Source organism: Arachis ipaensis, chromosome B3, assembly GCF_059453495.1.
Source record: "Arachis ipaensis isolate K30076 ecotype BB chromosome B3, ASM5945349v1, whole genome shotgun sequence".
Taxonomy (NCBI): Eukaryota; Viridiplantae; Streptophyta; class Magnoliopsida; order Fabales; family Fabaceae; genus Arachis; species Arachis ipaensis.
In genome coordinates this window covers 110,394,863-110,466,951 of record NC_142438.1, presented here as the reverse complement: position 1 = coordinate 110,466,951, position 72,089 = coordinate 110,394,863, and the positions used below count along the sequence as shown (strand labels likewise).

Here is a 72,089-nt window from a genome sequence, read left to right as displayed (position 1 = left end):
GTGGTGCTCCTCACGTGAGGCAGTCCGGCGGCGCCAAGACCTTTCTCAGCGGACCGAAGCAGCAGACACGGAGGGGGGTTTCATCTCACTTCTTCCTCGCTGCTGGTAAGGACGACTACCCAGCTCCAATGACGGTGAACTCGCAGTAGCAACGACGGTATTCAGGTGCGATGGCGGCGCGCAAGACAGTGCCCCTCTCTGCGCGACGCCTCCCTCTAGGTCTCCCGCTCCCCTCTGGTCGCGATACGAATGGCGGCGGCACGGATGGTTTGACGGTCCCGAGCAGCGCGGTGGCAGCAAGCTAGACGGCTCCTTCCTCCCTTGCGCGCGCGCGTCCTCCCTTCTTCCTTGAACGGCATCGACGAGCAGAGGTAACTGCTCCACGAACCAAATGACACTGGCGGCGCGTCCCTCTCCCTCACTGGTCTATTTCTTTCTTCTTCGTGGGTATTGGGGAAGGCAATGTGTGCTGCGTGATGAGAGGTGAGGCTAGAGGTGCATGAGTGGGAGAAACGGCGCTGAGCTAGGAAATGGGGAGCGTGGCTGTGATTCGATTTGAGAAAGGGGAGAGGGTTGCTACTGCTGGGTTCAGGGAAGCTGTGCGTTGGATTGGTGAAGGAGAAAGGGAACCCAGCGGCTGATGGAGTTAGGTTAGGGTAGGGTTTCATTTTTGAAACCTAGGGTTGGGGTACTTTTGTAATTTCAAATGAAATTGGGGAAAAATATAGTAATTGAAACCCAATTAAATCCAACACTAATTGTATATAGAAAATACCATTTGTTCATCAATTTTACAAATTATTTTCAATAAAATATTCAAATCCAATAATTGGAAATAATATAATTAAATCCTTTATTTTTCCAAAATAGTAATATTAATATTTAAAATATTACTTATCTAATCCAAGTCATATAAAATCCTTATTATTTCACAACTACCAACTTTATAACTTGAATATAGAAAATAATCCAATAATTATAAAATTGGATAATAATCATAACTCATCTCAAATTCAATAAATCACAACTTGCCTTAATTATCCTTAAGAAAGTAATCTCTGAAATTAAGGCTATAAATAACTATATGATTTGAGACTTGATCATAATAAGACTTTTCAAAGTTCTGGGTCTTACATCCTACCCACCTTATAAAAATTTTCACCCTCGAAAATTGATACAAAACGAAGGAAATTTCATAACAGTTCACCCTTGAACACATTTAAGGAAGAAGCAAAAATATCTCAAAACATAATCATATATATACGATTTTCAAATACTTTGATCGTCATATGCATAAGGGTGCAAAGGTAGGAGTGTGATTGCAAAGTAAACGTTACAAGGTAGGCTCAATGCAAAAGATAACATGGGTCAATCATGTGATAGTAGGGCAAGGCATCAAAGGCTATAAAACATGATGGGGTTAAAACGACGTGCTTAATATCCGCACACTAATCTCATATCAACCTCAAAGTTTCAACTTTCCAACTCCATCAAGCACTCTACAATCCCATAACCGATCATAAGCCTAACGACCACAAACCCGTTCGCAAGGAACAAGACACCCACAACTCATAATGTTGCACACCTACCGCTTCAACTTCCGTATACACATATCACGTCTTAAAGAACTAATGCATCGCGTTACTATGTCTATAAGTCACACGTGATATCAAACAATTATCGAGTCTACTCAGAAGGATACAAGATTTAGAACGGAGAAACAATATCAAGGATAATGCTCATAGATTTAAGAGAATGTATCCAATTCCCAGATAAACAAAGACGCTCAAGCAATGAAGTTTGCTAGAAATAAATCAATTGACAACTTCAAAGATAATCCTTGGATCCAAGAAATTCAATAGGACCAATAAGAAGAGAACCAGCGCCTTAGTTCGAAACAAATTCAAGTTGAGTCGAAGAAGTAGGAGGTTTACAGAAAAGAATATCTCAGACCCAAGACAAAGCTCACAGAACTCGAGCATAATTAAAATACTTCCGAATACATTGTTCTTAAAAGAATCGAAAACTTGCAAAAATCACTTTACAGTCTGAAAGAGAAGTTAAACAACAATCATCCTTCAAGAGAGTAATAAGAGCATAAACGTGGCTTTGCTTTAATTCAATTTCATGTTGAAATAGATTATGTAGAGTTTTCAAAACAAAATGCACACAAGTTTGACTAATAGCTAAAATATTTCCTCAAATATTTTAGAAAGATAGTTAGGTGCACAACCTAACCAAAAGCAATTCATAAAACTCGGAAGAAATCAAATGCTTGTTCAAAATTTTCCAAAGTCCATATTCAAACAAACATGTATAACATTCATAGTAAGGACGCAAGAGAAAATTAAGCTCTTTTTAGAAAAGAAATTTCGAGATAAAAATTTGCTTACAATTTGGTAAAGGAAATAAGTGGTGCGTTACAAACAAACCGGTTTCCACTAAACAAGGAAACTTTCCAAAACCTCATTTAAAATAGCGCATGTCAACTTTAAAACAATTTTGTCAAAAATTGAACAATGGTTTCAATCTAAATCAAGCAACGGAAAATAAATTCCGTTTAAAACTTCTTACAAGAGAATTCAAAACTTCTTTAAAAAGTTCATAACAAGACTCCCAAAAGTGTTCTTAAAATCACCATCTCAGAAGAACATTCAAGAAGTTTAAGATGTACTAAAAAGGAGTCAAGCCTTGCAAGAAAGGATCTTAAACCAAAGTAATCCAAACAAGATTCACTAGGCATGAGTCATCAAACAAGCTTTCAATTGATCCAAAAGAATACAAAAGTCATAGGAAAAGACAACTCAATCATTAGTAATTTCTCAAAGGTAAATCTTTAACTAAAAACTCTTGTAGAGAAAATGAGAGAATAAACAATGCACTAATTTGAAACGAATCAAACTGACTCACATACGGATGAGATTCACAAGAGAGGACAAACCAAGATCAATGGTAATTTCACAAGATGTAAAAGATTAGTTAAAAACAGAATCACGTATGACATTCATAGAGGTGAAAAGCTTAAGAAGGAACGAGTCTGTTCATAAGAAGAAAGCTATGAGTCCAACATTTTCAAAAGAACAACAATAGCATAAACCATGTAGTATGCTAAATCAAACTCAAATCGAAATGAATTAAGTAAAGTTTATCAAATGAAACTCAACCGGGATAAAAGTGAAAAATTCCCTTTCTTTCCAGAATTTTGAAAAATACCCCAAATACATAATCAAATGAAGATGTGCATTGGAACTATAGTAAAATTACTAGAAAGTCAAATTGTATTTGAAGTAAATGCGGTTCCGCAAACCAGTAAAAGTACAAATGAGGTATTAGAAATAAATAGTTGTTAAACTGTATAAGAAATTTTCGAAGTTCCACGTATAGATAAGTGTATATCTAGTCAACAGCAATTTTTATAAAAAGCTCAACATTAGCTGTAATCACTATCAAATAAGAGGAAAACTGAATCAACAAGTTCTCTAAGAATGAACTCGGAACCCGGAGTTAAAAGTCACAGCACATTAAGACAAGTTCAAGGCTACATCAAGGAACACGTGAATCAAGAAGAACTCAAACAGAGGAAGATAGATGCAACAAGGATTCCAAACAAGCATATGAAATTAAGATCAAACAAGAATGCATATGAATAAAGGAATAAAGTTGAAAAAGCAAACTAGTTTTCAAAAGGATTAACAACCAAGAACTTCAAGTTAGGATACAAAAGAACAGGTCGACTCGAACATAATTCAAGACACACAACTGAAGAGCCTTGAGAAATAGTTTCCAGCGTTTCCAAAACCCGCGATTCGCTTTACTCAAAACTCGTATATCATCTAAGATAACCCATTAGTGCTCTCATATACATAATTCACTAGTATTAAGCCGGCCAAACTTAATATAAGGAATTATACAATGCAAGACTAACAGCGTTAATCAATAGACCGTCATGTGCATAAAGCTCTAATTCTCGTCATTCGACAAGACCTAATACATGACAAATGCTCAGAGTATGCAATTGAAGCATAGTCGGTCCATTCCTCAGGCTCTACAGGAAGGACTGCTCTGATACCATAATGTAACACCCTAACTACCAAAGCTCACGCTTCCGGCTGCGCAACTCTGATAGCTCAGACATTACGACGACACTTATACTCTTTAATACTAAAATATGAGCCTGTTTAAAACTTTAAACCGCAATACTGCTCCCAAAAATACTTTCGTTCGATAACGTACATCCATAAATACCATACAACTTACAAAAACTCATAAAGAGTACATCCATATACATACATATATACTCATATATACATAATATTACAAGCAGTAGTCAATACAATCCCTATCCCTCTTACAGAATATATCAAGATAAAGGCGAGGGTACAAATAATAACCTAAAGCAATACAAAGCATCTCAACAACAACTAAGTAAACTCTTCGTGACTTCTGCGCCCATATCCTGAAAGGGGAAAAATGTAGGGGGTGAGAACATCATCCTCGAAAGGGTTCTCAGTAGAGGGTTTTTTGGGAATTACTGTAATAGGATACGTGAAGATAAACCGTACTAGTGATTAATAACCGTCTTATGCCTCCTTTTCAAAAACAATGGTTTACAATAAAAGTAAAGTCTAAAAATCTTTTCTGAAAGAAGAACCGTTCAATTCTCAAAAACTCAAAAGCCTTTCAAAACGGTTTATCTATGCGGAACCAAAATAGCCTTTCATATTTTATTCCAAACCAGAAACACAAAACCGAAATCAACCATGGATTCATCTCATTCCAACCATGGCCCTAGGCCCAAACAATCCAACCATCAACCAATCACACAGTCCAACAGAGTCCCAGTAGCAAACACAAATAGGAAGATGCAAGCACAAACAAACAATTATTGCAAGTAGAACAATTAGCAATTAATCACATAGGCAAACCAAGTATAATATGCACACCCAAGCAATGTCACATAGATGTATATGATGCATGCCTGTCCCTAGTGGCTGATGATATCATCTGTCGGTTATAGAGCCAACCCAACAAGTCCTGGTAGCTAACCATTGGACTGTCCCTCTGTCGCGCATCCCCAACTCGAGTTATACTCAATATAAACTTGATCATAATCATGATCCATATCCAACACCCTCACTGGCGTATATTCACGGGGGCGAGCTCATCCGGGCCTTTCACAGTGCCCGGCCACACTTACGACATAGGGTCACAAGAGCTTCGAGTCTCAACCTGGAGCACGTGGTGGCTAGCCACTGCTTTCTCCCAGGGAAACTCTTATCTCCGATAGTGAAAGTGCAACATTCACATTTATCAATGATTCAGCATAAACATGCATTCAATCTCATCCATGGATCAACATCCATCTCAGCCATCCGGCTCACGGTTCATTTCAGAACTAGCCAATATTCATATCATACACAGCCATTCCGGCTCACGGTTCAATCCAGAACCAATCAATATGTATAATCATACACAGCCATTCCGGCTCTCAACAAAACAGCACTTTCACATTCAAAATCATCAAATTCACGAAATCGGCATTTAAGCCATAAATCATTGTCTCAATTCATTTCACTTTGAAATCAAGTTTCAACTCTTTTCAGCCTTGGCTTTAAAGATCTCATTTCTCAAATTATCTCAGGCTCATAAGCCACTTTTACTCAAGGAAAATTTCCTTTTTAAAACAAGCCACTCTCGGCTCCTTCTTTCCAAAACTTCCAAAACCCTGGAAAGTTAAAGATTCCTTTTGAAACATTCAAAATCACCCATCCAACAATGGGATTTTTGTAACAAAAGTTTCTCGGAAGAGTTCCAAGTCCTTAGGGGAGAATAACATAACTCGTTTTGCCAAATTCATTTAAAATCATTAAAACCTTGGCTTTCCGATTTGAGTAATAAAATAAGATCTAAGCCAAACCGAGTCACGTAATTATTTACTTCCTTCAAAGCCGTTTCCTTTACTTAGGCAAAACCAGCTTCAACCCCCATGATAAATTCTAAAGCATTTCAACTGTTCAAAATTGTTTTAGTCTTGCAAAAATTCAGAATTTAAAGAGTACTTAAAACCTTTCTCAAAACATTTCAAAATGAAATTTGTCAATAGACATTCAGATTCTTTCAAAGTCATTGAAACTTCTTTAATTGAAACCCCCAAGTCAAATTCAAAGGCGTAAACCCTTTTCACATTCAAATAGCTTTAAAACACAAGTTTCATCTAAATAACTTTCTCCTGAAAGAGATGCAATGCCTTTCTTAAGAAGCAAGACTAAATTACAATTTCCTCATTACTAACTCATTTCGAAAGCATGAATCATCCTTTTCTTGATAATTCAAATAAAATAGTAGAAGTCTTTAACTCCTCATTTTCCAAACAACATTTTAATAAAGACTCAGATTTTATAGAAATTCTGGCAGTATCTCCCCTAAAACTTGGACTTTGCCACCCGGTTCGGGTCCCAACAAAACCATTCCACAATCTTTTTCCAACAGCCCGAATTCCAAAATCAGTTCAAGGCAAGCCAAATCCAACAGTCATCTCAATTCCATATTTCAAGGAAACCGTTTTAAAAATCAAATCGTTATCAGCCGAATAAACTCATTTCCAAAGCTTTAAAGAAACGGTTCAGTAACAGTCATTTATCAAAAACCAGATCATTTAAAGCAAGCTAGGCTGAATTCAAGAGTGTATTCTATTTTTCACATCATCAAAATAATTGACTCAATTCAAACCAATCCTCAACGGATTAAACTCAGATTTCAAATCTTTAAAGAATCAACTTCAAACATTACATTTCACAAGCCACACAACAATTCAGCCAAACCAACATCCATAGTCATTCGAGTCAATCAAATAATACATAAGGCAGATACAATCACCAAATACACAATATCTCACATCAGTACCCATATGTAATAATTCCAATAATAAACTATAGTTTTCGGAAAGCGTCCCTACCTTAGAACACAATTCTATAACCCAAACGTCTCACAGAGTCTTTTCCGCCTCAACCCGAACTGACGGCAACCAAAACCTCAGCTCCCAGCTACTTTCGCAATAACCAAAGCAACACTAATCGCAACATATAATAATCAGGACTCGACCCCACGTTACGAAAACTCATTTATTAACCAAACACAACCGAAAACTAACGCGAGGCTTCTCGAAACATAATTTCTTACCGGAATAACAACACGAAGCAGCTGCGACTTCGAACCGGCCCCGGCAATAGCTCCAGCGGCGGCCAGAATCTCTGGTGGATCAACTATAAAAACCACGCAGTATTAAAAACATTCTTCAAATCCAAAAAGGCAGAAACCTCAATAAAACCCTTACCGGCAATTTTTTCCGGCGACGACAAAAGTAGCCAGAAGCTCCGGCGGTGGTTCCGGCGGCCACAACAACTTCTCTGGCAGCCATATACGACAGGAGACAACTTCTGCAGTAGCTGGTTAGGCGACGGTAGCTTTCGAAGGCGGTGCTCCTCACGTGAGGCAGTCCGGTGGCACCAAGACCTTTCTCAGCGGACCGAAGCAGCAAACACGGAGGGGGGTTTCATCTCACTTCTTCCTCGCTGCTGGTAAGGATGACTACCCAGCTCCAGTGACGGCAAAATCGCAGTAGCAACGGCGGTATTCAGGTGTGACGGCGGCGCGCAAGACAGCGCCCCTCTCTGCGCGACGCCTCCCTCTAGGTCTCCCGCTCCCCTCTGGTCGCGATACGAACGGCGGCGGCACGGATGGTTTGAAGATCTCGAGCAGCGCGGCGGCAGCAAGTTAGACGGCTCCTTCCTCCCTTGCGCGCGCGCGTCCTCCCTTCTTCCTTGAACGGCGTCGACGAGCAGAGGTGACGGCTCCACGAACCAAATGACACTGGCAGCGCGTCCCTCTCCCTCATTGGTCTGTTTCTTTCTTCTTCGTGGGTATTGGGGAAGGCAATGTGTGCTGCGTGATGAGAGGTGAGGCTAGAGGTGCATGAGTGGGAGAAACGGCGCTGAGCTAGGAAATGGGGAGCGTGGCTGTGATTCGATTTGAGAAAGGGGAGAGGGTTGCTGCTGCTGGGTTCAGGGAAGCTGTGCGTTGGATTGGTGAAGGAGAAAGGGAACCCAGCGGCTGATGGAGTTAGGTTAGGGTAGGGTTTCATTTTTGAAACCTAGGGTTGGGGTACTTTTGTAATTTCAAATGAAATTGGGGAAAAATATAGTAATTGAAACCCAATTAAATCCAACACTAATTGTATATAGAAAATACCATTTGCTCATCAATTTTACAAATTATTTTCAATAAAATATTCAAATCCAATAATTGGAAATAATATAATTAAATCCTTTATTTTTCCAAAATAGCAATATTAATATTTAAAATATTACTTATCTAATCCAAGTCATATAAAATCCTTATTATTTCACAACTACCAACTTTATAACTTGAATATAGAAAATAATCCAATAATTGTAAAATTGGATAATAATCATAACTCATCTCAAATTCAATAAATCACAACTTGCCTTAATTATCCTTAAGAAAGTAATCTTTGAAATTAAGGTTATAAATAACTATATGATTTGAGACTTGATCATAATAAGACTTTTCAAAGTTCTGGGTCTTACATCCCACCCCTAGCAGCCGTCGCGTGACCTGCGAACTCCTGCTGCACAGGACTTCAAGGGCCAACCTCCATCACACCCGTCCTCCATTCCTGGCAGCAATTGCTGTGGACTGTGACAGCTGAGCATCCCCGTCCGAGTTGCCGCCGGACACAGAGCCTCCGTCGCGCGCCATCACCCTCGCTGGAAGCAACCCGTGAGCAACGTTACGGCTGAACACCCGGCCGCTCCATCCCCGCGCGATTTGGAACCCCAATCTGTGCCAACGCGACCTGCATCACCCAACGTCGTTCGCCCTCGCCATTCTGCGTCAGCTGGCGGCCTGGGTCCTACTCTTGCGTGACCATTGGATGGTTCACGGTCTCGTTGGTGTGTCTGCCCGACCACACCTACCATCATCGACGTTAACCGGTTAGTGGCTTGATGTCTTTTTCTCATGATTCCTGTTTATGCTGCTTCTAGTTCTTTATTATGTTTATATTGCTGAGTTGTTAGATTTATCACAGTGAAAACCTCACTTGCTGCATGATTATTGTGTGGGAACTTGTTGAATAAAATTATGATGTAGATGGTTGCTTTTGATTTAATTTTTGCGCGGAAAGAATTGCAAAAGCTTAAAATTTCCACTCTTCTTACCGAAAAACTACTTATCTATATCCTCTGATTTTTCAATTCACTAATTATTCAATGAATTTTGGTTCCAATTTTCTCAAGAGGGAATCTAAGTTTGGATAGCAAAGGTTCGAGCTTTTACCTTTCAGTTATTTGAGTAAACTGAAGTTAGCTTGCTCTACTGTCTTAGTTAATGCTATTTGTTTCTTTTTTCCCCTTCTAGATTCTATATTCATGAGCTTGGTCTTATAGCTTCATCCTCACCATGTTGTTATATAGTGGTAATCAATTATAGTGTTAAATTGAGCTTATTTTGTTCGCAGTTGAGGGGTGAAGAGAAAGATATTCATTTATTTAGCTTATTACTTGTCTGAATAAGACCTAGAGTTTTAACTAGAAACTAAATCATTTCTTAATTATGATTATGTGTACTGACTTTGGATATTAGTCTGAATAGAGTTTAGAGTTCTAGCTAGAAATCAATCATTGCTCTACCTTATTCTTAGTTTCATACCTTGTTTGCATTTTGTAGTATATAGCATGTAATTTAATCTGTTTAATGTTTATGTATTTCTCATGCAATGAGTTTTAGTTGAATTTATTTTAGCATGAAAAAGTATTGGAGCCTTGTATGGTTTACAAAATTTTATGGTTGGCTTGCAGTTACATACTTCCATATTGTAAGACAGAAGGTGAAGATAGGATTTATTTGTGCTGTCAAATTACCCTCCTTTTGTGGTTTATGATTTTGTTGAGTCTTCACTACGAGTGGTGTATCTAAGAGACCTCATGATGAGATTGTACACTATGAAGGGGAGAAGAATGTTTGGCGAGTAATTGCAGAAGGAAAGGTAAAGCCTGTCGTGTACAAATACTTCCCTCTCTTTGAGGCAGCGGGGTACACTACATCATAGAAAGCAGCCAACATTTTGAAAAGATATTGCTTGTTCCATGAATTTTTTTGTTCTGTAATACTAAACAATGTAAATGACAACATACTATAGATCTTTTAACTTTGTTAATCTTTATGCCATATATATGAACTCAAGAACCTATAAAGCTATGATTTACAATAAATGAACATCTGGCCTATTTTAGTTTTTCTTTTAATTTTTTATTTACATCAACACAATAGGGTCATAAATTATACTACAAATGGTATACTCAAAGTAATCATCCACTTTAGAATGAAAAGAACCATCCACAATCATACTAAAATGAACATCCACCTTAGTTTAAATGATTTAGAGTATAGTACATGATTTATCTCAATCATTGATGCAAAAAATAAAATTCAATTAATAAGAGCAACATAAACAGCAAGAATTCTTATTGTATTAATCAATATAAACAGCAATGAATAAGAGCAATATAAACAGCAAGTATAGTACCAATTAATTTTTTTATTTATTGGACACTTAATCTAATAGTGACATATTTTTTTATAATTTATTAGCTTAAATTTTAAGAAAATGACTAACTTAAATAGAATTAAGCGTGTTAGTAAATTTTAAATTATAATAGACTCCATACTTACAATATTTTTAACAAAGTCTTCCAATAAGACAAAATTATGTTAAATTTAATCCAAATCAATTAAACATCCAAATTAGAATAAAAATAACCATCATCCTACCTAGTAAAATGAACATCCATCCTATTTCAATTTTTCTTTTAATTTTTTTGTTTACATTAACACAGCAGGGTAATAAATTGTACTACAAATAGTATACCCAAAATAACCATCCACTTTAGAATGGATAGAGCCATCCGTAATTATAGTAAAATAAACATCCGTCGTAGTTTAAATGGCTTAAAGTATAGTACATGATGTATCTGAATCCCTCTACAACTTGTTATTGAGCTCTCAATCCGTCTTAGTAAAATGAACATCCGGACTATTTTACTAATTGGGCTATATCTATTGTGCCCAAAATGTGGCTGTGGCTTTTACTGATCTTCCAATGACAGAATTCAGAGTAAACAACACCCCAATTCTCAAAACTCTTGGACTTGAAGAAGAAACGGTAGCATTTCCATTGGAAGCTCTTGTATTTGAAACATTAAGTAACCTCAATGCAGTCATCCTTGTATTTAGATGAAAATATACCAAATGTAATAACAAAATAGATCGAAAGATATTAAATCCTGAAAATATGCAGAAAATACCAGATAGTAATTCCAAAGTTTTATCCAAGTTGCAATTCTGGGACAGTTTTGCCCAACTTCTTTCCATATTGATCTATAAAACCATCGTTTTGTCCAAAAAGTCGAAAATAATCACCTTGTTTATTCTTATGGCAATTGTTTTTTCGTAATTGAGTAATTTTTTTATACAAATTCTTTGCTTCAATCTGTATTTAAGGGAAAAACTCATATAATGAGCTACATAATTATTACAAATAAAATAAGTACAACAGATCAAAGTCAACGGCATTGCCTCCATCTTTTAATACAATGACAAATAACATGTTACCATCAAAGATGCTAAAATCACTAAAGTTAATAGAATAACAATATATTACTTGAAGATTTTGCCATTTTGGTCACTAAAATTGTCTCAGAGAGGTTCCCTTTTGGAACAATAATCATCATCTGGGATATCTCATTAATGTTTTAAACCGTCTGCAATATAGAGCTTAAACATTATTAAGTGACTGAAAAGTGGAGAAAATAAGAGGAAATAGTAAATAAAGGTGATTATCCAAGAGCAGAAAATCAAGAAGAACAACACTATTACCATGCTGTCATGCCTTGTAGACAAGAATATATATTTGCAAAACAACTTCAGTAACCAAAATAAGAATCATTGATAACCAAAATAACACATGACAAGAATCATCATAACCAAAATAAGGCAAACACAAGGATATATTTTCAATACAACTTCAGTAAGAAACTTTTTTGAGAGCCATAAGCTTCTTTACAATATGCAAATTCTGCATATTATGATATTAGGATCCATCAAATAAAGAGATGTAACAAAAAGAAGCTATACTGGATAATACTACATATTAACACAACATAATTTTGCAAAATGCCTAATTGTACTTGAAAAAATTACGTAGCCAAACTATATTTTTCGGTTGACCATAATCATTGATCTAACCTTTTGCAAGAATTAATCAGGAAGCAAATTAAAAAAATGAGTCCTAGTAAGGAAATCTCTCAAATATTCCTAAATGAGTATACATTCACATAGACAAGAAGGGTCTAAATAAAAAAACTTTGCTGCAATTCAACACCAAAATCAGATATCAAGTAAGCAGTCTAGTTATGAAAATGAAAATCACGTATAACCAATATACATGTGTATATGCAAATCAAAATCAACCACTTCAAAGTTCACATATCCTTGATTAACTTTATAGAAATCTCAGAATATATCTAATAAACCAAACAAATCAAAGGCATGAATCATCAATAGAAGAAAAATCAGAAAAAGCTTGAGCCTTGATTGATCTAGGCTTAGCAGAAGAGCCAAAAGTTCCTGCTGCAAAACCCCTTCTTGTAGTGCTGAGCTCAATTTCCATGGTGCTCGATTTCCAAAATCAAAGAACATCTAAACCCTAGGTGTCACACAAACATAATCTATAGAGTAGAACAATAGCTTTATACTGACCTTTTACGAAGAAGACGTCGGAGGGTAAAACGTCGCCGGCCGGGGGGAGGGGCTTTTCCGACTGGCAAGTCTAGGGCTGAGTGAACAACGCAACCTACGCGACGGTGATGTAGGGGCTTTTGCGGTGCGCACGGCAGCGTCTCCCGAAGCTATGGGTGACGGGGGCTGCTGTGGGTGGCGGCTCAGCACAGTGAGAGAGGATGAGATGGGGGAGAAGCAATTCCGTTCATTCGGGGGAGAGGAAGGCAGTTATGCTGTGCGACGGCGTTGCTCGGTCCTTCGTGGTGCTCACGGCGGCGTCTCCCAAGGCTATGCACAATGGCGGCACCGTTGAGAGATGAGAATGTGCGAGAAGCAATTCCGTGCAAATGGGGAAAAGGGTATGAAATCCTTATTTGAGTTAAATTTGAAATTTGAAATAAATAATAATTAATTATATTAATTATTATTTTATTTTAATTACAAAAATATTCCCATTGTATATATTGTATAGCAACTACATTGGCTCCTCATACTTTTTCTAAAAAAATTGGTAAAAAATAACCATAACTTATCTTATTTAGCATTCATTAATTGCCACAACAATTATTAAATGTTAAATAAGACAAATTCTGGCTGTTCTTTTTTTATTTCTTTAGCATTGTCGTTTCGACAATAACATTATTGGGTTTTGCGTAAATTGAAAGGTCTATTTAGTGTCATACAAATAATAAATCCGACAATAATATTATTAGCATGTTAATTCATTAATATAATTTTTTAGTGAACTCCACTATTAATTAAGTGTAGCAGTAAATTTAAACAACCAAGCATCATAATTTATACGCATTTTTTTCTTCGTTTTCTTTTCCTTTTTGTTTTTTCGCCTCCTTATCATTCCTTCTTTCTTTCTTTCTGTCATTGTTTCTCTTCTTTTTTTTCTCCTCCTCATTCATTGTTGTCGTCGTCATTGTTATTGTCATTATTGACATTGTTTTCTTCTTATATTTTTTTTCTTATTCTTATTTATCTTCTTTGTTTATTTATTTATTTGTGTATTTTAAAAATTTTTACGAAGGAGAAGAATAAAAAGAAAAATAGAATACAAACCGAAATATTTTATATAAAACACAAAAATAAAATAGAAATGACACCAAAATTTGTTATATAAAACAGAAATGTTATCACAATAAGTATAGAATTTGAATTTATTTTCACGTCATATTGTAAGATAATTTGTTGCTTAGAACTTAGAAGTATACAATTCAATTAATTTTGTTTAGATAAAATCTTCTATTTTTGAAGTAATTAAAATATAAGAAGATATAGGCAAAATTTTGTATCAATAACAAAAACATGAAAAAGAAGAAGATGATGTTTGGAGAAAGAAAAAGAAAATAAAATATGAAGAAAAAGAAGTAGATGAATAAGATATATTGAGAAAAATTTAGTGTCATGCTTGAGAAATTTGGTGGATATTTTTGAAAAAATTCGATGCTATTTTTGTTTTTAATAATTTTTAAGTAGTTAAAAAATTTTCTGTGTTACCATTAAAAAATTTTGGTATCAAAATTCAAAAACTTCTTGTGTCCAGCTTAAAAAATTTTAGTGTTATTTTTATGATAAATTTAGTACAATTTAAAATTTTTCTTTTCCTCTTCTTCATCCTGGTGGTCATCTTCTTTTTTTTTTATCTTCTCTTTTTTATTTTTCTTTTTATAATTTTTCTTGTTTTTATTCTTTTAATAAGAATAAAAAAGTAAAGTTAAATAAAAAATAAAATAAAAAATACTGCAATAATATCATAAGAAGGAGGAGAAGAAATAAAAAAAAAGTACACAACAATAATAGAAGAACAAGAAAAAAAATATGCAAAAAAAAAGAAACGCAAAAAAAATATATGATTCACATGTACTTTATGAGATTAATAATATTTTTTATAAGATGATAATTATAATTTTAATTAAAAAAATTTAAATATGATATTCATATAATCATATTTCAACTCATAGATAAAACAAAGAGAAAATATAAAGTTATATATCATTTTTTGGCCTACTTACAAAACTTTTTTCTTCAGGATTTTTCTAAATCTAATGTCAATTTAAACCAACGCTAATTCATGCGCAATATAAAATTTTTTATACAAATATCAAATCGTAAAAAATAAAATATATAAAAAATTATTTAAAATGCATAAATTTAAAAATAAAATATAATATCCAGAGTATTAAATTAAACTTTTTTTAGTTTACTATTACAAGTATTTGTTTTCATGAAAAAAAAACTTAACCTTATCTAGATAGTTTATTATTTTAAATTAAATCATTTTTAATTTAAATATTATTAAAAGTAGTGATAGTTGATTTAAGTTGTTCTATTAGAATTTTATTGATACAAAAACTTAAATTTATATGCCTCATATTTATACATGATCTTTTATATTAATCATACGTCACTACAAGGTTTTTGTTTATTTGTGGAGGTTTTTTTTCTTATTTGTGGAGGTTTATAACCCCCACCATATGGTTTGTGGGAGTTTCTAAAATCCCCAAATTTTGAGGTGCCACGAGGTCTTTTGTGGGGGTTTTTAAAAACCTCCACAATTTATTCAGTGGGGGGGGGGGTTTTGTATGTGTTTAGTGGAGGTTTTATATTAGACTTTTGTGGCAATTTTAAATCACTTTTGTGGCAGTTTAAAACCTCCACAAATTGATTTTTTAATTTAACAAAAATTAACTATTTTCTGTGATTTTTAAACCTCCACAAATCCTGTAATTAATTATTTATTTTTAATTACAAATCATTCATTTATCTCATCTCATTTATATTTTAATATCAAAATTTAAAAACTAAATATTTCATAACACAATTCCTCAATATAAGACATAACTCTATATAAAAGAAAAATTCTCAAAGTCAATAGTTTCAAACATAATTGCATACGGTATTGTTTTACATAACTGTTTTTCTTTAAAAAGTAAAATAAAACAACTTCAATATTTCAATATCATCTAATTACATAAAAGTCTCAAATATTTGTCCCGTTGCTATCACCAGCCGATCTCCTAGCATCAAAGGGAGTAGTAGGCTCGCTTTCAGCATCATTAGCCTATATGTAAACATAAGATATTATTAGTAATTTCAGTGAAGTTAAGCATCAAAATAATTCAGTATAAGCCTTACAACTCAATTTTAAAGAGCATCTAAACCTAGTGTAAGAAAACAGAAAACTGCAGCTATACGATTGAAGAGGCAGAAAGGTTGCTTACTACAAAATGATATCATTGTCCTAGAACAGGATCAGAGGCAACTTGCACTAATTTATGACCAAATTGATATAATTAAGTAATTCCCAAATAACTAATTATTGCAACTATTTTTCCAATTCGTGCTGAACTCCTGAAATTCAGAAAAATTAAATTGCAGCGATTGTATATTTATGTATTGGTGTTCATGGGTTCAGCCGAGTTCAGTAAAATATGGTTGCCTTTTTGTGAGGCTGATTTATTTTGGGGAAATGAATGATATATGGCTATAGCTTCCTCTGCAGTTCATGCAAAACGCAGCAGCAGAGCAGTTTCCCATGTTTAATGGACAACAACCACTAACAGAATGCAAGGACATTGTGATGTCCATGTTCTTAACTATTCTCAGCCTAATTTTTGGCATCTAGAGTCATGGGTTACCACTGATAATGAAACAAGTTGGTAAAATAATGTATTTATTATTCCATCTAAACTTATATTCCTAACAGATGAATTTATTATAAAGTTACCTCGCGGGCAGAAAAGAAGCCAATAAGCGCTTCGGGAATTCCTCCTTCCTTCATCATTAGATATGTTTTCATCATATCAAATGATTGCTGCAACTTAGACTCTAGACTAATGACCTTTTGCTGTGAATTATGTAAGTCGGACTCTAAATTATTGATCTTTTCCTGTAAAATTACAGCAGTAGTAGGCGAAGAAGATCCAGCTGAATTAGTGGAAATGGTCATCCCATTAAGCCGACTTCTCACATTCCTAAAGGTATTTGTAGGCGCTGCTCCCATGCCCATGCAACGAACTCTCCCAGAGTGTTCAGGCCCCAAAACTTTACCAACAGCATCATTAGGAGACACCTCAAATTGTGTATTTGACTGTGTCATATTCAGCTCAATTTGTTCCTATTTAAAAATAGTAAATAGAAACTATTCAATTTAAAAGTAGCAACACATGTAACCAATGGCATTACAGATTATGATTATTCTAATGTTCCTAGACCATTATCACAACCAAAAATTTAAAGTGAAAAGTGCATGCAAGTGAAGTGAACCACTTTTCTATAATTATTATATATCTCAATCCACAAGCAACCACACTCAAATCTCATTTTCACATGATCACATACAAATAAAACAACATAAGATATCAAAGGTTTACAAAATACTTACCACTATAGTTAATGCCTTGTTATTTACAAAAGACCCATCCTTTCTCTTATGTGTTTCAATGTACATCATTCCTCTACTAGGCTTCTTTCCCGTTTCTAAGTACTAAAAAAAAAGGAATAAAGAGTTAAACAATTAACATATATAATGCAAGTAAAATCACACATGTACCAAGTGTGTGTATATATATACTAGCGGCTCAACAGGCACTACCGTGCCTGTTCAGCCGCTTTTTTTATGGGATTTAAAGTTAATTATTTTAATGAATTTTAAAAGTTTAAATTCTAATAACATAAAAATAATAATATAGAATAATCAATGATAATATAAAAATGTTCAAATTAAAATAATCATATATTACTTATCTATAAACAATAACAATATAAAAATGATTTAATTATAATGAACACATACATCACCTATCTATAAATCTACAAATAACATAATTCATAAAATAATTATTACAATATTATTTTATCTTCTTCTATCTAACTCAAAGTCATAAAAATAAATAGAAAAATACTATTGTTTACAAAATATGAGCCATATTTAAAAGTCACTTTTTTCTTTGTAATTAATTAGAAAATTTTATATCTCTCTCTCTCCAAACTCAATTTTGTTATGAAATTTTTTTCAGTAAAAATTTTTTTCACTTCCTATATAATGAGTATCATTTAAATTATCTAATGTATAAAATGTCACATCTTTTTATTTATCTTCAAAATTAAAGTTAATTTTTGTTACGTTTTTACTTTTTTTTGGTTTTCTAAATTAGCCTATATATTATCAACTTATTTCTGTTATTTATGCAATAATTTTTTTTCTAGTAGTTATTCATTAATAAATGCTAAAATACCCAAATTCAAATATATTCTCTTAAACCACTTTTTAATCATGTGGTTTGAATCGTTTGAATAGGAGTTCTTTAGACTCTAAAATTTTTAAAATAAAAAAAATACAATAAAATAAATTAAAATGCCTAATAAAATAAAACAATCCAAAAAATAAAAGATATATAAAAAACTAATAAATTAAAAAATTGAAATTAATTAACAAAGTTCTTATCTTATCCATTTTAATATTATATGGAGTTTGTTCACTTTATCATTGATATGTGCATATTTTTTGTGTCTTCTGTATGACAAATACAATACTTTATGTAATTAAATATCAAATTCAATACTCTAAATAATTAATTATTTAGAAAATTAGTATACGAATATTTTAAGAAACACTTGATAGATGTGATTTTCTTGCATGCATTATATACGAATTAAATAACTAAGCCAATATGCCAAACAAATAATATTGTAAAAGGTAAAATTAATAAATTTTTTTGTAATATAATTTATTTATTTTAGTTTAATTTAAAAATATTTATATACTCAAATTTTAAATACAATATTCTAAGTAATCAAGTATTTTAGAAAATAAAAAAAATTATCCCATTAAAAGCAATTTAAAAAGAAAAATATTTAAAAATATTTATAAAATTTTTTTATCCCATCATTGACAATTAGTTAAATACAGATATATCAAAAAAATAAATAAAATGTACATATAAAATGTTAAGATACTATTTTTTTTTGTCAAATCAAATTAATGAAAGAAAAAAACATAACGCTATTTGTCTACGTGAAAAATTGGTAACAAATTAAAAAAATTAAAAATGGATTAAAAATATAGATTGAGTAAGTAAATTGAAAAAAAAAATTATAACCGCAGTGGAGGAAGGCAAAGGAGTAGGATGGAGGCAATTCAACTGAGAATGTTAAAGAAAGGAGAAGAAAAACATCAAAAGAAATACAAAAATGATAAATTTTTTTTAAGAAACTACAACAAAAGCTCTAATAAAATAATTAGAGTGAAGCTACAGAGTACATTATACTCAGAACAAAATGGTACAAACTAAAACTAAGATAAAACTAAATAAAATATAATTTAAATAAATATCACAAAATATAATAAAATTTACCAAAAATTACTTATCACTACTATTGATGATAATTGAACACTTTCTCCATCATAAATTATTCTTTTGTTCGTACATGCTTCTAAAACCAACATTTATCATAGTCATTATCTATTTTAGGAAGTTTTCTAAAGAGTTATTCAAAAGGTAAAAATGTTAGAGTTGAGAAAGAGAAGTAAAGAAAATTAAAGAAATGAAAAAAAAAAATAGATTATTTAAGTGGAGGATTGAGAAAGAAGTTACGTGTGAATTTTTTTGTAACTGGTAGTGAAATGCATAACTGTAAAGTTAGTTTTGGATTATGTTCACACTTAGTAGGGTTAAAATAGGAAAGAAAATTGGACACCAAACTTGAGGTTTTCGCATTATATATTGTTATAGATATACCATCTCATGTCGCCTCCGAGAGTTGGATTTAGATCCACAAGTGTGAGGAATGGTTTGCTTACTTCGATTTTCCTTATTTTTCATGCAAAGCTCCTAAAAATAAATATAATAACTTCAATTAATAATTTTTTTTAATTAAAGTACAACAATAACTAAATGAATTGTTTAGTGTCTTACAACTGTAGACGGCTTTAGTCGATAATTGACAAAGCAAGCCCATTGATCTCTTGGAACATCATCAGGCACATTGTTCACCAATGCTTCTCTTCTCATGGTTGGATCATAGAACTCATTCCACAATCTTTGCCTATATGTTCCCCACTTCTTTGCAATACTTTGAATGCAATACCTGTAGGCAATCTTTTCTGTGCTTGTAAAATGGAAGTGGGGCTTCAAACAAACAAAGAAATAAATAAATAATAAATAAATAATTACTTGAACTAATAGAAGTTTCAAATAAAATGAATTTTACCTTTATCATTGTATCAAAGCACTCATCCTTAAAAGACTTAGGCATGCCACCATTTTCTTGTCCTGACCACTTTTCAAAGCTAATTGGAAAGATACGTGCATTAGTTGCTAATATACCACAATAGCCAGCAAGTAAACCTTGTGCTTCACCATATGCCGCACCCTCTTCGTCAACCTCTACAATTACACGGTCTCCCCTAGGTAAGTTGCAAACATCCTTGACTTTGATCTTAGCCTTCTTCTTCATATTTGTAGAGTCTTAAGGAAAATAAAAAACTTCATTATTGAAAACATTCATAAATAATGCATGTATATTAACTATTTATCCATTTTTTTAAACTTCATTATTACAGTTATTCTCAAAAGTCAAATATAAAATATTAGGAGTTACAACCTTTTAAGCTAACAAATGATTATTGATCAGGACATGTTCAACCTAATAGCATAAACGATTTAAACTATGCTTTAATCACATTAATTAATTATGCAATATAAATTAATACCAATTATCTCCACATTCCAAGCAGATGAAGACTTTGAATTAGAACAACGTGTGGCTCCATCAGATGAAATGGAATTTGCAATTGCTTGAGAAGGAGCTTGAGAAGGATCTTGAGAAGGAGCCTCACTAGCCTCTACACTAGTGGTATCTTCAAATGTTGCTGGTGCTGGAGGTTGAAGTGAACGAGAAGCAATGTTGTTTTCCCTCTCATCTACAAACTTTAATGGATTTTTTATGCGTTTGCCCCTTGGCATGACTGCACATAAACAAATACAAAACTGTTAAGCATTAGTTTATTCTATTCTATCCTCCTTACCAGTGGCCAAATAAGCACAGTAAACAAGATAAATAGGAGAAAAATGCAGACAAATTATACCAGTGGCCAGAAATCTTTTCATGCGGCCAGAAATCTAAAGAGGTAAAGATAAAGAAAAGCATTTGGAACAAGACATGCCCATGCATAAATTATTAAAAGCTTAGGTCAACAGATCCAAGTCCCCCTCTTTCTCCCTATTTTAAGTAGTTTAATTTCTCCAACCAAAACCATATATATAGATCCAACATCATCATTTCTTCGCATAAATAAAATTTTATTGGCAAGACTAATTAATTAAGTAATAATGAAATTTCATCACGTCTATGAAATCTTACTTAACAATATTTTTTGTTAGAGAGGAGTGATATGTATGTAATTAAGTTGTGTGGTTAAATTAATTAGAGGGGAAAATAAAAAATAATCCAGAGAGACAAAAAGATGGTGATGAAAGAGCAGCACACAAGGTGTTATCATTATTATTGATTGAATGCTTTCTCTTTTTGAGGTACAAAGCAGTGTATGAGGGCATATTGTTTAGGACATGGACCCCATAAACTAAGGACTTATGGTCCACTTGATGGGGCATGCATGCTCATTCCTCATTATTCATTTCTCACCCTTGCTTATGCTAAACGTAACTGCATCTAGTACCAATAATCACACTAGTTATAAAACTAATAACAAAAAAATTTAACAGCAGGACTCGGTGACTGGAAAGGAGCCTCATTTGCAGAAATTGTGGCAACTGACACACAAAAAGACAAATGGTGAATGGGTTGATGAGGCATCTAAGGAAGTAAACGTAATTGCATTTTAAACTAGTACTACAATAGTATATATTGCTTGAAATTGATCTTGTCCTCTTTAAGTGGTTGATTATTTTGTCAATTCATCACAGGACAAGATTGCCGAACAAATTGATAAGAATTTATGTGAGCTAGAGGATTCTCAAGAAGGGATTGAAACAGTTGAACCTGAATTTATTAATAATGCCTTCGAGTCGGTGGTCAGGAATAAAACATGTGTGCTAGGTTTTGGAGGAGGACCTCAGTCTTCAAAATCTAATATGGTTCAGCAGCTGCTGGCTGAATTAGAGGCCCAGAAGAGAAGACAGAGAATGCTAGGAAAGAATGTAATGAAACGAGAGCTAAGCTTGTTGAGGTTGAGTCCCGGCTAGATGAAGAGCAGAGAATAATCTTGTTCCTGAAAAGCATTACAGGTTTATAATATTTTAAGGATGGGAGCAAGATTATTAATTAATCACTAAGAAAAAATTATTAATTAATAATTTAATTGACTTTGTATTTATAATATTTTAAGAATGGGAGAAAGAATTATAATTTAACTAACTTGGCATCCTATTCCATTCATAAATAAATAAATAAATAAATAAATAATTTAACAGAAAATTACATGAAATATGATATAAACTATTATTGTTCACTGCCATTAGGATATAAACTATTATTGCAAGCACCATTTCCTTTGGCCGATTGAAATCCAAGAACACAAAAGTGCACCTTCTTAATTAGGATTTAGGGAGGAAAACCAAAGAATTTGTTTGACTAGATATGCATTCAAAAGAAATATTTATGTCTCAAAAATGCCAACTCACCATTTTTCTAGTTATATTTATTTGGACCACCATAGATATTCTTCGGTGCTCATTATGAACTATGCTCCAAGTGGGTATGAAAACAATCAACAAAAATGACATGATATGATATGGCTAGCTATTAATTTAAACACCAATTTAAAATGGCATTTTTCTAATTAGTTGGGAGCAAAATACACATCATGCTCCAAGAGCACCTAAGGATATAGTACTTGGACATCAATTACACTAAATTGAGAACTTGAAGAGCAATACTGCGTCTAGCTGTTACAGTATTGGAACCCAAAATACATTTAACAATGAATGATAACTTACTCGTTGTCTAGCTATTACATTGAATTATTGAAGCAAGAATGCTTTAGGATCCATTTGCCCATGAGGCCTTCCAATCCCTAACAGGAGACAAATTCAATATAATTATGATGGTGATAATAATAAAATTTAGGGATAAAGAAGAAACAACTTTGCAACAAAACTAACCGATTCTTAGCTAAGGAAATTCTCTATTTCCTCTAAAGTGATAGATAACACTCTTCAGCCTAATTCAGTGAAAAGTGAGAAGTGAGTACAAGATAAATAGTAGAACTTGAGAGAAGAAGCTAAATATAAAAAGTTCCAAGCTCAAAAAATGCAAAATTATATTTCATGAATTCACGTTCCCAGAACAACTAGTCCCCTAAGCCTAAAAAATGTTATTGATTGTAAACATCAGTTTGGTTGCTTCAGATAATTAGGGGGAAAAATTACTTTTCCTCTTCACCTAAATCAGTGAAGCAGTAAAAATATATGATAGATAACATATTGCCTGTTGACAAACACAAATGTGATGAACAATGATGAAGATAAGTACAGAATACAATGATTAGGAAATAATTGATTTAACAAAATGGAAGGTATATAACCTCAAATTAATGCATAGATTAAAGAGCCTCGAGACCAATGAAACTCATTTTTCAAGAAGCACAGGGGCCTAAACCGTAAACCCTGAGAATCAAATAAGAATATCTTGTTGAACAATCCAAAAAGCCATTAGACCTTGCACTACACTATACAGAAAACAGTGAATCAAATAATGCCATTTTGTTCTGATAATGAATTAATGATGTCTACAAAGAATTAAAACATAATAATCACTAATAATATATAAGTCTAAAATTAAAGCACAATGGTCACTAATTTGCGATACAATATTATTAATAGACAGTCAATAACAATAAAGAACAAAATTAGTAGCCAAAACAACAATAAAGTTTAATCAAACCAAAACTATAATCAAACCAAGACATAAACTACATAAACAGTTAAACATTACTGAAGAACAAAAAGGAGATACCAGTAAAATAGTTGCAACAGAACAGAGGAGACGACACAGAGAAAAAAATATTATTAATAAAGAAGAAATATCAGAAAATTAATAGGGAAGAAGAAGAAAGGAAGTACCAGCGGCGCGGCAGTTCAAAGGAATCGAAGTGAGAGAAAGCAGCGTTGAAGAAGAAGGTCGGGAGTGAACAGATCTGAAAATGCGTTGTACCACGGCACCTACGGTGGCATCGACGGCAGAAATTGTGGCGGCAACGGCGGCGGAAACTGCGGTGGCAACAGTGGCAGCAACGACAGTATAGAGAGAAAAGATCTGAGAACGCGTTGATAGAAGAGGTGGCTCGATTCAGAAGCTCTCTACTACAATAGACATGGTAGTGATAACGGCGGCCGGCGGCGGAAACGGCAGTGGAAACGGTGGCGAAAATGGTGAGAGAAAACTTAGGGTTTCGTGGTCTCTCCCTTAGTTAACTCAGCAGCAGTGCCTTTCATTTGGGGGTAAAAAGAAAAAATGAAATTTTATTCTAAAATTTTGAATTTTAATTAATTAGGAGTGGAGGTTTTTTAAATTGCCACAAATAAAATGTATTGTGGAGGTTTTTAAAAACCTCCACCAAAATACTCCCATAAATAAATATTAATCTTGTAGTGCGTTGATGTTCTCTAATTTATATCTTTTAATATTTATATAAAACTTAATCATTTCTAACATATATATTCCATGTTCTTTGGAGAGTTTAAAATGTTCTTTATCTTAAACAAAAGATAGATAAATATAAGATAAGAGAAAAAAGATAACAATTCTGGCAGAAGCCCTTGCGTGAATCATGTATAAAATAGCATAGTCTTTGCGTTCTTTCCTACAAACCTAACACTAGTCTTTTCCTTTCTCTTCTCTTCTTCATCATCAGCGATTTTTTTTCTTTTCATTTGTTAGCAATTCAAAGTGTTGTGTTCCATTCCACTCACCGATCAAATACAACAATGGCCGGTGGACTCATTGGAAAGGGCTCTGCCAATGGGAAGCAATATCCGGGAAAACTCACTTTTCGGATTTTTGTGACGTGCATGGTTGCTGCATTTGGAGGACTAATTTTTGGATATGATCTTGGCATCTCAGGTGGAGTTACATCGATAGATCCTTTTCTGAAAAAATTTTTCCCAGACGTGTATGCAAAGGAGATGAACATGAAGCCATCTGACAATCAGTATTGCAGGTTTGACAGCCAGGTTTTAACACTCTTTACATCCTCCCTGTATCTGGCTGCTCTCGTGGCATCACTCTGTGCGTCTTCCATCACTTGAATCTTTGGAAGGCGTCTTACCATGTTGTCCGGCGGTTTTCTGTTTCTCGTGGGTGCCGGTTTCAATGCGTTTGCTCAGAAAGTGTGGATGCTCATTGTTGGTCGCATGTTGCTTGGCTTCGGAATTGGATGTGCCAATCAGTCTGCTCCAATCTATGTGTCGGAGGTTGCTCCTTACAAATACAGAGGAGCCCTTAACATGATGTTCCAATTGGCCATCACCATTGGCATCTTTGTCACCAACGTTCTCAATTATTTCTTCGCCAAGATGAAGAACGGTGAAGGCTGGCACTACAGCTTGGGTTTTGCGGCTGTCCCCGCTGTGATGATCGTCATCGGCGCAATCTTTCTCTCCGACTCGCTGAGCTCCTTGATCGAGCGTGGCAAAGATGAGAAAGCCAAGCAAGAGCTGATCAAGATTAGAGGAACCAGTGATGTGGAGGAAGAGTTCAAGGATCTTGTTGAGGCGAGTCAATCGTCCGCGGCAGTGAATCACTCATGGGCCACTCTGTTGAAGAGGCATTATAGGCCTCAGTTCGTGATGGCCATAGCCATTCCTTTCTTCCAGCAGCTCACCGGCATGAATGTGATTACTTTCTATGCTCCTGTTTTGTTCAGAACCATTGGCTTTGGTAGCAATGCTTCCCTTATGTCTTCCATGATCACCGGTGGCTTTAATGCGCTTGCTACCTTTGTTTCAATCTTTACCGTTGACAAAGTTGGAAGGCGCAAGCTCTTTCTCGAAGGCAGTGCTCAGATGTTTATCTGTCAGGTACATTTTTTACTCATTTATATTTTTAATTATTAGTTTGCCTGCATTATTGTTGAATTTGTTATATATAATGGATGGATGCAGATTGTGATAACCGCTGCTATAGCAAGCAAATTTGGAGTAGATGGAAACCCAGGAACGTTGCCAAAATGGTATGCATTCCTTGTGGTGGGATTTATATGCATCTATGTGATGGGATTTGCATGGTCATGGGGTCCTCTTGGATGGTTGGTTCCTAGCGAGATATTTCCCCTTGAAGTCAGATCTGCAGCTCAGAGTATCAATGTGTCTGTTATGATTTTCACTTTTGCGATTGCTCAAGTATTCACCTCCATGCTCTGCCATATGAAATTTGGCCTCTTCATCTTCTTTGCTATTTTTGTTTTGGTTATGAGCTGCTTTATCCATAAGTGTCTTCCGGAGACTAAGGGAGTTCCCATCGAAGAGATGTCTGTTGTGTGGCAAAATCATTCTTATTGGAAAAAATTTGTCAAGTCTGCAAGTGAAGAAGCTAAAGCCAAGGTGGATAACTCATGTTGATTAAATCCTTCCAAGAGAGTTTCAATTTTAACTAGGAACCAAAAGTGGTCTAGAGTTTACAATTTTTTAAGGTTTCGTTTTTATTTTAATAAACAATTTACTTGTTATTAAGTTTTGTTTAGAATTTGGTTTAGTGGAATACATTTTCTTTTGTTCTTCTTTGAATTTTTATAGTTTTACTTAGTGAAATTATTAAATGTTCTTATTAGGCAACTTCATATCTTAGTTTATTGTTTACTTTTCAGTACTAATGAAAATGAATAACAGAAAAATTATAAATTTTCAGTTCTAGAATTTGAAAGAATCCATTGTAGTTTCAAGTTTAAATTTAATGAACAAATAAATAAATCCATTCCTAGGTATCTAGCCAGAAAAAAAAAACTGTTCTTGAACTAGCGCTGCGTCAGTCTCATATAGGTAAGAAGTAACGTAATATGAATAAATTAAGACTTAACGAGTATAGATAACAGAAAGTGCAATGTCATCTCCAACAAGATGTGTGCGTATTGGTCTGCGACTTTGCGAGTTGATTGCCGTGGTGGTATCAGTGTATTAGAGGTGCATCTTGCATGGGTGATGCCAAACAAGGTTCTTTATTTTTACCTTTTATTTTCTTGGTCATGTTTCCACCATTATGTAGAAATTCATCACTCATCAAATAAACATGAAACAAAATTTGGTACCAAACGGGGAGACATTCATATTACGTCTTGCCTCAAACTTCGGTTAAAGGAAACTCAAAATGCACCATCCTAATCATATGACCACTAGTGAATAAAATACCCAGTGCGAAACACTACCTACCTAATGCAATCAAACACCATTCTATCATTCTATACTCTTCGAACGTTATTCAGGCCACAGAAGAGCATTACTACGGGCTCCAATCCATCTCCAAAAGCCATGGTGTGTTGGTGCACCAGATCTGAATTATCAACAAACCAATTAGTTTTTGATATCAGGTAATTTAATTTGTTGAAAATATAAATCATTCTATCTGTCCAGTAATAAAAAATAACTGTCGGTTAGACAGTTGTAAAACCCGAAAATCAATGTATCTAAAAGTAATTCGACACTTTTAGCCCAACTATGCCTATGTCAAGCTTGTTGCAAACATTACATAACTAGGATCAAACCGTCATTTTGGCCCTAGAAATATCTGGCGAGATAGCCCTCTCATTTTGTGGATGGTTTTTCAGGTACCATGAAATAATTATCAATTATTAAGGAACCATTTTTTCAACAAAAAATAGTAATTTCTGTCGAGTGGAAACAATATTTCAGGTACCATGAAATGTTACCAATTTTTAAGGGATCATTTTGTCACAAACAAATATTTCAAGGGTCAAAATAATGGTTTACTCGTTTGGACACAAATTATGTCTAGATATATTGATTTTTAGAAGGAAAAAATTTATTAAAATGATATTTACTAATGGATGGAGACAGTAGCTACCAGAGTTACGAAGAGAATCACTGAATATGGCAAAGAGGAACCGAGAAAGAGGCCATGAAAAATGCTTGAAAGAATCAAAATATGTAGATATTGTCTTGACATTAATGCCACAAGACTCAGCCCATTTTTCCAACATTTCTGGATCGTGGACACACTGAGTTCCTGAAATGATCTCCTCATCTAAGGGGCAAGCAATACAAAACACATTGAATAAAAAACAGTGGCAACCTCTAAACTTCTGTGGAAATAATTATATCTATGAAAAAGCAATGATGACTGTGAGAAATACTTGCATGCTCCAAGACAAATATATCCATTTATTTTCATTTATAATGTTTAAAAACTATATAAAATATCAAGAATAAGTGGCTATTAATGTTTCTAAAACACACATTAAATGTGCTCCAGGAGTTTACAAGTGTTCTCTTACGGATACAGTATAGATGAAAAGTTCAATGAAATCATTTCTCGTACTAATGCAATGTATGACAAAATCTCTTATTACTTACCTCTAATAAAGACATCAAATGAGTTGGAGTACTGTGGATTACTATAGCAAGGCATTGTGTAAAATGGTCCGACAACAAAGGGGTACTATAGAACTCCGTACCAAAACTATAAACAAAAATTAGAACAAGTTAATCCAAAATAATAGGTCATTAAAAAATAAATAAAATATTGAGTAGAGTGACAATTAGGTTCTTGAAGATTTTGACTTCGGAGTAATTAGTCCCTAGAGAAAAAAAAAGTACCAATTTGGTCAACCAGGATAGCAAACAGTGGATACATGATGTCTTTATATCAATTCATCAACTAAAACTTAACAGTGATGCTTATATGTACTGTTAATTACTTTGACATGTTTATCTATGAAAGATAGTCATGTAGATAACAATTGTTAGAACGAAACTTCATAGGATTTGTTATAAATAGATTAGCTGCTAAACTGTATATGAAAACTCAAGATACTAAATGCTTCACTGTCTAAAACTACATCGTTTTTCTGCTCACGTGACAATAACGAGACATGCACCACTGTAAATAATGAAATATATGGACAATTCGGTTTTGTTTTACACTATTCATCGACAGAAGGAGATACATGTCCACCGTTTGCTATCTTGGAGGACCTAATTGATACTTTTTTCTTCTTCAAGGACTAATTAGTCCAAGGTCAACATCTTCGAGAATCTATTTGTCACTTTACTCTTATTACACTTCTTTGTTGTGTGTGTGACGAGAGAGATAGAGTAAAACTAGCTGCCCCAACTTCCTTTCAGCTTCAGTATTCAAGTCACCAAAAGGTTCAATCTCTAAGAGAGAGAGTTACTTCTCTATAACTAGCTGCCTCAACTTCCTTTCAGCTTCGGTATTAAAGTCACCGAAAGGTTCAATCTCTTCTCCAGCATCTTATGAAGCAAAATTATAAGTACATGCAAGACATACCATTTTCTAATATTCTTATTAATGAAGATAAACAAAATTCTGAGTGTTGAGGTCAATCAACAATTGCAAAGAAAATCGAGAACCATCTATAAGAGGAAAAATAGAGGGGAAGCCTCAGCATCAATGAAGCATCCCTTAGAACAGAACACAGAAAACCAAGAACCATCTATAAGAGGAAAATAGAGGGGAAGCCTCAGCATCAATGAAGCACCCTTTAGAACAGAACACAGGGAACCTGATTAGGCATCAAGACAATAATTTCATCCTTTTTGGGACTATAAACCCGTTTTAACTTGCAAGCACACAAGATTATGATACGGACTGAGAATGAGGTCTTTGACATAAATTTTCCTTAACCCCAATTCTTTTTCAATTAACAATATGGACTCCATCACATTTTCTAATAAACCTTTGACTATTGTGAATAATGTTTTCGTTGACTTTTTAGTTGAAATTAGAAATTAGAAAATAGAACAACATAACTTTTTTCATAATGCAATAGCATCGTCTGATCCACGTAGCATGCCTAAACTAGTGGCCCAAGACTTTGTTATTACCACTGTTCTTGTATAACCCCTCCATGTTTACGGAGCATATATCTTATTAAGAAAGAAGAAAGTCCCCCAATTCAAAAAAAAAAAAAAAATTGTTCATGATTTGTGAATTAGGTACTAAGAAAGTTTTTTTAAGCTTACCTTGAGCATCTGAACCCCTTCTTCATATGTAAGCCGTAGAGTCTGACAAAGATACTGCATATTAACCGGGATATATCAGATCATGAATAAAATCATATAAGCCTTTAAGCATTGCATTCATTTGTATTCACATTTTTTCAACTGGTAGTTCATAGCATAACAAATACAACATGGTATAGTTAACAATATTTACTCTTTTATTTAATACAATTTCTTTTTTAATAGAAGATGCTTAGTTGCTTACCTTTAAAGGTTCAAATGGGTACTGGTGTGCCACTGCACAGCTTCAAGAGCCTTCTTACAATTCTGGTTCAAGCTATCAAATATTGAGACAAACAACCTATCGACTTTATCCATAATCTGCTCAAAAACTCAAATATCACTAAATCAGGTTATGTACCACAATAATTTCAAAACCATACCAAGAAACATATGCCTAAAAGTCAAATATACCTCATAATAATGCTTCTTAATCTCCATTTCAACATCAAGACCAGGAAACTCACACAGATGTCTGTGTGTGAAGGAATCCTCAGCCCTAAACGCAGGACTAATCTCAAAAACACGGCCAAAATAAGCACATATTGCCATTTGCCTATGAAGCTGTGGTGATTGGATAAGGCAAGCAGGGTGCCCTTTATAGCCCAGTCTGAAAACAGCAGCTCCACCCTCACTTGACCCAGCAATCAACTTTGGAGTGTGGATTTCAACAGAGCCTCCAGATAATAAGAATTGTCTAAATGCCTACCCAACAATGCAATGAAAAATAATTTGATCATTCAACTTGGTATCATGGGGAAAATCTATACCTAAATGTCGTGTATGCATTAATTGCATTAAATTTAAAATTTAAAGCAACCATCGTCTCAACAGCATGCAAGTCAAGAATGAACATGAATAAGTAAGACTCTTCAAAATAAAATTCAGATGAAATGCTTTACATTTCCATCTTGTGGTTGAATGCGAAAAATTCCTTTGATTAGTTGGGGTTCTGAGGTCAAGTACTCTAAAGTTCAAACGTGTATCCTGATTAACACGAACAAGTTGTTCACCACTCACCAGCCTGCATTCATTAAGAGAATTAGTTAACCAATAGAAGAAAAGAAATGAAGTAAAAGATAAGCTCCTGCAAACAAATCACCGAAAGAAGGAGTCAATCAAGTTGACAAAGACCCAGACACTTCCAATCAATGTACCTGAAGTGTCTTCTCAATTTCAGCTTCACTTCGAGCAGCATTCTCGAGATTAATTGGTAGAGTTGAAAGGGCCCTGCTAACACAATACAACTTCCTCACTTGAACCTCCACCTATCAGCAAAATAGCTTCTCCTACGTGAATGTGAGGTAAGTGTTAAACCCTCAGCAATACAGTGACCTCCTCTGGATTATTTATTATCAACGCAAGCGATATCTTACCTTTGATCGGTTATTCTTCATGAAGTAATGAGCTGCATTAATGTATAAATCATCTTGGTGTGCGCTACAATTAGCTAGTTCTATCATTGTAAAATCAAGCAAATTTACCATCTCTATCATCAAAAACAACGCTTTCCCTTTTCCATTCTATATTATAAACCTTGCAAATATTTCTAAACCCAAACCACTGTTGCTTCAACCAAATTCAAAATAGTGGTTGTTAGGAGCTTGTTAGGAAACATATGAATTAAAAATTTAAAATTCACTTAAAAATTAGAATTTTTTTTGTTAACAAATAAAAAGAAAGAATTTGAATTTTTTTAATAATTTTAATTTTCATTTTTATTTTATTTATAAATCAGTCTAAAAAAGGTTGATTTTAAAATTAATTTTTACACTAAATAAGTTCAATATGTCAAATATTAAATGTAAAAAATATTTCTATTTATTATTGGTTATTTTAATTTTGTTCAAAGTATTTAGTCTTCTCTCTTCTTCTTGTTTAAAAACTATTTGAATGTAAAAAAAGAATTTTATTTCTTTTAAGGGAATGTCATTAGTGGAAAAAGAATAATCAAGTTCCATATGAAAAGTTGAAATGACTGCCGTACAGCAATTATTAGTAATATTAGTTTTGATTCAAAATTAAATGTATTTATAAACCGATACAACATGGTTTGGTTGGAGCAACCCTTTGATGACCAGTTTTTTTTGGATGAATTAGTTTATATTTTATTTTTGGACTTTGCCATATGATCCACATCCACAATTCACCCAAACACAATTCATAGAAATCCATACCTCAAAGATCAAACTTAATTACTATCCATTATCCAATAACATAATCCATTCTCACAAGAACTTCATTTTCTACATTGTCATATGTATAAATTCTGGAAAAACTTTAAAGCCATAAAAATGTTAATAATAAAGGAGATTGATTTTAAAAATTATATTATTTTAAGACTTGTTATATGTAAAATATTACTGGATCGTTGTTAAAGTATTGTAACTAATTACGAAAGACAAATATTATTTTTTTTTGGGTGGTGAAAGATAATAAATATCATATTATATAAGGTTAGTACGTAATAATAAGTATAAGTGTATTTTTTATTTGAAAATTGATGTAGTAGTTTTTGGAGAAGCTACCTAGGTAGTGACAATCATGAAATAACAAGAAAAAACATACTTTAATTTTTAAACCACAGTTATCCATAATGGTTAAAGTATTTAATTTGAGTTTATACCTAAATAAATTTTTAAGTAAAGACATTACAAAACTAAGCAACTAAACAAATAGTAATTAGTATAACGAAAGAAGTTAGTTGAAGATGGACATTTGTACGAGTAGAAAATGTTGTAAGTATTTTAAGTTGTAGTAACAACCATAAAAATTTTTAGTAGATTGTTTAGCAAAATGTAGAGTGTTTAGCAGGAATGACTAACCTGCCTATATATTTAAAATGTTATAAGTTTAAATACCAACATAATCCACAAAATGGATGTCTGATTAATAAGAAGGGGATCAATGTTCATGAGCCTCCAACTTCGTCGTGGCATTGGACCTGCAGGATTGTGACTGGTTTAACTAAGATGACCTCAAAAATTCCAATACCTTGTTGAATTTGCACAAGCTAGCAAAATATGCCCAGCCTCCGAAAATGACTCCGAAACTACTGTCTCGTGTGCTATTAAATCTAATGTAGGTGACTTCGACCTCAATGTGGCCGTATGCGAGAATTAGTGTGTGCCTCTAATCAATAAAAGGGCTCAGATGAGGGACATTTGGCTGATTGTAGCATAACAACAGATCATTAAGAGATAGATACTATTGATGAAGTCACATACAAGAAAATTAATTGGTGCATGTAAACAATGTTAGCAGAGAATAGTATTAAAAGAATAGATTGCAGTTAACTTAGCTCACCAACAAGTGGGAGGACAAGACGCGACCAGTGAGGTCCATCACAAAGAAGGGCCATTTGGTTGAGGATTTCTCAACTATGGCTTTGGCCTTGTTGGAACAAGAATTGTTGATACAGCGGGCACACTGGTAAGTGACTTGCTTTTCATACGGTGTTTCTTCGGACGGTCGAGGTTGGTAGGTGTTTTTGCGGCCACCAAAGTCGAAGATACATACTTGAAAATCAAAGTTGTCCATGTGTTTGAGAAAAAGCATGGAGTCTAGATTTATTTGGTACCTCCGGTAGAACTGTGGCCAACTTCGGATCAATTCGATGCTGCCATTTTGCTGTTCATTCCAGAAGCACTGAAAGCGGACATTTCTTCCATTAGGGACCAGCAGGTTTAGGTAGGGGGTCCGGTTTGAGAGGTCATTCGGAGTGATCGGAAGGGACTGCAAAAGACCAGGCAAGTGTGGTTAACACATTTATCATTCAAGTAGTAATATTGGGTAGGGGGAGATACGGGTTAAGGAAGGTGGCTTACTAGTTTGAACGAGGTGGGTGGTGCACGAAACTGACTACGCAAGTTTCGTATAGATAGACCGGCAAGTGCACGGGGTCGTCCAAGTAATACCTCAGGTGAGTGAGGGTCGATCCCACGAGGATTGTTGGTTTGAGAAAGAAATGGTTACCTTGTAGATCTTAGTCAGGCGGATAGAAAAGATGGTTGTTGTTGTGAAAATGCATAAAACAAAGTAAATAAATAAAACGTTACTAGATAGGTGTGAAATCAACGGTATGAGAACGGTTGAGGTTTCGGAGATGCTTCTTCCTTCTGGATCAACTTTTCTCACCATCTACTCCAACTTCTGATGATTCATTCCATGGCAGGTGGTGGACGGAAATCGTGATTCACACTTTTCACATCTCCGCACAACTAACCAGCAAGTGCACTGGGTCGTCCAAGTAATAAACCTTACGTGAGTAAGGGTCGATGCCACAGAGATTATTAGCTTGAAGTAAGCTATGGTCATCTTGTAAATCTCAGTCAGGTGGATTCAAATGGTTATGAGGTTTTGATAATTGAAAGATAAATAAAACATAAAATAAAATAAAGTTACTTATGTAATTCATTGGTGGGAATTTCAGATAAGCGTCTGAAGATGCTTTGTTGCTTCTGAACATCTGCTTTTCTACTGCCTCCTTCCAACCATGCGTTACTTCCTTCCATGGCAAGCTGTAAGATCCTCTCAGTGAAAATGGTCCTCTACGGTTTCTACACGGCTAATCAACTGTCAGATTTATCGTCTCGGATGAAAAATACCAGGTACAGCTACCGCATGGCTAATCATCTGTCGGTTCCCGCTAGCGTCAGAATAGAATCCATTGATCCTTTTGCACACTATCACTTGCGCCCAACATTCGCAGGTTTGAAGCTCGTCACAGTCATTCCTTCCTGGATCCTACTCGGAATACCACAAACAAGGTTTAGACTTTTCGGATCCCAGGAATGGTTGCCCATTTGGTTCTAGCCTATACCACGAAGATATTAATCTCACGGACACGGTCCGTGTATTAGATATCCAAGAGAATATACTCCAGCTGTCGTCCAATGACTACGTTGAACATCATGTAGACCGCTTTGTGGTTGTCAGGCACACGAATCTTGGCTAAGCGAGTAACGAAAATTCGGTGATTGTCACGGGTCACCCCTTCATTCTGACTTAACTGAATTAAGTACGAGAGTATATCTTGGAGAAGAAGTAGACGTGAATTGAATAGAAAACAGTAGTAATTGCATTAATTCATGAAGAACAGCAGAGCTCCACACCTTAATCTATGGGGTGTAGAAACTCCACCGTAGAAAATACATAAGTGAAAAAGGTCTAGGCATGGCCGAATGGCCAGCCTCTCCAAACGTAAAATATGGAAAAAGCTCAAAAGTGATCAAAAGATATAAAATAAATCTCTAAAAGTAGTTTTTATACTAAACTAGTAACTTAGGTTTACAGAAAATGAATAACTAAGTGCAGATAGTGCGGAAATCCACTTCCGGGGCCCACTTGGTGTATGCTTGGGCTGAGCATTGAAGCTTTCACGTGCATAGGCTGTTCCTGGAGTTAAACGCCAGCTTTGGTGCCAGTTTGGGCGTTTAACTCCAATTCTGGTGCCAGTTTGGGCGTTTTACGCCAAAATGTTTTAGGCTGTCTTTAGACGCCAGTTTGGGCCATCAAATCTCGTGAAAATTATGAACTATTATATATTGATGAAAAGCCCATGATGTCTTCTTTCCAACGCAATTGAGAGTGCACCAATTGGGCTTCTATAGCTCCAGAAAATTCACTTCGAATGCAGGAGGGTTAGAATCCAACAGCATCTGCAGTCCTTTTTCAGCCTCTGGATCAGATTTTTGCTCAGGTCCTTCAATTTCAGCCAGAAAATACCTAAAATCATAGAAAAATACACAAACTCATAGTAAAGTCCAAAAATATAATTTTTGCATGAAAACTAATAAAAATATAATAAAAAGTAACTAAATCATACTAAAAACTATGTAAAAATAATGCCAAAAAGGGTATAAATTATCCGCTCATAACAACACCAAACTTAAATTGTTGCTTGTCCCCAAGCAACTAAAAAAAAATAGGATAAAAGGAAGAGAAAATACAATAAATCTCAAACCTATCAATGAACTTAGTTTCAATTAGATGAGCGGGACTTGTAGCCTTTTTGCTTCTGAACAGTTTTGGCATCTCACTTTATCCTTTGAAGTTTAGAATGATTGGCATCTATAGGAACTCAGAATTCAGATAGTGTTATTGATTCTCTTAGTTCAGTATGTTGATTCTTGAGCACAGCTACTTTATGAGTCTTGGCTGTGACCCTAAGCACTTTGTTTTTCAGTATTACCACCGGATACATAAATGCCACAGACACATAACTGGGTGAACCTTTTCAGATTGTGACTCAGCTTTGCTAGAGTCTCCAGTTAGAAGTGCCCAGAGCTCTTAAGCACACTCTTTTTGCTTTGGACCACGACTTTAACCGCTCAGTCTCAAGCTTTTCAGTTGACACCTTCACGCCACAAGTGATGCGTGAGCATCTTGTCTATCTTTTCCTAGTGAATTTGCATCTAATTTGTTGAATTTAATTAAGAATTAATTATATTTTAGCCACTATGGATGCTATTTTGAGTTTTGTGCAATTTTATTTATTTTAGGTAGCATTCGGATGGATTTGATGAAGTTTCTGCAGAGAAAGAGAAGAAACCAAGGAGATGACCAGTGAATACCGATGTGGACGCATGGCTCACGCGACCGCGCAGAATAGAGGAAATCGCAATGACGCGATCGCGTGCCTGACGCGAACGCGTGGACTGGAATCTGCACAAATGACGCGAACGCATGGACGACGCGGGCGCGTCACATGAGCGATCTACAGAATTAACAGAAAATGCTGGGGGCGATTTCTGGGCTGTTTTGACCTAGTTTCCAGCCCATAAAACACAGATTAGAAGCTGCAGAATGGACAAATCAAGTGGTCCCCATCTATCCATTGAAGATTTGATTATTTAAATTAATTCAAATTTAAATTCAAATTTGAATTCTAGGAAAAGATATTATTTTAATTTTTAGTTTTAGATATTAGATTTTAAATTTATTAGGATTAGTTATAAAAAGGGATCTGATGCCATCAGATTGGAACACGGTACAATTTTACCTGAATTCTTATTTTCTCTTTTCCATGAGCAACTAAACCTCCACTGTTAAGGTTAGGAGCTCTGTCTATTTCTATGAATTAATTTTATTGCTTTTACTATTTTAATTTATGTGTGGATTTATAATTTAAGAATTATTTTCGCTCTTTATTTTATGAATTTGGGTGGAACGAAAGTATGACCCTCTTTCTATTTGAGTTCTTGTAAAACTTGGAAAAGCTCTTTACCTGAACAACAGCTTGAAAACTATTTCTCCTAAATTTTAATTATCTGGATTTAATAGGATACGTGACATATAATCCTTTTACCTCTTGGATAATTAGAGTTTTTGTGGCATATAAACTAGAAATTGATTATCACCCTCTAATTGGAATTAATTGACCAAGGAATTGGCAGTTAATGAATTTTAGGGGAGACTAGGAAGGTCTAAGGAATTAGGGTCTAGTCACATACAGTTTGCCATAAATTAAATCCTGCATAATTAAATTAGTTAGTAAGAAAAGTTAATCCGGAAAAATAGATAACTCTGAAACCTTAACTATCTTCTCCATATATTATTCCCAACTTAATTACTTGCCCTTCTTCAATATTTTTGATATTGTTTATTGTCTTTTATACTGCATCTCAACACCAATTTTTGTTTGTCTAACTAAGCCTATCAAACACTATTGTTGCTTAGTCCATCAATCCTCGTGGGATCGACCCTTACTCACGTAAAGTATTACTTGGTACGACCCGGTGCACTTGCCGGTTAGTAAGTGTAGTTGTAAAAATACCGCACCAAATTTTTGGCGCCGTTGCCGGGGATTGACTGTGATTAACAACTATTCGTTGTTTGATTGCTTAGATTAGATAATTTTCTTTTATTATTATATTTTTTATTTTCTTATTAATTTTTATTTTACATTTTTTTTTGTTATTTTTTCTTTTCTTTTACGTTAATTTTTTTCCTTTACGTTATTAACTTTCTTTTCCTTTTCGTTTATATCCCCTCTCCCCTGTTTCGTTTTTCATTTTTTTATTTTTATTAAAAAAAATAAAAATAAATAAAATAAATAAATAAAAAATAAAAATAAAAATATATATTCTTATTTTCTGAATTTAAGTTTGGTGTCACTCAGTTAATTTTATTTTAAATTTTTTTGTTTATTTTTCCTTTTTAAATTTTCGAAATTTTTATTTATTTATTTAGTTAGTATTTTTATTTTATTATTTTACACAGGTTACCTCACAGGGACTTCTCTGCACTCTGACGTAGAGAGTCCCATTTTTTTTGTTTTCTGCTTGTGTATGCGTAGAAATAGAGACAAAGAACATCTCTTAGACTTTGATCTTGAACCTGAAAGAACTTTCAGGTGACGTTTACAACAAGCAAGACTTTGCAAGGCTGCAGAATCCACTATGGCAAATAATAATAATAATACCAATATGGTAAATCCGAATGGGGATGATCAGCAGAGAAGAGTGCTTGGCTCTTATTCTGCCCCTACTGCAGATCTCTATGGAAAAAGCATTGTGGTGTCTCCTATAACTGCAAACAACTTTGAGTTGAAGCCACAATTGGTCACCCTGGTGCAACAAAACTGCCAGTATCATGGACTTCCTCATGAAGATCCAAATCAATTTATTTCTGATTTTCTGCAGATATGTGATACTGTGAAGACAAATGGAGTAAACCCAGAGGTGTACAAACTCATGCTTTTCCCATTTGCTCTGAGGGATAAAGCAAAGCTATGGCTAGATTCCCAACCAAAAGAGAGTTTGAATACTTGGGAAAAGGTTGTTACAGAGTTTCTCACTAAATTTTTCCCACCAAAGAAGCTAACTAAGCTTAGGTTGGAGGTTCAGACCTTCAAGCAGAAGGACGATGAAACTCTTTATAAAGCTTGGGAGAGATACAAGCTACTGACTAGGCAATGCCCTCCTGACATGTTCTCCAAGTGGACCCAACTGGATATCTTTTATGAAGGCTTAGGAGAGATGTCAAAGATGAGCTTAGATACCTCTGTAGGCGGTTCATTGCACAAGAAGAAGACACCAGAGGAGACTATTGAGCTGATTGAATTAGTTGCAAGCAACCAATATCTCTACTCATCTAACAGGAATCCTGTGAACTCTGAGACCTCTCAAAAGAAAGGTGTGTTGGAAGTAGAAGCTGTTAATGCTCTTCTTGCTCAGAACAAGCTGATGTCTCAGCAAATAAATCTACTTACTCAACAGATGGGTGGCATGCAAGTCTCAGCTATCAACACCCAAAATCCACCACAGGAAGTCTCCTATGACATGACAGGTAATTTTGTGCAAAATGATAATTATGATTATGCTCAACCCTCTTCTGAACAAGTTAATTACATGGGGAGTAGTCTGAGGAATCCCAACAATGATCCATATTCTAAGACATACAATCAGGGGTGGAGGAATCACCCAAATTTTGGATGGAGGGACCAACCTCAGAGACCTCAGAACTTCAACAATAGTTCTCAGGGCGGTTTCCAGCAGAACAATAATTTTGAAGCAATATTGACAGATTTTAGACAGGAAACCAGAGCATCCATCAAGAACCTGGAGATTCAAATGGGTCAATTAGCCACAAAGGTTAATGAAATTGATCAGAGGACCACTAATAGCCTTCCTGGTAACACAATACTAAATCCAAGAGAGGAATGCAAGGCTATCACTGTAATAAGTGAACAAGTGGCAAGTGCGGAAGCACAATTTATGCAGGAAACCAAGGCCTCCATTAGAAACTTAGAGGTGCTAGTGGGCCAACTGAGCAAGCAAATACTTGAGAGGTCTGCAAGTACATTTCAAGGTGATACAGTGGTGAATGATGAGCGGATATTTTATGCACTTTTTGGGGTTAATTTTATATAGTTTTTAGTATATTCTAGTTAGTTTTTAGTTTATTTCCATTAGTTTTTAGGAAAAATTCATATTTCTGGACTTTACTATGAGTTGTGCATTTTTCTGTAATTTCAGGTATTTTTCTGGCTAAAATTGAGGGAGCTGAGCAAAAATCTGATTCAGGCTGAAAAAGGACTGCTGATGCTGTTGGATTCTGACCTCCCTGCACTCAAAGTGGATTTTCTGGAGCTACATAACTCAAAATGGCGCGCTTTCAATTGCGTTGGAAATTAGACATCCAGGGCTTTCCAGAATATATAATAGTCCATACTTTGCTCAAGGATAGACGACTTAAACTGGCGTTCAACGCCAGTTCTCTGCCCAATTCCGGCGTCCAGCGCCAGAAAAGGATTAAAAGTTGGAGTTCAACGCCAGAAATGGATCCAAACCTGGCGTTGAACGCCCAAAACAGCCTTATGCACGTGAATTGTTTAAGTCTCAGCCCCAGTACACACCAAGTAGGCCCCAGAAGTGGATCTCTGCACCACCCATCATAGTTTACTCATTTTTTGTAAACCTAGGCTACTAGTTTAGTATTTAAACAACTTTTAGAGACTTATTTTGTATCTCATGACATTTTAGATCTGAACTTTGTACTCTTTGACGGCATGAGTCTCTAAACTCCATTGTTGGGGGTGAGGAGCTCTGCTGTGTCTCGATGAATTAATGCAAGTATTTCTGTTTTTCATTCAAACATGCGTGTTCCTATCTAAGATATCCATTCGCGCCTAACTATGGAGAAGGTAATGATCAGTGACACTCATCACCTTCCTCAATCCATGAACGTGTGTCTGGCAATCACCTCCGTTCTACATCAGATTGAATGAATATCTCTTAGATTCCTTAATTAGAATCTCCGTGGTATAAGCTAGATTGATGGCGGCATTCATGAGAATCCGGAAAGTCTAAACCTTGTCTGTGGTATTCCGAGTAGGATTCTGGGATTGGATGACTGTGACGAACTTCAAACTCGCGAATGCTGGGCGTAGTGACAGACGCAAAAGGATAGTAAATCCTATTCCGGTACAACTGAGAACCTGCAGATGATTAGCCGTGCGGTGACAGCGCACCTGGACCCTTTTCACTGGAAGGATGGATGGTAGCCATTGACAACGGTGATCCACCTACACACAGCTTGCCATAGAAGGACGTGCGTGCGTGAATTAGAAGACAGAGGAAAGCAGAGATTCAGAAGACAAAACATCTCCAAAACTCCAACATATTTTCCATTACTGCATAACAAGTAACCTTTAACCCATACTCTCTTGTTTATTCACAATTCAACTGATAAATAAAATTGACTTCCTGACTAAGAATTGCAGGATAACCATAGATTGCTTCAAACCAACAATCTCCGTGGGATTCGACCCTTACTCACGTAAGGTATTACTTGGACGACCCAGTGCACTTGCTGGTTAGTGGCACGAGTTGTGAAAAGTGTGATTCACAATTCGTGCACCAAGTTTTTGGCGCCGTTGCCGGGGATTGGTCCTGTTTGAACAACTGACGGTTTATTTTGTTGCTTAGATTAGGAAAATTTTTCTTTTTGGTTTAGAGTCTCTTATTATTGTTCTTGGTTAAAAATATCCTTCTTCAAAACAAGTGTTACATTTACTGCCCAATTGGCTAGAGCGTTGGTCTAAGTCCGTGGCAGTTTGGTATACTCTTTTTAAAAATCATTTTCAAAAATAGTAATTTCTCTATTAAATTTTGTGCCAAACTTTAAGTTTAGTGTTTTCTTGTTGATTTCCCTCGGGTTTTCGAAAATTTTAGTTAGTTTTCTAAAAATTTTAAGTTTGGTGTTCTTTCTTCATGTTCTTGTGTTCTTGTGAGTCTTCAAAGTGTTCTTGAGTTTTCCTTGTGTCTTGATCTTAAAATTTTTAAGTTTGGTGTTCCTTGGTGTTTTCCCTCCAAAATTTTCAAAAACAAGGAGTATTAGATCTAAAAATTTTAAATCTTGTACTATTTTATTGTTTTTCTCTTTCCTCACTAAATTCAAAAATATTTTTTCTCTCTATTTCTAAAACAAATTTTCGAAAATTATTTTCTAAAAATTCAGATTTTTTTTTAATTTAAAATCTTTTCCAAATCATATCTTTTTCAAAACTTCCTAACCACTTTCTCTCTCCTCAATTTTTTCGAAAATATTCACCAATTTTTTTACTTTATTTTAATTTATTTATTTTCTAAATAAGTAAATAAATAAATAAATAAATAAAAATAAATTTTTTTATTTGACATCATCTCACTTTCTCCATCATGGATCTAAGTGGAAATGAACAGTCCAGGAGGACTCTGGGGTCATATGCTAACCCCTCTACTGCTTCATATGGGAGTAGTATCTGCATACCCTCCATTGGAGTTAGTAGCTTTGAGTTGAATCCTCAGCTCATTATCATGGTGCAGCAAAGCTGCCAGTATTCCGGTCTTCCACAGGAAGAACCTACAGAGTTTCTGGCACAATTTTTACAAATTGCTGACACAGTACATGATAAGGAAATAGATCAGGATGTCTACAGACTATTACTGTTTCCATTTGCTGTAAAAGATCAAGCTAAGAGGTGGTTAAATAACCAACCTAAGGCCAGCATAAGGACATGGAAACAGCTGACAGAAAAATTCCTGAATCAATACTTTTCCCCAAAACGGATGACACAGCTAAGGCTGGACATCCAAGGCTTTAAACAAGGAGATAGTGAATCTCTTTATGATGCCTGGGAGAGATACAGAGAGATGCTATGAAAATGCCCTTCTGAAATATTTTCAGAGTGGGTTCAGTTAGACATCTTCTATTATGGGCTTGCTGAAGGAGCTCAGATGTCTCTAGATTACTCAGCTGGTGGATCTATCCACATGAGAAAGACAATTGAAGAGGCTCAAGAGCTCATTGATAAGTTGCCAGGAATCAGCATCTGTACCTAAGCAGTGACCCTTCCATGAAAGAAGAGGTTAAAATAGCAACTGCTGAACTCAGTCCTGTAAAACAAGCTGCTGAATTCAATCAGCAATTGGACTTTCTAACAAAGCAGTTAGCCGAATTCAAGGATATACTACAAGAGACAAGGATGGCTAATATACATATGGAAGAACAGTTTAAGCAAACAAAGCAGCAGCTGTCAAGGCAAATAACAGAAGAATGCCAAGCAGTTCAATTAAGAAGTGGAAAAATATTAAATACCCCACCTCAAGGCAGCAAAAAGCTAAGAAATGAGCAAACCACCCAAAATTCACCTGAGGACAGTAAGAGCCTAGGGAAAAGTAATTCTGGAACTAAAACGCCAGAAATTTGGTGGAAGGCTGGCGCTGAACGCCCAGACCACGCTCAGGACTGGCGTTCAACGCCAGAAACAAGGCAGGACTGGCGTTCAACGCCAGAAATAGGCAAGGATCTGGCGTTGAACGCCCAAAATGGGCAAGATCTGGCGTTGAACGCCCAAAATGGGGCACAGTTCTGGCGTTCAGACGCCAGGAACAGACAAGGAGTTGGCATCTAACGTCACTCCAGTTTCTAACTCTGGCACTCAATTGCCAGTGAGGGATCAGACACACACAAATGCTGAAAGCAACCCCTCTAAAAAGGCTTCTTCAACCACTTCTGTAGGCAATAAACCTACAGCAACTAAGGTTGAGGAATATAAAGCCAAGATACCTTATCCTCAAAAACTCCGGAAAGAGGAGCAGGATAAGCAATTTGCTCGCTTTGCAGATTATCTCAGGACTCTTGAAATAAAGATTCCATTTGCAGAAGCACTTGAGCAAATACCTTCTTATGCCAAGTTCATGAAAGAGATCTTGAGTCATAAAAAGGATTGGAGAGAAACAGAAAGAGTTCTCCTCACTGAAGAATGCAGTGCAGTCATTCTGTCCTGAAAAGCTTAAAGACCCTGGGAGTTTTCTGATACCATGCATATTAGAAGGTCAATGCACCAAGACAGCTTTATGCGATCTTGGGGCAAGCATCAACCTAATACCTGCATCCACTATCAGAAAGCTTGGCTTAACTGAAGAAGTTAAACCAACCCGGATATGTCTCCAACTTGCTGATGGCTCCACTAAATACCCATCAGGCGTGATTGAAGACATGATTGTCAGAGTTGGGCCATTCGCCTTTCCCACTGACTTTGTTGTGCTGGAAATGGAGGAGCACAAGAGTGCTACTCTCATTCTAGGAAGACCCTTCCTAACAACTGGACGATCCCTCATTGACGTCCAACAGGGGAAAATAACCCTGAGAGTCAATGATGATGTGTTTAAGTTGAACGCTGTCAAAGCCATGTAGCATCCTGACACATCAAAAGACTGCATGAAAGTTGATCTTATTGACTCTTTGGTAGAAGAGATCAACATGGCTGAGAGTCTCGAATCAGAGTTGGAAAATATCTTTAAAGATGTTCAGCCTGATTTAGAGGATTCAGAGGACATGAAAGAGCCTCTAAAATTTCTTCTGGAAGAAGAAAAACCTCCTAAACCCGAGCTCAAGCCATTACCACCATCCTTGAAATATGTATTTCTGGGAGAAGGTGACACTTTTCCAGTGATCATAAGCTCTGCCTTAAATTCACAGGAAGAGGAAGCACTTATTCAAGTGCTAAGGACACACAAGACAGCTCTTGGGTGGTCCATAGGTGACCTTAAGGGCATAAGCCCAGCTAGATGCATGCACAAAATCTTATTGGAGGATAATGCTAAACCAGTGGTTCAACCACAGAGACGGCTAAATCCAGCCATGAAGGAAGTGGTGCAGAAAGAGGTCACCAAATTACTAGAGGCTGGGATTATTTATCCTATTTCTGATAGCCCCTGGGTGAGCCCTGTCCAAGTCGTCCCAAAAAAGGGAGACATGACAGTGATTCATAATGAAAAAAATGAACTGGTTCCTACAAGAACAGTTATAGGGTGGCGCATGTGTATTGACTACAGAAGGCTCAATACAGCCACCAGAAAGGATCATTTTCCTTTACCATTCATAGACCAGATGCTAGAAAGACTAACAGGTCATGATTATTACTGCTTTTTGGACGGCTACTCAGGCTATAACCAGATTGCAGTAGATCCTCAGGATCAAGAGAAAACAGCATTCACATGTCCATCCGGAGTGTTTGCTTATAGAAGGATGCCATTTGGGCTGTGTAATGCGCCTGCAACCTTCCAGAGATGCATGCTCTCTATTTTCTCTGATATGGTGGAAAAATTTCTGGAAGTCTTCATGGATGACTTCTCAGTATATGGAGACTCATTCAGCTCCTGTCTTGATCACCTGAAACTTGTTCTGAAAAGATGCCAAGAGACCAACCTAGTTTTAAACTGGGAAAAATGTCACTTCATGGTGACTGAAGGCATTGTTCTTGGGCATAAAATCTCAAACAAGGGAATAGAGGTAGATCAAGCAAAAATAGAGGTAATTAAAAAATTACCACCACCTGCCAATGTTAAGGCAATCAGAAGCTTTCTGGGGCATGCAGGATTCTATAGGAGGTTTGGTGCACGAAATTGTAATGTTACTGTTCACATTACTCTCTTACAACTTCGCACAACTAACCAGCAAGTGCACTGGGTCGTCCAAGTAATACCTTACGTGAGTAAGGGTCGAATCCCACAGAGATTGTTGGTTTAAAGCAATCTATGGTTATCTTGTAAATCTTAGTCAGGAAGTCAATTATGTTTATCAGTTGAATTATGAATAACCAGTAGAGCATAAATTAAAAGTTACATGTTGTGTAGTAATGGAGAATATGTTGGAGTTTTGGAGATGCTTTGTCTTCTGAATCTCTGCTTTCCTCTGTCTTCTGATTCACGCACGCACGTCCTCCTATGGCAAGCTGTGTGTTGGTGGATCACCGTTGTCAATGGCTACCTTCCATCCTTCCAGTGAAAACTATGCTCACGCGCTCTGTCACAGCATGGCTAATCACCGGTTGGTTCTCGATCCGGTTGGAATAGGATTTACTATCCTTTTGCATCTGTCACTAACGCCCAGCCTTCAGGAGTTTGAAGCTCGTCACAGTCATTCAATCCTTGAATCCTACTCGGAATACCACAGACAAGGTTTAGACTTTCCGGATTCTCATGAATGCTGCCATCAGTTCTAGCTTATACCACGGAGATTCTGATTAAAGAATCTAAGAGATACTCATTCAATCGGATATAGAACGGAGGTGGTTGTCAGGCACACGTTCATGGTTTGAGGAAGGTGATGAATGTCACGGATCATCACCTTCATCATAGTTAAGCGCGAATGAACATCTTAGATAGGAACAAGCGTGTTTGAATGGAAAACAGGAATACTTGCATTAATTCATTGAGACACAGCAGAGCTCCTCACCCCCAACAATGGGGTTTAGAGACTCATGCCGTCAGAGAATACAAAGTTTAGATCTGAAATGTCATGAGATACAGAATAAGTTTCTAAAAGTTGTTTAAATACTAAACTAGTAGCCTAGGGTTACAAAATACGAGTGGACTATGATGGATGATGCAGAGATCCACTTCTGGGGCCCACTTGGTGTGCTGGGGCCCACTTGGTGCGTGCTGGGGCTGAGACTTTAAGCAATTCACGTGCAGAGGCCATTTGTGGAGTTGAACGCCAGTTTTTATGCTAGTTTGGGCGTTCAACTCCAGTTTTTGATCCTTTTCTGGCGCTGGACGCCAGAATTGGGCAGAGAACTGGCGTTGAACGCCAGTTTACGTCGTCTATCCTTATGCAAAGTATGGACTATTATATATTTCTGGAAAGCCCTGGATGTCTACTTTCCAACGCAATTGGAAGCATGCCATTTCAAGTTGTGTAGCTCCAGAAAATCCACTTTGAGTGCAGGGAGGTCAGAATCCAACAGCATCAGCAGTCCTTTTTCAGCCTGAATCAGATTTTTGCTCAGCTCCTTCAATTTCAGCCAGAAAAATACCTGAAATTACAAAAAAACACACAAATCATAGTAAAGTCCAGAAATATGAATTTTTCCTAAAAACTACTAGAAATAGACTAAAAACTAACTAAAACATACTCAAAACTATATGAAATTATCCCCAAAAAGCGTATAAAATATCCGCTCATCACAACACCAAACTTAAACTGTTGCTTGTCCTCAAGCAACTAGACAAATAAAATAGAAGACTAATAGGTTGAGAAGCAATAGTATCTCAGAGTTTTTGAATGAAGCTCAGATTCTAATTAGATGAGCGGGGCTAGTAGCTTTTTGCTTCTGAACAGTTTTGGCATCTCACTTTATCCATTGAAGCTCAGAGTGATTGGCATCTATAGGAACTCAGAATTCAGATAGTGTTATTGATTTTCTTAGTTCAGTGTGATGATTCTTGAACACAGCTTCTTTATGAGTCTTGGCCGTGGCCCTAAGCACTTTGTTTTCCAGTATTACCACCGGATACATAAATGCCACAGACACATAATTGGGTGAACCTTTTCAGATTGTGACTCAGCTTTGCTAAAGTCCCCAATTAGAGGTGTCCAGAGTTCTTAAGCACACTCTTCTTTTCACTTGGACCTTGACTTTAACCGCTCAGTCTCAAGTTTTCACTTGACACCTTCACGCCACAAGCACATGGTTAGGGACAGCTTGGTTTAGCCGCTCAGACCAGGATTTTATTCCTTTAGGCCCTCCTATCCACTGATGCTCAAAGCCTTGGGATCCCTTTTTTTTTGCCCTTGCCTTTTGGTTTTAAGGGTTATTGGCTTTTTCTGCTTGCTTTTTCTTTTTCTTTCTTTCTTTTTTTTTTCTGCAAGCTTTGTTCTTTGCTGCTTTTTCTTGCTTCAAGAATCATTTTTATGATTTTTCAGATTATCAATAACATGTCTCATGTTCATTATTCTTTCAAGAGCCAACATATTTAACAGTCTTAAACAACAAATTCAAAAGACATATGCACTGTTCAAGCATTCATTCAGAAGACAGAAAGCATTGCCACCACATTTAACCAATTAGAATTTTGTTTTATTTAAACTCGAGATTTTATTGCTTCTTATTCAAAAGATCTACTATTTTATTCATGTTTAATGATGATGAGAAAAATAAACTATAGCTTAATTGGAGATAAAATCAAAATAGATACTAACTACTACTATATGACTCCTAAGGTACTTTTATAAGGACACTTTCACAGAGTTAAGGCAGAAATTGGAAATTAACAACCTTTATTCTGGGGGTATGGGGGTTCCTCTGATCCTTGGGAGACTTGGTATCACAGAAGATTTTTGGCGCTTCAGTTCCCTTAAGTCACGTCCCTGCTCCTCTTGTTCTTTGAGCATATGGGTCAGCATTTGACTGTGTTCCTTCTGTTGTTTTATTATTTGCTCCATAGCTTCCTGTATCTTGTTGACAGACGTCTCAAGATAGTCCCAATATTCTGCTTGAGGAATCTTTGGGAGGAATTCCTGTGCTCTCTTCTTGATATGTTCCTCCTGTGCTTGTTGTCTCTCCATTGATGCTTTGGTGATTGACTTTTCAATTAGGATATATTCAGTTATTCCCATCTTGACTCCAGCGTCCTTGCATAGCAGAGAAATCACGCTTGAATAAGCCAACCTGGCCTCTCTTGAATTTTTGTTAGCAATCTTATAGAGCTCTGTTGAAATCAGCTGATGAACCTCCACTTCCTTTCCCATCATGATGCAATGAATCATCACTGCTCTTTTAACTGTGACTTCAGAACGGTTGCTGGTGGGCAACAGAGAACGCCCAATGAAGTCCAGCCATCCTCTGGCAACTGGTTTGAGATCCTCCCTCTTGAGTTGATTTGGAACGCCCTTTGTGTTGGTGGTCCACCTGGCTTCAGGGATACAGATGTCCTCTAGAATCTTATCCAGGCCAATTTCTACTCTCATCATCCTCCTGTTGAAGGAGTCTGGATCATCCTTTAGCTGAGGTAGCTTTAATATCTCTCTGATCTTGTCAGGGGTGGTATGAACAATCTTTCCTCTGACCATGGTCTTGAATTCGTAGCAGGCTGTTCCAGATAGTCTTTGCTTGTCAGTCTGCCACATATTAGCATAGAACTCCTGGACCATGTTCCTTCCTACTTTCGTTTCAGGATTAGCTAGGACTTCCCAGTTCCTGATTCGAATTTGCTCCTGGATCTCCGGATATTCATCTTCTTTCAGATCGAATCTAACTTCCGGGATCACTGATCTCAGACCCATTACTTTAAGATAATGGTCTGAATGTTCTTTAGATAAGAACTTCCCTTGATTCCAAAGTGGTTTTGGAACACTCTCTTTCTTGCCTCTAGGAGTGTATTGTTTCCCTTTGGGAGCCATGATCTTAGTGATCTCGGAAAAACACACCAAACTTAGAGGTTTGCTTGTCCTCAAGCAAAAGAAAAGAAAGGAGAGGGATAGAAGGAGATTGAGTAGCACTTGTTGATGAAGGAGGGGGGAGGCCGAACCCAATTTAAAGGGGGGGTGGATTTTTCGAAAAATTGGAGGAGATAAGATAGAAAGATTGAGTTGAAAAAGATAAGATAGAAGATATAGTTTAATTTTGAAAAGATAGGATAGATTTTTGAAAAAGATAATTCTGGATTTTGAAAAAGATAATATGAAAAAGATATTGAAAAAGATATGGATTAGTTGAAAAGATTTTTGAGTGAAAAAGATAGATTTTGAAAAAGATAGATTTTTCAGAAAAGATTTTGAAAAGAGTTGGGTTGAATTTGGAAAGATGGATTTTTAGAAATTAAGGATTTTAGAAATCAAGGTTCTTGATATGTTCATGTAAAAATCATGCATTGAAGCAAAAATTTTGAAATTGAAATGGAAATACGTGTGGGATTACTGGATTTGGCTCCTCCCTGTCCTCCTGGCGTTTGAACGCCCAAACACTGCCTGTTTTGGGCGTTCAGCGCCCAAATGCTGATCTCCTGGGCGTTCAGCGCCCAGTTGCTGCCATTCCTGGCGTTCAACGCCCAGTGGGTGGCCATTTCTGGCGTTGAACGCCCAAATGCTGCCATTACTGGCGTTCAGCGCCCAGTGGATGCCCATTTTGGGCGCTGAACGCCCAAAATGCCCCTTTACTGGCGTTTTCTTGCCATTGAGCTCTTTTACTCTGTTTTGTGTGCTGATTCCTTCTGTAACCCTGTAAACTTATACAAATGACTTTGTACCTTAGTGTCAGTGAACTTTATATAAACAAATAAAAATAAAAATAGGGCAAAAATGCTTAGAGGACTGTTGCCCCATGGCTGGGTTGCCTCCCAGCAAGCGCTTCTTTATTGTCTTTAGCTGGACTTTGCTGAGCTTTCAATCTAGCTTCAGCCTTGAGCATTCTTGCTCAGTGTTGCCTTCAAGATAATGCTTGATTCTCTGTCCATTGACAATGAACTTCTTATCAGAATCAATATCTTGAAGCTCCACATAACCATATGGTGACAAACTTGTAATCACGTATGGTCCCCTCTACCGGGACTTCAGTTTCCCGGGGAATAGCCTGAGTCTAGAGTTAAACAACAGGACCTTCTGTCCTGGTTCAAAGATTCTAGATGACAGCTTTCTGTCATGCCATTTTTTTGATTTTTCTTTATAAAGCTTGGCATTTTCGAAAGCTGTGAATCTGAATTCCTCTAGCTCATTTAGCTGGAGCAATCGTTTTTCTCCTGCTAATTTGGCATCTAAGTTTAGGAATCTGGTTGCCCAGTAGGCCTTATGTTCCAGTTCCACGGGCAAGTGGCATGCCTTACCATACACGAGTTGGTATGGAGAGGTCCCTATAGGGGTCTTGAATGCTGTTCTGTAAGCCCACAGAGCATCATCCAAGCTCCTTGTCCAATCCTTTCTACGGGTATTTACTGTCCGTTCCAGGATTCTCTTTAATTCTCTGTTAGAGACTTCAGCCTGCCCATTGGTTTGTGGATGATATGGAGTGGCCACCTTGTGGCGAATTCCATACCGAACCATGGCAGAGTAAAGCTGTTTATTGCAGAAGTGAGTGCCCCCATCACTGATTAACACTCTAGGGACACCAAACCTGCTAAAGATATATTTCTGGAGGAACTTCAGCACTGTTTTAGTATCATTGGTGGGTGTGGCAATAGCCTCAACCCATTTTGATACATAGTCAACTGCCACCAGAATATAAGTGTTTGAGTATGATGGTGGGAAAGGTCCCATGAAGTCAATTCCCCATACATCAAACAACTCTATTTCCAAGATTCCTTGTTGAAGCATGGCGTAACCATGAGGCAGATTACCAGCTCTTTGGCAACTGTCACAATTACGTACAAACTCTCGGGAATCTTTATAGAGTGTGGGCCAATAGAAGCCACATTGGAGGACCTTGGTGGCTGTTCGCTCACCTCCGAAATGACCTCCATATTGAGATCCATGGCAATGCCATAAGATTCTCTGTGCTTCCTCTCTGGGGACACACCTACGGATAATTCCGTCTGCACATCTCTTAAAGAGATAGGGCGCATCCCACAAGTAGTACTTTGCATCAGTAATTAGTTTCTTTTTTTGTATTCTATTGTACTCCTTGGGTATGAACCTTGCAGCTTTATAGTTTGTAATATCGGCAAACCATGGTGCTTCCTGAATGGCAAATAGATGCTCATCAGGGAATGTCTCAGAGATTTCAAGGAAGGGGAGGGACGTCCCTTCCACTGGCTCTATCCGGGACAGATGATCAGCTACTTGGTTCTCTGTCCCTTTTCTGTCTCTTATTTCTATATCAAACTCTTGCAGAAGCAATACCCATCTGATGAGCCTGGGTTTTGAATCCTGCTTTGTGAGTAGATACTTAAGAGCAGCATGGTCAGTGTACACAATCACCTTTGATCCTACTAAGTAGGATCTGAACTTGTCAATGGCGTAAACCACTGCAAGTAATTCCTTTTCTGTGGTTGTGTAATTTTTCTGGGCATCATTTAAAACGCGACTGGCATAATAAATGACATGCAGAAGCTTGTCATGCCTCTGTCCCAGTACTGCACCAATGGCATGATCACTGGCATCACACATTAACTCAAATGGCAATGTCCAGTCTGGTGCAGAAATGATTGGTGCTGTGACCAGCTTAGCTTTCAGCGTTTCAAACGCCTGTAGGCATGCTGTGTCAAACACAAATGGCGTGTCAGCAGCTAGCAGATTGCTTAGGGGTTTTGCGATTTTTGAAAAATCCTTTATAAACCTCCTATAGAATCCTGCATGCCCCAGAAAGCTTCTGATTGCCTTAACATTGGCAGGTGGTGGTAATTTTTCAATTACCTCTATTTTTGCTTGATCTACCTCTATTCCCTTGTTTGAGATTTTATGCCCAAGAACAATTCCTTCAGTCACCATGAAGTGACACTTTTCCCAGTTTAAAACTAGGTTGGTTTCTTGGCATCTTTTCAGAACAAGTTTCAGGTGATCAAGACAGGAGCTGAATGAGTCTCCATATACTGAGAAGTCATCCATGAAGACTTCCAGAAATTTTTCCACCATATCAGAGAAAATAGAGAGCATGCATCTCTCGAAGGTTGCAGGTGCATTGCATAGCCCAAAGGGCATCCTTCTATAAGCAAACACTCCGGATGGACATATGAATGCTGTTTTCTCTTGATCCTGGGGATCTACTGCAATCTGGTTATAGCCTGAGTAGCCATCCAAAAAGCAGTAATAATCATGACCTGCTAGTCTCTCTAGCATCTGGTCTATGAATGGTAAAGGAAAATGATCCTTTCTGGTGGCTGTATTGAGCCTTCTGTAGTCAATACACATGCGCCACCCTGTAACTGTTCTTGTAGGAACCAGTTCATTTTTTTCATTATGAATCACTGTCATGCCTCCCTTTTTTGGGACGACTTGAACAGGGCTCACCCAGGGGCTATCAGAAATGGGATAAATAATCCCAGCCTCTAGTAATTTGGTGACCTCTTTCTGCACCACTTCCTTCATGGCTGGATTTAGCCGCCTCTGTGGTTGAACCACTGGTTTGGCATTATCCTCCAATAGGATTTTGTGCATGCATCTAGCTGGGCTTATGCCCTTAAGGTCACCTATGGACCACCCAAGAGCTGTCTTGTGTGTCCTTAGCACTTGAATAAGTGCTTCCTCTTCCTGTGAATTTAAAGCAGAGCTTATGATCACTGGAAAGGTGTCACCTTCTCCTAGAAATGCATATTTCAAGGATGGTGGCAGTGGCTTGAGCTCTGGTTTAGGAGGTTTTTCCTCTTTCAGAAGAAAGTTCAGAGGCTCTTTCATGTCCCCTGAATCCTCCAAATCAGGCTGAACATCTTTAAAGATGTCTTCCAACTCTGATTCGAGACTCTCAGCCATGTTGATCTCTTCTACCAAAGAGTCAATAAGGTCAACTTTCATGCAGTCTGTTGATGTGTCTGGATGCTGCATGGCTTTGACAGCGTTCAACTTGAACTCGTCATCGTTGACTCTCAGGGTTATTTCCCCCTGTTGGACGTCAATGAGGGATCGTCCAGTTGCTAGGAAGGGTCTTCCTAGAATGAGAGTAGCACTCTTGTGCTCCTCCATTTCCAGCACAACAAAGTCAGTGGGAAAGGCGAATGGCCCAACTCTGACAATCATGTCCTCAATCACGCCTGATGGGTATTTAGTGGAACCATCAGCAAGTTGGAGACATATCCGGGTTGGTTTAACTTCTTCAGTTAAGCCAAGCTTCCTAATAGTGGATGCAGGTATTAGGTTGATGCTTGCCCCAAGATCGCATAAGGCTGTCTTGGTGCAATCACCTTCCAATATGCATGGTATCAGAAAACTCCCAAGGTCTTTAAGCTTTTCAGGAAAGCTTTTCAGAATGACTGCACTGCATTCTTCAGTGAGGAGAACTCTTTCTGTTTCTCTCCACTCCTTTTTATGACTCAAGATCTCTTTCATGAACTTGGCATAAGAAGGTATTTGCTCAAGTGCTTCTGCAAATGGAATCTTTATTTCCAGAGTCCTTAGATAATCTGCAAAGCGAGCAAATTGCTTATCCTGCTCCTCTTTCCGGAGTTTTTGAGGATAAGGTATCTTGGCTTTATATCCCTCAACCTTAGTGGTTAAAGAAGCCTTTTTAGAGGGGTTGTTATCAGCACTTGTGTGTGTCTGATCCCTCACTGGCAATTGAATGCCAGAGTCAGAAGCTGGAGTGACGTTAGACGCCAGCTCACTGTCTGTTCCTGGTGCCTGAACACCAGAAATGTGCCCCTGTTGGGCGTTCAACGCCAGATTCTTGCCTGTTTCTGGCGTTGAACGCCAATCCTGCCTTGTTTCTGGCGCTGAACGCCAGTTTTGGGCATGGTCTGGGCGTTCAGCGCCAGCCTTCCACCCATTTTCTGGCGTTTTAGTGCCAGAATTATTTTTCCCTGGGCTCTTACTGTCCTCAAGGGAATCTATGGTGGGTTGCTCATTTCTTGAATTTTTGATGCTTTGAGGTGGGGTATTTAATGTTTTCCCACTTCTTAATTGAACTGCTTGGCATTCTTCTGCTATTTGCTTTGATAGCTGCTGCTTTGTTTGCTTAAACTGTTCTTCCATATGTATATTAGCTATCCTTGTCTCCTGTAACCTGTCTTTGAATTCAGCTAGCTGCTTTGTTAGAAAATCTAATTGCTGATTGAATTCAGCAGCTTGTTTTACAGTACTGAATTCAGCAGCTACTGTTTTAACCTCTTCATTCATGGAAGGGTTGCTGCTTAGATACAGATGCTGATTCCTGGCAACTGTATCAATGAGCTCTTGAGCCTCTTCGATTGTCTTTCTCATATGGATAGATCCACCAGCTGAGTAATCTAAAGACATCTGAGCTCCTTCTGCAAGCCCATAGTAGAAGATGTCTAACTGAACCCACTCTGAAAACATTTCAGAGGGGCATTTTCGTAGCATCTCTCTGTATCTCTCCCAGGCATCATAAAGAGATTCATTATCTCCTTGTTTAAAGCCTTGGATGTCCAGCCTTAGCTGTGTCATCCTTTTTGGAGGGAAATATTGATTCAGGAATTTTTCTGTCAGCTGTTTCCATGTTCTTATGCTGGCCTTAGGTTGGTTATTTAACCACCTTTTAGCTTGATCTTTTACAGCAAATGGAAACAGTAATAGCCTGTAGACATCCTGATCTATTTTCTTATCATGTACTGTGTCAGCAATTTGTAAAAATTGTGCCAGAAACTCTGTAGGTTCTTCCTGTGGAAGACCGGAATACTGACAATTTTGCTGCACCATGATAATGAGCTGAGGATTCAACTCAAAACTACTAACTCCAATGGAGGGTATGCATATGCTACTCCCATATGAAGCAGTAGAGGGGTTAGAATATGACCCCAGAGTCCTCCTGGACTGTTCATTTCCACTTATGTCCATGATGGATCTATGGATATAACTTGGACTGATTTATCTTTTTATTTATTTTATTTTATAAGAAGTAAATACTTAAATAAAATAAAATAACTAAAAAGAATTTGAATTTTGAAAATTATTTTTTTTTTCGTAAAAAAAAAAAATTAAAAAAAATTAGTTAAAAAAAAATGAAATTTTTGAAAAAGAGGGAAGATATTTTCGAAAATTAGAGAGAGAGAGTTAGTTAGGTAGTTTTGAAAAAGTTAAGAAACAAACAAAAAGTTAGTTAGTTAGTTGAAACAAATTTGAAAAGATAAGAAGTTAGGAAGTTAGAAGAGATATTTTGAAAAGGTATTTTTTGAATTTAGTGAGGAGAGAGAAAAACAATAAGATGGTACAAGATTTAAAATTTTTAGATCTAATGCTCCTTGTTTTCGAAAAATTTGGAGGGAAAACACCAAGGAACACCAAACTTAAAAATTTTAAGATCAAGACACAAGGAAAACTCAAGAACACTTTGAAGACTCACAAGAACACAAGAACATGAAGGAAGAACACCAAACTTAAAATTTTTAGAAAACCAAACCAAAATTTTCGAAAATCAAAGGGGAATCAACAAGAAAACACCAATCTTAAAGTTTGGCACAAGATTTAATAGAAAAAAATATTTTTGAAAAAAAAAAAAGGTTTTGAAAAGAGTATAAAAGATTCTAACCCAATCAAATTAATGTTCTAGCCAAATGAGTTATAGGACCTTCATAAATTTTAAGAAAGATTATTTTTGAAAACACCAAACTTAAAGTTTGGCACAGGATTTAATAGAAAAATTATTTTTGAAAAAGGTTTTTTTTTTTTTAAAAAATATGATAGCCAATTATCATGAACATAAACACCACGTTCTAAATAACTGAGCTATAAGTTTAAAGTATTTTAACAAGGGGTAATTAATAAAAGACTCTAAACCAAAAAAAGAAAGATTTTTCCTAATCTAAGCAACAAAATAATCCGTCAGTTGTTCAAACACGAACAATCCCCGGCAACGGCGCCAAAAACTTGGTGCATGAAATTGTAATGTTACTGTTCACATTACTCTCTTACAACTTCGCACAACTAACCAGCAAGTGCACTGGGTCGTCCAAGTAATACCTTACGTGAGTAAGGGTCGAATCCCACAGAGATTGTTGGTTTGAAGCAATCTATGGTTATCTTGTAAATCTTAGTCAGGAAGTCAATTATGTTTATCAGTTGAATTATAAATAACCAGTAGAGCATAAATTAAAAGTTACTTGTTGTGTAGTAATGGAGAATATGTTGGAGTTTTGGAGATGCTTTGTCTTCTGAATCTCTGCTTTCCTCTGTCTTCTGATTCACGCACGCACGTCCTCCTATGGCAAGCTGTGTGTTGGTGGATCACCGTTGTCAATGGCTACCTTCCATCCTTCCAGTGAAAACTACGCTCACGCGCTCTGTCACAGCACGGCTAATCACCGGTTGGTTCTCGATCCGGTTGGAATAGGATTTACTATCCTTTTGCATCTGTCACTAACGCCCAGCCTTCAGGAGTTTGAAGCTCGTTACAGTCATTCAATCCTTGAATCCTACTCGGAATACCACAGACAAGGTTTAGACTTTCCGGATTCTCATGAATGCTGCCATCAGTTCTAGCTTATACCACGGAGATTCTGATTAAAGAATCTAAGAGATACTCATTCAATCGGATATAGAACGGAGGTGGTTGTCAGGCACACATTCATGGTTTGAGGAAGGTGATGAATGTCACGGATAATCACCTTCATCACAGTTAAGCGCGAATGAACATCTTAGATAGGAACAAGCGTGTTTGAATGGAAAACAGGAATACTTGCATTAATTCATTGAGACACAGCAGAGCTCCTCACCCCCAACAATGGGGTTTAGAGACTCATGCCGTCAGAGAATACAAAGTTTAGATCTGAAATGTCATGAGATACAGAATAAGTTTCTAAAAGTTGTTTAAATACTAAACTAGTAGCCTAGGGTTACAAAATACGAGTGGACTATGATGGATGATGCAGAGATCCACTTCTAGGGCCCACTTGGTGTGCTGGGGCCCACTTGGTGCGTGCTGGGGCTGAGACTTTAAGCAATTCACGTGCAGAGGCCATTTGTGGAGTTGAACGCCAGTTTTTATGCCAGTTTGGGCGTTCAACTCCAGTTTTTGATCCTTTTCTGGCGCTGGACGCCAGAATTGGGCAGAGAACTGGCGTTGAATGCCAGTTTACGTCGTCTATCCTTATGCAAAGTATGGACTATTATATATTTCTGGAAAGCCCTGGATGTCTACTTTCCAACGCAATTGGAAGCATGCCATTTCGAGTTCTGTAGCTCCAGAAAATCTACTTTGAGTGCAGGGAGGTCAGAATCCAACAGCATCAGCAGTCCTTTTTCAGCCTGAAGAAGATTTTTGCTCAGCTCCTTCAATTTCAGCCAGAAAAATACCTAAAATTACAGAAAAACACACAACTCATAGTAAAGTCCAGAAATATGAATTTTTCCTAAAAACTACTAGAAATAGACTAAAAACTAACTAAAACATACTCAAAACTATATGAAATTATCCCCAAAAAGCGTATAAAATATCCGCTCATCAAGGTTTATAAAGGATTTTTCAAAAATTGCAAAACCTCTAAGCAATCTGCTAGCTGCTGACACGCCATTTGTGTTTGACATAGAGTGCCTGCAGGCATTTGAAACGCTGAAAGCTAAGCTGGTCACAGCACCAGTTATTTCTACACCAGACTGGACATTACCATTTGAGCTAATGTGTGATGCCAGTGATCACGCCATTGGTGCAGTGTTGGGACAGAGGCATGACAAGCTTCTGCACGTCATTTATTACGCTAGTCGCATTCTAAATGATGCCCAGAAAAATTACACAACCACAGAAAAAGAATTACTTGCAGTGGTTTACGCCATTGACAAGTTCAGATCATACTTAGTAGGATCAAAAGTGATTGTGTATACTGATCATGCTGCTCTTAAATATCTACTCACAAAGCAGGATTCAAAACCCAGGCTCATCAGATGGGTGTTGCTTCTGCAAGAGTTTGATATAGAAATAAGAGACAGAAAAGGGACAGAGAACCAAGTGGCTGATCATTTCTCCCGGATAGAGCCAATAGAAGGGACGCCCCTCCCCTCTCTTGAGATCTCTGAGACTTTTCCGGATGAGCATTTATTTGCCATTCAGGAAATACCATGGTTTGCCGATATTGCAAACTATAAAGCTGCAAGGTTCATACCCAAGGAGTACAACAGGATACAAAAAAAGAAATTAATTACTGATGCAAAGTACTACTTGTGGGATGAACCCTATCTCTTTAAGAGATGTGCAGACGGAATAATCCGTAGGTGTGTGCCTAGAGAAGAAGCACAGAGGATCCTGTGGCATTGCCATAGATCTCAATATGGAGGCCATTTCGGAGGTGAGCGAACAGCCACCAAGGTCCTCCAATGTGGCTTCTATTGGCCCACACTCTATAAAGATTCCCAAGAGTTTGTACGTAACTATGACAGTTGCCAAAGAGCTGGTAATCTGCCTCATGGTTACGCTATGCCTCAACAAGGAATCTTGGAAATTGAGTTGTCTGACGTATGGGGAATTGACTTCATGGGACCTTTCCCACCATCATACTCAAACACTTATATTCTGGTGGCAGTTGACTATGTATCAAAATGGGTTGAGGCCATTGTCACACCCACCAATGATACTAAAACAGTGCTGAAGTTCCTCCAGAAACATATCTTTAGCAGGTTTGGTGTCCCTAGAGTACACATCAGTGATGGGGGCACTCACTTCTGCAATAAACAGCTTTACTCTGCCATGGTTCGGTATGGAATTCGCCATAAGGTGGCTACTCCATATCATCCACAAACTAATGGGCAAGCTGAAGTCTCTAACAGAGAATTAAAGAGAATCCTAGAACGGACAGTAAGTACCCGTAGAAAGGATTGGGCACGGAGCTTGGATGATGCTCTGTAGGCTTACAGAACAGCATTCAAGACCCCTATAGGGACCTCTCCATACCAACTTGTGTATGGTAAGGCATGTCACCTGCCCGTGGAACTGGAACATAAAGCCTACTGGGCAACCAGATTCCTAAACTTTGATGCCAAGTTAGCAGGAGAAAAAAGATTGCTCCAGTTAAATGAGCTAGAGGAATTCAGATTCACAGCTTTCGAAAATGCCAAGCTTTATAAAGAGAAATAAAAAAAGTGGCATGACAGAAAGCTGTCATCTAGAATCTTTGAACCAGGATAGAAGGTTCTGCTGTTTAACTCTAGACTCAGGCTATTCCCCAGGAAATTGAAATCCCGGTGGAGGGGACCATACGTGATTACAAGTGTATCACCATATGGTTATGTGGAGCTTCAAGATATTGATTCTGATAAGAGGTTCATTGTCAATGGACAGAGAATCAAGCACTATATTGAAGGCAACGTTGAGCAAGAATGCTCAATGCTGAAGCTAGACTAAAAGCTCAGCAAGGTCCAGCTAAAGACAATAAAGAAGCGCTTGCTGGGAGGCAACCCAGCCATGGGGCATCAATCCTCTAGGCATTTTGCCCTATTTTTATTTTTATTTTTATTTGTTTGTATAGAGTTCATTGATACTAAGGTAAATCATCATTTTCATAAATTCACAGGGTTACAGAAGGAATCTACACACAAAACAGAGAAAGGGAGCTCACTGGCAAGAATACGCCAGTGAAGGCCCATTTTGGGCGTTCAGCGCCCAAAAGGGGCATCCAGTGGGCGCTGAACGCCAGTAAAGGATAGCTTTCTGGCGTTCAACGCCAGAAAAGGGCAACAATTGGGCGTTGAACGCCCAGGAGAGCAGCATTTGGGCGTTGAACGCCCAAAACAGGCAGTGTTTGGGCGTTCAAACGCCAGGATGGTAGGGAGGAGCCAAATTCGTTTTTCTACATATTTTTCATTCTAATTTTAAATTTTATGTTTCAATGCATGATTTTTTTTACATAAACATGTTAAGAGCCCTGATTTCTAAAATCCCCAATCTCTAAAAATCCTACTTTAAAAATATCAAATATATCTTAATCCATAAGCACAAACCCTCTTTGCAAATTCAATCCAACTCTTTTCAAATCTTTTTAAAAACAAATCTATCTTTTCAACTCATCAATATCTTTTTCAAAATATCCACTTTATCTTTTTCAAAATCTAGATCTATCTTTTTCAAAAATCTTTCATATCTTTTCAATTTTAAACTACATCCTCTCTTATCATATCTTCTATCTTATCTTTTCCAAATCAATCTTTTTTATCATATCTTTATCTCTTTTTTCGAAAACCCACCCTCCCTCCCTTTAAATTTGGGTTCGGCCTCCCTCCCCTTCCATCAACAATTGCACCTAGCTCTCCTTCTATCCCTCTCCTTTCTTTTCTTTTGCTTGAGGACAAGCAAACCTCTAAGTTTGGTGTGTTTATCCGCGATCACTAAGATCATGGCTCCTAAAGGAAAACAACCCACTCCAAGAGGCAAGAAAGAGAGCATTCCAAAACCACTTTGGAATCAAGGGAAGTTCTTATCTAAAGAACATTTAGACCATTATAACAAAATAATGGGTCTGAGATCAGTGATCCCAGAAGTTAGATTCGATCTGAAAGAAGATGAATATCTGGAGATCCAGGAGCAAATTCGAATCAGGAACTGGGAAGTCCTAGCTAATCCTAAAACGAAAGTAGGGAGGAACATGGTTCAGGAGTTCTATGCTAATATGTGGCAAACTGACAAGCAGAAACTATCTGGGACTGCTTTCTATGACTATCGGACCGTGGTCAGAGGAAAGATTGTTCATACCCACCCTGACAGGATCAGGGAGATCTTAAAGCTACCTCAGCTGAAAGATGATCCATACTCCTTCAACAGGAGAATGATGAGAACAGACAAGGGTCTGGATAAGATTCTAGAGGACATATGTATCCCTGGAGCCAGGTGGACCACCAACACAAAGGGTGTCCCAAATCAACTCAAGAGAGAAGATCTCAAACCAGTCGCCAGAGGATGGCTGGACTTCATTGAGCATTCTCTATTGCCCACTAGCAACCGTTCTGAAGTCACTGTTAAAAGAGCAGTGATGATCCATTGCATCATGATGGGAAAAGAAGTGAAAGTTCATCAGCTAATCTCAGCTGAACTCTACAAAATTGCTAACAAAAATTCTAAAGAGGCCAGGTTGGCTTATCCAAGCATGATTTCTCTGCTCTGCAAGGACGCCGGAGTAAGGATGGGAATAACTGAGTATATCTCAGTTGAGAAACCAATCACCAAAGCATCAATGGAAAAACAACAAGCACAGGATGATCCCACCAAGAAGAAAACACAGGAATTTCTCCCAGAAATCCCTCAATCTGAATACGGGGAGTATCTTGAGACGTCTGTTACCAAGATACGGGAAGCTATGGAACAAATAATAAAAGAACAGAAGGAACACAGTCAAATTCTTACCTATATGTTTAAAGAACAAGAGGAGCAAGGGCGTGACTTAAGGGAATTGAAGCGCCAGAAGTTATCTCTTGAAGGACCAAGCACCCCACGGATCAGAGGAACATCCACTTCCCAGAACAAAGGTTGTTAAATTCCAATTTCTACTTTAACTCTGTGATAGTGTCATTATAGAAGTTCACCTTAGGAGTCATATAGTAGTAATTAGTATCTATTTTGATTTTATCTCCAATTAAGCCATAGTTTATTTTTCTCATCATCAGCAAACATGAATAAAATAGTAGATCTTTTGAATAAGAGGCAATAAAATTTTGAGTTTTTAATAAGAGAAATTCTAATTAGTTACATGTGGTGGCAATACTTTCTGTCTTCTGAATGAATGCTTGAACAGTGCATATGTCCTTTGAATTTGTTGTTTAAGACTGTTAAATATGTTGGCTCTTGAAAGAATGATGAACATGAGACATGTTATTGATAATCTGAAAAATCATAAAAATGATTCTTGAAGCAAGAAAAAGAAGCAAAAAAAAAAAAAGCCAATAGCCCTTAAAACCAAAAGGCAAGGGTAATAAAAAGGATCCCAAGGCTTTGAGCATCAGTGGATAGGAGGGCCTAAGGGAATAAAATCCTGGCCTAAGCGGCTAAACCGAGCTGTCCCTAACCATGTGCTTGTGGCGTGAAGGTGTCAAGTGAAAACTTGAGACTGAGCGGTTAAAGTCAATGTCCAAAGCAAAAAGAAGAGTGTGCTTAAGAACTCTGGACACCTCTAATTGGAGACTTTAGCAAAGCTGAGTCACAATCTAAAAGGTTCACCCAATTATGTGTCTGTGGCATTTATGTATTCGGTGGTAATACTGGAAAACAAAGTGCTTAGGGCCACGGCCAAGACTCATGAAATAGCTGTGTTCAAGAATCATCATACTAAAATAGGAGAATCAATAACACTATCTGAATTCTAAGTTCCTATAGATGCTAATCACTCCGAGCTTCAATGGATAAAGTGAGATGCCAAAACTGTTCGGAAGCAAAAAGCTACTAATCCCGCTCATCTAATTAGAATCTGAGCTTCACTCAAAAACTCTGAGATATTATTGCTTCTCAACCTATTAGTCTTCTATTTTATTTGTCTAGTTTCTTGGGGACAAGCAACAGTTTAAGTTTGGTGTTGTGATGAGCGGATATTTTATACGCTTTTTGGGGTTAATTTCATATAGTTTTTAGTATATTCTAGTTAGTTTTTAGTTTATTTCCATTAGTTTTTAGGAAAAATTCATATTTCTGGACTTTACTATGAGTTGTGTATTTTTCTGTAATTTCAGGTATTTTTCTAGCTGAAATTGAGGGAGCTGAGCAAAAATCTGATTCAGGCTGAAAAAGGACTGCTGATGCTGTTGGATTCTGACCTCCCTGCACTCAAAGTGGATTTTCTGGGGCTACAGAACTCAAAATGGTGCGCTTCCAATTGCTTTGGAAAGTAGACATCCAGAGCTTTTCAGCAATATATAATAGTCCATACTTTGCTCAAGGATAGACGATGTAAACTGGCGTTCAATGCTAGTTCTCTGCCCAATTCCGGCGTCCAGCGCCAGAAAAGGATTAAAAGTTGGAGTTCAACGCCAGAAATGGATCCAAACCTGGCGTTGAACGCCCAAAACAGCCTTATGTACGTGAATTGTTTAAGTCTCAGCCCCAGCACACACCAAGTGGGCCCCAGAAGTGGATCTCTGCACCACCCATCATAGTTTACTCATTTTTTGTAAACCTAGGCTACTAGTTTAGTATTTAAACAACTTTTAGAGACTTATTTTGTATCTCATGACATTTTAGATCTGAACTTTGTACTCTTTGATGGCATGAGTCTCTAAACTCCATTGTTGGGGGTGAGGAGCTCTGCTGTGTCTCGATGAATTAATGCAAGTATTTCTGTTTTCCATTCAAACATGCATGTTCCTATCTAAGATATCCATTCGCGCCTAACTATGGAGAAGGTGATGATCAGTGACACTCATCACCTTCCTCAATCCATGAACGTGTGTCTGACAATCACCTCCGTTCTACATCAGATTGAATGAATATCTCTTAGATTCCTTAATCAGAATCTCCGTGGTATAAGCTAGATTGATGGCGGCATTCATGAGAATCCGGAAAGTCTAAACCTTGTTTGTGGTATTCCGAGTAGGATTCTGGGATTGGATGACTGTGACGAACTTCAAACTCGCGAATGCTGGGCGTAGTGACAGACGCAAAAGGATAGTAAATCCTATTCCGGTACAACTGAGAACCTGCAGATGATTAGCCGTGCGGTGACAGCGCACCTGGACCCTTTTCACTGGAAGGATGGATGGTAGCCATTGACAACGGTGATCCACCTACACACAGCTTGCCATAGAAGGACGTGCGTGCGTGAATCAAAAGATAGAGGAAAGCAGAGATTCAGAAGACAAAGCATCTCCAAAACTCCAACATATTCTCTATTACTGCATAACAAGTAACCTTTAACCCATACTCTCTTGTTTATTCGCAATTCAACTGATAAATAAAATTGACTTCCTGACTAAGAATTGCAGGATAACCATAGATTGCTTCAAACCAACAATCTCCGTGGGATTCGACCCTTACTCACGTAAGGTATTACTTGGACGACCCAATGCACTTGCTGGTTAGTGGCACGAGTTGTGAAAAGTGTGATTCACAATTCGTGCACCAGTGAACCCAGGAGAAGATTGCAAGGGTATTCAATTAAGAAGTGGTAAAGTAGCTGGCTTTGAGACCAAGGCCAATGAAGAGCTATTTGAAAAGGAAGCTCCAGAGGAGAAGAAGGAAGAAGTAGGGACAGCTTGATTTAGCCGCTTAGGCTAGGATTTTATTCCTTTGGGCCCTCCTATCCATTAATGCTCAAAGCCTTGGATCCTTTTTACCCTTGCCTTTTGGTTTAAAGGGTTATTGGCTTTTTCTGCTTGCTTTTTCTTTTTCTTTCTCTTTTTTTTTCTTTTATTTTTTTCGCCTCTTTTTTTTCCTGCAAGCTTTTCACTGCTTTTTCTTGCTTCAAGAATCAATTTTATGATTTTTCAGATCATCAATAATATTTCTCCTTTTCCATTATTCTTTCAAGAGCCAACAATTTTAATATTCATAAACAACAAATTCAAAAATATGCACTGTTCAAGCATTCATTCAGAAAACAAAAGGTATTGCCACCACATCAAAATAATTAAACTAATTTCAAGATAGAATTTGAAATCATGTACTTCTTGTTCTTTTGCAATTAAAAACATTTTTTATTTAACAAATGTGATGGATTCATAGGACATTCATAGCTTTAAGACATAGACACTTAAACACTAATAATCATGTAATAAAGACACAAACATACTCCCTCATGGCTCTTTGGTCCTCTCTAATTTCATGGAGGATGATGGAATGCTCTTGGTGCTCCATCCTTAGTTGCCCCATGTTGAAACTCAATTCTCCTAAGGAGGTGTTGATTTGCTCCCAATAACTGTGTGGAGGAAAGCGCATCCCTTGAGGCATCTCAAGGATTTCTTGATGAGGAATTTCCTCATGCTCTTGTTGAGGTCCATGAGTGGGCTCTCTTGTTTGCTCCATCCTCTTTTTAGTGATGGGCTTGTCCTCATTAATAAGGATGTCTTCCTCTATGACAATTCTAGCTGAATTGCATAGGTTACAGATGAGATGAGGGAAGGCTAACCTTGCCAAAGTAGAGGGCTTGTCTGCCACCTTGTAGAGTTCTAGAGGTATGATCTCAGAAACTTCTACTTCCTCTCCAATCATGATGCTATGGATCATGATAGCCCGGTCTATTGTAACTTCAGACCGATTACTAGTAGGAATGATAGAGCGTTGGATGAACTCCAACCATCCCCTAGCCACGGGTTTGAGGTCAAGCCTTCTTAGTTGAACCGGCTTGCCTCTTGAGTCTCTCTTCCATTGAGCTCCTTCCACACAAATGTCCCTAAGGACTTGGTCCAACCATTGATCAAAGTTGACCCTTCTAGTGAAAGGGTGAGGATCTCCTCTCATCATTGGCAAATTAAATGCCAACCTTACATTTTCTGGACTGAAATCCAAGTAATTCCCCCGAACTATTGTGAGCCAATTCTTTGGGTTCGGGTTCATATTTTGATCATGGTTCTTAGTGATCCATGCATTGGCATAGAACTCTTGAACCATTAAGATTCCGACTTGTTGGATTGGGTTGGTGAGAGCTTTCCAACCTCTTCTTTGAATCTCACGTCGGATCTCTGGATATTCACCCTTTTTGAGCTTGAAAGGGACTTCGGGAATCACTTTTTTTCTTGGCCACAACTTCATAGAAGTGGTCTTGATGGACCTTTGAGATGAATCTCTCCATCTCCCATGACTCGGAGGTGGAAGCAATTGCCTTCCCTTTCCTCTTTCTAGAGGTTTCTCTGGCCTTAGGTGCCATTAATGGTTTTGGAAAAACAAAAAGCAAGGCTTTTTCCACACCAAACTTAAAAGGTTTGCTCGTCCTCGAGCAAAAGAAGAAAGAAAGGAGTAGAAGAAGAAGAAATGAAGGAGATAGAGGTAGTGGTGGTTTCGGCCAAAAGGGGTAGTAGTGTGTATGTTGTGTGAAATTGAAGGTGGTGAGGAGGGGTATTTATAGGGTAAGCGAGAGAGGGAATTCGGTCATGAAGGGGTGGGTTTAGGAGGGAAATGGTTTGAATTTGAATGGTGAGGTAGGTGGGGTTTTATGATGGATGGATGTGAGTGGTGAAGAGATCATGGAGAAGATGGTAAGATTTAATAGGTGAAGGGTATTTGTGGAAGAGTGTTATGGAAAGGTGTGAAGATAAGGGAAGAAGAGGTGGGGTAGGTGGGGATCCTGTGGGATCCACAGATCCTGAGGTGTCAAGGAATTCTGCTCCCTGTACCATTCTGGCATTCAAACGCCCTCTGTGTGTCAATTCTGGCGTTTAACGCCATCTCTGCTACCTTTCCTGGCGTTAAATGCCAGTCTGCTACCCATTTCTGGCGTTTAACGCAAGCCAGATGCCAGACAGCCTTTTCTAGCGTTAGACGCACAGAGTGTTACCCATTCTAGCATTTAACGCCCAGAATGCTGCCAGGCTGGGTGTTAAATGCCCATTCTGCTATCCTTACTGGCGTTTAAATGCCAGTAAGCCTGTCTTCCAGGGTGTGCTGTTTTTGATGCTATTTTTCATTTTGCTTTAATTTTGCAGTTATTTTTATGACTTCACATGATCATCAACCTAAAGAAAACATAAAATAACAATGAAAAATAAATAAATATAATTAAATAACATTGGGTTGCCTCCCAGCAAGCGCTTCTTTAATATCAATAGCTTGACAGTGAGCTCTTAGAGAGCCTCACAGAGACTCAGAGCTTGATTGTAGCCTCCCAACACCAAACTTAGAAGTTGAGTGTGGGGGCTCTGTTTGACTCTGTATTGAGAGAAGATTTTCATGATTCCTCTCCATGGTTACAGAAGAAGATCCTTGAGCCTTAAACACAAGGTAGTCCTCATTCAATTGAAGGACTAACTCTCCTCTGTCCACATCAATCACAGCTCTTACTGTGGCTAGGAAGGGTATTCCAAGGATAATGGATTCATCTTCATCCTTCCCAGTGTCTAAGATTATGAAATCAGCAGGGATGTAATAACCTTCAACCTTCACTAAGACATCCTCTACAAGTCCATAAGCCTGTTTCCTTGAATTGTCTGCCTTCTCTAATGAGATTCTTGCAGCTTGTACCTCAGAGATCCCCAGTTTCTCCATTACAGAGAGTAACATGAGGTTTATACTTGAACCAAGGTCACACAGAGCCTTCTTAAAGGTCATGGTGCCTAAGATGCAAGGTATCAAGAACTTTTCGGGGTCCAGTTTCTTCAGAGGTAATTTCTGTTGAACCAAGGTATTCAGTTCATTGATGAGCAATGGAGGTTCATCCTCCCAAGTCTCATTACCAAATAACTTGGCATTCAGCTTCATGATTGCTCCTAAATACTGAGCAACTTGATCTTCAATAATATCTTCATCCTCTTCAGAGGAAGAATACTCATCAGAGCTCATAAATGGCAACAGTAAGTTCAGTGGAATCTTTATGGTCTCTGTATGAGCCTCAGATTCCTTTGGTTCCTCAATAGGGAACTCCTTAGTGGCCAGTGGACGTCCATTGAGGTCTTCCTTAGTGGAAATCACTGCCTTTCCCTCCTCTACAGGTTCGGCCATGTTGGACGTGTTTATGGCCTTGCATTCTCTTTTTGGATTCTCTTCTGTATTGCTTGGGAGAATACTAGGAGGGATTTCAGTAACTCTTTTACTCAGTTGACCCACTTGTGCCTCCAAATTTCTAATGGAGGACCTTGTTTTAGTCATAAAACTGTGAGTGGTCTTACTTAGATCAGAGATTATGGTTGCTAAGTCAGAGAGGCTCTGCTTAGAATTCTCTGTCTGTTGCTCAGAAAATGATGGAAAAGGCTTGCTATTGCCAAACCTATTTCTTCCACCATTATTATTATTGAAGCCTTGATTAGGCTTCTGTTGATCCTTCTATGAGAAATTAGGATAATTCCTCCATGAAGGATTATAGGTGTTTCCATAGGATTCTCCCATGTAATTCACCTCTTCCATTGCAGGATTCTCAGGGTCATAAGCTTCTTCTTCAGAGGAAGCTTCTTTAGTACTGCCGGATGCAGCTTGCATTCCAGTCAAACTCTGAGAAATCATATTGACTTGCTGAGTCAATATTTTATTCTGAGCCAATATTGCATTCAGAGCATCAATCTCAAGAACTCCTTTCTTCCGAGTCATCCCATTATTCACAGGATTTCTTTCAGAAGTGTACATGAACTAGTTATTTGCAACCATTTCAATGAGTTCTTGGGCTTCTGCAGGCGTCTTCTTCAGATGAAGAAATCCACCAGCAGAGTGATCCAATGACATCTTGGACAATTCAGACAGACCATCATAGAATATACATAAGATGCTCCATTCTGAAAGCATGTCAGAAGGACACCTTCTGATCAATTGCTTGTATCTTTCCCAAGCTTCATAGAGGGATTCACCTTCTTTTTGTCTGAAGGTTTGGACTTCCACTCTAAGCTTGCTCAACTTTTGAGGTGGAAAGAATTTGGCCAAGAAGGCATTGACCAGCTTTTCCCAAGAGTTCAGGCTTTCTTTAGGTTGTGAGTCCAACCATGTCCTAGCTCTGTCTCTTATAGAAAAGGGGAAAAGCATAAGTTTGTAGACCTCATGATTAACCTCATTGGTCTTAACAATGTCACAAATTTGTAAGAATTCAGCCAAGAACTGATGAGGATCTTCCAATGGAAGTCCATGAAACTTGCAATTCCGCTGTATTAGAGAAACTAATTGAGGCTTAAGCTCAAAGTTGTTTGCTCCAATTGCAGAAATTGAGATGCTTCCTCCATAGAAGTCAGAAGTGGGTGCAGTAAAGTCACCAAGCATCTTCCTTGCATCTCCACCGTTGTTGTTATTTTCGGCTACCATAACTACTTCTTTTTTGAAAATTTCTGTTAGGTCCTCTCCAGAGTGTTGTGTTTTAGCTTCTCTTGGCTTCTTCTTCAGAGTCCTTTCAGGTTTAGGATCAGCTTCAACAAGAATGTTCTTATCCTTGTTCCTGCTCATATGAAAAAGAAGAGAACAGGAAAGAATAGGAATCCTCTATGTCACAGTATAGAGATTCCTTTATGTGAGTAGAAGAATAGAAGAAATAGAATGAATAAGGAAGAAGAAGAATTTGAACACACAGAGAGGGGGAGGGTTCGAATTATAAGAAGAGAAGTGTTAGTAAATAAATAAATTAAATAGAAAGAGATGAGAGAGAGAGAGAGAGTATTCGAATATTAATTTAAAAGAAAAGAAAAATATTTTTGTTTTTATTTTAATTATTAGTTAGAATTCAAATTTAAGAAGAAAATTAAAATTAAATTAAAATTTAAAACAATTAGTTAATTAAAAAGAATTTTGAAAAAGTGGTTAGTGATTTTTGAAAATTAGAGAGAGAGAAAAGTAGTTACGTGGTTTTGAAAAAGATAAGAAATAGTAAAACAAACAAAAAGTCAAGTGGGTAATTGAAAAAAAATTTGAAAATCAATTTTAAAAAGATAAGAAGTTAGAAAAAGATTTTGAAATTAAATTTTGAAAAAGATATGATTGAAAATCATTTTGAAAAAGATTTGAAGAGGAAATTAAAAAGATTTGATTTTTGAAATTAAAGTTGATTACTTGACTAACAAGAAACTAAAAGATATGATTCTAGAATTTAAAGATTGAACCTTTCTTAATAGGCAAGTAACAACTTGAAATTTTTGAATCAAAACATTAAATGTTAGTAATAAATTCGAAAATATGAAATAAAAATAAGGAAAAGATTTTGAAAAGATAAAGTTTTTAAATTGAAATTTTGACTTGACTAACAAGAAACAATTAAATTTTAAAAATTTTCGACCAAATCAACTCAAAATTTCGAAATTTATGATTGAAATAAGGAAAAGATATATTTTTAATTTTTGAATTTTAATGATGAGAGAGAAAAACACAAAAATGACACAAAACATAAAAGTTTAAGATCAAAACAAAAAAATGCATGCAAGAACACTTTGAATGTCAAGATGAACACCAAGAACACTTTGAAGATCATGATGAATATCAAGAACATATTTTTGAAAATTTTTAAGAAAAGAAAGACATGCAAGACACCAAACTTAGAAATTTTTAATGTTTAGACACTAGTAATTAAAAATTGCATAAGAAAAACAAGAAAAGACACAAAACAAGAAAATATAAAGATCAAACAAGAAAAATCATCAAGAACAACTTGAAGATCAATGAGGAACACAATGCATATATTTTTTCAAAAATTAAAGAAAAATTAAAAAGATGCAATTGACACCAAACTTAAAATTTGACACAAGACTCAAACAAGAAACATAAAATTTTTGGTTTTTATGATTTTATTAATTTTTTTGTATTTTTCGAAAATTATTTTGAAAAAAAGAAAGTAAAGGGATACAAAATTTTTAATAAGAATCCTAGGAATCATGCAATGTTAGTCTAAAGCTTCGGTCCAAAAGAATTAGACATGGCCAATGGCCAGCCAAGCTTTAAGTGAAAGCTTCGGTCCAAAAGATTAGACATGGCCAAATAGCCAGCCAAGCTTTAGTATAAAACATACAAGCATGTCAATGAGAAGTGGAAGCCTCAGTCCAAAAGATTAGACATGGCTTCTCAGCCAGCCAGGCTTCAACATATCTCATGATACTCTAGAATTCATTCTTAAAAATTCTGAAGAACAATTTTTTTTTGAAAATTAAAATAAAATTACCTAATCTAAGCAACAAGATGAACCGTCAGTTGTCCAAACTCGAACAATCCCCGGCAACGATGCCAAAAACTTGGTGCACAAAAATTGTGATTCACACTTTTCACATCTCCGCACAACTAACCAGCAAGTGCATTGGGTCGTCCAAGTAATAAACCTTACGTGAGTACGGGTCGATCCCACAGAGATTGTCGGCTTGAAGCAAGCTATGGTCATCTTGTAAATCTTAGTCAGGTGGATTCAAATGGTTATGAGGTTTTGATAATTGAAAGATAAATAAAACATAAAATAAAATAAAGTTACTTATGTAATTCATTGGTGGGAATTTCAGATAAGCGTCTGAAGATGCTTCGTTGCTTTTGAACATCTGCTTTCCTACTGTCTCCTTCCAACCATGCGTTACTTCCTTCCATGGCAAGCTGTAAGATCCTCTCAGTGAAAATTGTCCTCTATGATTTCTGCACGGCTAATCAACTGTCGGATTTCTCGTCTCGGATGAAAAATACCAGGTACAGCTACCGCATGGCTAATCATCTGTCGGTTCCCGGTAGCGTCGGAATAGAATCCATTGATCCTTTTGCACACTATCACTTGCGCCCAACATTCGCAGGTTTGAAGCTCGTCACAGTCATTCCTTCCCGGATCCTACTCGGAATACCATAGACAAGGTTTAGACTTTTTGGATCCCAGGAATGGCTGCCTATTTGGTTCTAGCCTATACCACAAAGATACTAATCTCACGGACTCAGTCCGTGTATTAGATATCCAAGAGAATATACTCCAGCTGTCGTCCAATGACTACATTGAACATCAATTAGACCGCTTTATGGTTGTCAGGCACACGAATCTTTGCTAAGCGAGTAACGAAGATTGGGTGATTGTCACGGGTCACCCCTTTATTCTGACTTAACTGAATTAAGTACGAGATTATATCTTGGAGAAGAAGTAGGCGTGAATTGAATAGAAAACA

The 72,089-nt window shown here is 36.8% G+C and overlaps 3 protein-coding genes, 1 non-coding gene and 1 pseudogene across 7 annotated transcripts; 3 read left to right on the top strand and 2 right to left on the bottom strand.

Annotated features, from left to right (window-relative positions):
• Positions 1-15,692: 15,692 nt before the first annotated feature.
• LOC107630753 (uncharacterized) lies at positions 15,693-24,344 on the bottom strand. 3 transcript variants are annotated; one of them, XM_088508731.1, is made up of 12 exons: positions 23,952-24,305; positions 23,414-23,495; positions 22,992-23,050; positions 22,827-22,903; positions 21,871-22,099; positions 20,582-20,836; positions 20,080-20,336; positions 19,785-19,997; positions 19,608-19,700; positions 17,252-17,353; positions 16,595-16,984; positions 15,693-15,928 (listed from the first exon to the last, which is right to left on the bottom strand). In XM_088508731.1, exons 6-12 carry the CDS (start codon positions 20,832-20,834, stop codon positions 15,848-15,850), a joined length of 1,389 nt encoding a protein of 462 aa, XP_088364857.1. In that variant the 5' UTR covers positions 20,835-20,836; positions 21,871-22,099; positions 22,827-22,903; positions 22,992-23,050; positions 23,414-23,495; positions 23,952-24,305; the 3' UTR covers positions 15,693-15,847. The 3 variants fall into 3 exon arrangements, with proteins under 3 accessions (XP_088364857.1, XP_088364856.1, XP_088364858.1); XM_088508730.1 differs by lacking the exon at positions 23,414-23,495 and having other exon boundaries at positions 23,952-24,344; XM_088508732.1 differs by lacking the exons at positions 21,871-22,099; positions 23,414-23,495 and having other exon boundaries at positions 23,952-24,325.
• LOC148572023 (sugar transport protein MST8 pseudogene) lies at positions 24,203-25,136 on the top strand (annotated as a pseudogene).
• Positions 24,816-26,447, top strand: LOC107633430 (sugar transport protein 1-like). The gene is made up of 2 exons (XM_088509496.1): positions 24,816-25,907; positions 25,992-26,447. The coding sequence occupies exons 1-2, from the start codon at positions 25,158-25,160 to the stop codon at positions 26,445-26,447; spliced, it is 1,206 nt and encodes a 401-aa protein (XP_088365622.1). The 5' UTR covers positions 24,816-25,157.
• An 839-nt stretch (positions 26,448-27,286) lies between these two features.
• Positions 27,287-31,634, bottom strand: LOC107630754 (aspartate--tRNA ligase 2, cytoplasmic-like). 2 transcript variants are annotated; one of them, XM_088509746.1, is made up of 8 exons: positions 31,460-31,586; positions 31,241-31,372; positions 30,986-31,107; positions 30,498-30,760; positions 30,289-30,384; positions 30,045-30,098; positions 28,413-29,435; positions 27,287-27,372 (listed from the first exon to the last, which is right to left on the bottom strand). In XM_088509746.1, exons 2-5 carry the CDS (start codon positions 31,279-31,281, stop codon positions 30,364-30,366), a joined length of 447 nt encoding a protein of 148 aa, XP_088365872.1. In that variant the 5' UTR covers positions 31,282-31,372; positions 31,460-31,586; the 3' UTR covers positions 27,287-27,372; positions 28,413-29,435; positions 30,045-30,098; positions 30,289-30,363. The 2 variants fall into 2 exon arrangements, with proteins under 2 accessions (XP_088365872.1, XP_088365871.1); XM_088509745.1 differs by having other exon boundaries at positions 28,413-30,098; positions 31,460-31,634.
• Positions 31,635-68,772: 37,138 nt separating this feature from the next.
• On the top strand, positions 68,773-68,880 carry LOC148572022 (small nucleolar RNA R71). The gene has a single exon (XR_015908786.1). It is a non-coding gene; the product is annotated as a small nucleolar RNA R71 (small nucleolar RNA).
• The last annotated feature ends 3,209 nt before the right edge of the window (positions 68,881-72,089 follow it).

What these genes read in the sequence shown, in the direction of transcription:
- LOC107630753 (XM_088508730.1), bottom strand. Translation starts at nt 20,834, where the DNA reads ATGCCAAGGGGCAAACGCATAAAAAATCCATTAAAGTTTGTAGATGAG. An exon ending in GCTTTGATACAATGATAAAG is followed by an intron (nt 19,998 to 20,079) that starts GTAAAATTCATT and finishes GTTTGTTTGAAG; the next exon opens with CCCCACTTCCATTTTACAAG. An exon ending in GCTTCTTTTCTGCCCGCGAG is followed by an intron (nt 15,929 to 16,594) that starts GTAACTTTATAA and finishes GTTTACATATAG; the next exon opens with GCTAATGATGCTGAAAGCGA.
- LOC107633430 (XM_088509496.1), top strand. Translation starts at nt 25,158, where the DNA reads ATGTTGTCCGGCGGTTTTCTGTTTCTCGTGGGTGCCGGTTTCAATGCG. An exon ending in CTCAGATGTTTATCTGTCAG is followed by an intron (nt 25,908 to 25,991) that starts GTACATTTTTTA and finishes GGATGGATGCAG; the next exon opens with ATTGTGATAACCGCTGCTAT.
- LOC107630754 (XM_088509745.1), bottom strand. Translation starts at nt 31,281, where the DNA reads ATGCTGCTCGAAGTGAAGCTGAAATTGAGAAGACACTTCAG. An exon ending in AAATTGAGAAGACACTTCAG is followed by an intron (nt 31,108 to 31,240) that starts GTACATTGATTG and finishes TAATGAATGCAG; the next exon opens with GCTGGTGAGTGGTGAACAAC. An exon ending in TTCAACCACAAGATGGAAAT is followed by an intron (nt 30,761 to 30,985) that starts GTAAAGCATTTC and finishes TATTATCTGGAG; the next exon opens with GCTCTGTTGAAATCCACACT.